The sequence below is a fragment of the Neomonachus schauinslandi genome, chromosome 2, assembly GCF_002201575.2.
Source record: "Neomonachus schauinslandi chromosome 2, ASM220157v2, whole genome shotgun sequence".
NCBI lineage: Eukaryota > Metazoa > Chordata > Mammalia > Carnivora > Phocidae > Neomonachus > Neomonachus schauinslandi.
This window is the reverse complement of record NC_058404.1, coordinates 105,482,486-105,554,574: the sequence shown is the minus strand read 5'-3', so window position 1 is coordinate 105,554,574 and position 72,089 is coordinate 105,482,486. Positions and strand designations below refer to the sequence as shown.

The window sequence follows — 72,089 nt, the reverse complement described above, 5'->3', positions numbered from 1 at the left end:
GTGCTCCATTCAGTACGTGCCCTCTTTAATACCCATCACCAGGCTAACCCATCCCCCCACCCCCCTCCCATCCGGAACCCTCAGTTTGTTTCTCAGAGTCCATAGTCTCTCATGGTTCGTCTCCCCCACCGATTCCCCCCCCCTTCATTAACACATAAGTGGGATCATAAGACAAGATTTTAGGTAGGTATTGCAATTCCTGTCCAAAGATGAGGCTTCATTTCAATAAAAGGATAAATTAGGAAAAGCCACCCTGCCACTCAGGAAGAACAAAATCTACCCTGAGAATTCATAAAAACTCATGACAAGGGAATCTGAGGTCGTGTGATGCCTCGATAATGGTGAGCATGATTATAGGCTAACTTCATGAGAACAGCTTCAGGGTCATAAAATATTCCTCCAAGGAAATACAGGGTAATTTATTTAAACAACTTATTATCACTACTCAGATTGTTTCTGCTTTCTTGTTAGGATAAATGATACAGCAATGAATGACTTTGTATCGATTAACTATTGCTGCCTAATAAACCATGCCAAACTTTATTGGTTAAAACAACCACAACTGTTGATCTGCTGGGTCATTCTTCTGGCCTGGGCCAGATTCAACTGCTCTTAGCTGGGCATATGCATGAGTCTATACTCAGCAGCAGGTTGGGCAGACAGGTTTGCTGATCTCTCTCATTTCTCATGAGCAATCTTGCCTCTGGTCCATGTGGTCATTCACTTTGTCGCAGGCTAGCCCAGTTGTTTACGTGGCACCTAGACAGGGTTCCAACAGCCTGCAAAGAGGCATGCAAATGCTCTTCAGACTTAGGCTCAGAACTGGCTAGCACAACCTCATTCCTTGCATTCTTTGTTTAAAGCTTATCACAGGGGCACCTGGGTGGCTTAGCTGGTTGAGCGTCTGCCTTCTGCTCGAGTCATGATCTTGGGATCGAGCCCCGTGTCGGGCTCCCTGCTCAGCGGGGAGTCTGCTTCTCCCTCTCCCTCTGCTTCTTCCCTCCACTTGTGCTCCCTCTCAAATGAATAAATGAAAATATTTAAAAAAAAAAAAAAAGCTTATCATAAATACAACTCTGATTCAAAGAGAGGTTAAAACAGACTCCACCTCTTACCAGAGGGAGCTGCAAATTCACATGGCAAAGGGTGAGTCTACAGGGGTATGAAAAGCTGTGGGGATTTATCAATATATTACAGCCATCTTCATGTTCGTAAGGAACATTGTTTTTTTCAGTCAGCCACCATATGTATATTTATTCTACTTTCACCAGTAATATTCTACTTTCTTTTAAGGTAAATATTTCTTACCCAATGTGTGTACTCTTGTAGGACTGTAAATTAAGGTGTCCTGTGCTCCCACGTAATCTAACTAGGTGTGACAGATACTACTAATTGTCCCCAGCAGGACCAGAACTAGGCAATGAGGCACTTGGGGTACAAAATGTAAGGAGCACCCGCAATTGCACAGTCGCAAGAGTGAGTGTCTCTTTCATTTTGCACCTAGGGCAACTTATTTGCCTCATCCTAGTCTGTACTCTGGTCCCCAGCATCCATTCTCTTCTTCCTTCTTTTTTTTTTTTAATTTTATTATGTTATGTTAGTCACCATACAATACATCACTGGTTTTTGATGTGGTGATCCACGATCCATTGTTTTCGTGTAACACCCAGTGCTCCATGCAGTACGTGCCCTCCTTAATACCCATCACCGGACTAACCAATACCCCTCCCCCCTCCCCTCTAAAACCCTGTTTGTTTCTCAGAGTCCATAGTCTCTCATGGTTCATCTCTCCTTCCAATTCCCCCCCCCCATTTTTCCCTTCCTTCTCCTAATGTCCTCCATGCTATTCCTTATGTTCCACAAATAAGTGAAACCATATGATAATTGACTTTCTCTGCTTGACTTATTTCACTTAGCATAATCTCCTCCAGTCCCATCCATGTTGATGTAAACGTTGGGTATTCATCCTTTCTGATGGCTGAGTAATATTCCATTGTATGTATGGACCACATCTTCTTTATCCATTCATCTGTTGAAGGGCATCTCAGCTCTTTCCACAGTTTGGCTATTGCGGACATTGCTGCTATGAACATTGGGGTGCATATGGCCCTTCTTTTCACTACATCTGTCTTTGGGATAAATACCCAGTAGTGCAATTGCTGGGTCATAGGGTAGCTCTATTTTTAAATTTTTGAGGAACCTCCACACTGTTTTCCAAAGTGGCTGTAACAACTTGCATTCCCACCAACAGTGTAAGAGGGTTCCCCTTTCTCCACAACATCGCCAACATTTGTTGTTTCTCTCCCTGTCCATTTCTGCCATTCTAACTGGTATAAGGTGGTATCTCAATGTGGTTTTGATTTGGATTTCCCTGATGGCTAATGATGAACATTTTTTCATGTGTCTGTTAGCCATTTGTATGTCTTCTTCAGAGAAGTGTCTTTTCATATCTTCTACCCACTTTTTGACTTGATTATTTGTTTTTTGGGTGTTGAGTTTGAGAAGTTCTTTATAGATCTTGGATACCAGCCCTTTATCTGTAGTGTCATTTGCAAATATCTTCTCCCATTCTGTGGGTTGCCTCTTTGTTTTGTTGACTGTTTCCTTTGCTGTGCAGAAGCTTTTTATCTTGAAGAAGTCCCAAAAGTTCATTTTTGCTTTTGTTTCACTAGCTTTTGGAGATGTATCTTGAAAGAAGTTGCTGTGGGCGATGTCAAAGAGGTTACTGCCTATGTTCTCCTCTAGGGTTTTGATGGATTCCTGTCTCACATTGAGGTCTTTCATCCACTTTGAGTTTATCTTTGTGAACGGTGTTAGAGAATGGTCAAGTTTCATTCTTCTGCATGTGGCTGTCCAATTTTCCCAGCACCATTTATTAAGAGACTGTCTTTTTTCCATTGCATGTTTTTTCCTGCTTTGTCAAAGATTATTTGACCATAGAGTTGAGGGTCCATATCTGGGTTCTCTATTCTGTTCCATTGGTCTATATGTCTGTTTTTGTGCCAGTACCATGCTGTCTTGGTGATCACAGCTTTGTAATATAGCTTGAAATCGGGCAACGTGATGCCCCCAGCTTTGTTTTTCTTTTTCAACACTTCCTTGGCGATTCAGGGTCTTTTTTGATTCCATACAAATTTTAGGATTGTTTGTTCCAGCACTTTGAAAAATGTCATTGGAATTTTAATCGGGATGGCATCGAAGGTATAGATTGCTCTGGGTAGCATAGACATTTTAACAATGTTTATTCTTCCGATTCATGAGCATGGAATATTTTTCCATCTTTTTGTGTCTTCTTCAATTTCTTTCATGAGTGTTTTGTAGTTCCTAGAGTATAGATCCTTTACCTCTTTGGTTAGGTTTATTCTGAGGTATCTTATGGTTTTTGGCACCATTGTAAATGGAATCGTTTCTCTAATTTCTCTTTCTACAGTTGCGTTGTTAGTGTATAAGAAAGCAGCTGATTTCTGTGCATTGATTTTGTATCCTGCCACATTACTGAATTGCTGTATGAGTTCTAGTAATTTTGGGGTGGAGTCTTTTGGGTTTTCCACATAAAGTATCATGTCGTCTGCGAAAAGAGAGAGTTTGACTTCTTCTTTGCCAATTTGAATATCTTCTATTTCTTTTTGTTTTCTGATTGCTGTTGCTAGGACTTCTAGTACTATGTTGAACAATAGTGGTGAGAGTGGGCATCCTTGACGTGTTCCTGATCTTAAGGGAAAGGCTCCCAGCTTTTCCCCACTGAGGATGATATTCACTGTGGGTTTTTCATAGATGGATTTTATGAACTTGAGGAATGTTCCCTCTATCCCTATACTCTGAAGAGTTTTAATCAGGAAAGGATGTTGTATTTTGTCAAATGCTTTTTCTGCATCAATTGAGAGGACCATATGGTTCTTCTCCCTCCTCTTATTAATGTGTTCTATCACATTGATTGATTTGCAAATGTTGAACCACCCTTGCATCCCGGGGATAAATCCCACTTGGTCGTGGTGGAAGATCCTTTTAATGTATTGTTGGATCCTATTAGTTAGGATTTTGTTGAGGATTTTGGAATCCATATTCATCAGGGATATCAGTCTGAAATTCTCCTTTTTGATGGGGTCTTTGCCTGGTTTGGGGATTAAGGTAATGCTGGCCTCATAGAATGAGTTTGGAAGTTTTCCTTCTGTTTCTATTTTTTGAAACAGCTTCAGTGGAATAGGTATTATTTCTTCTTTGAATGTTTGGCAGAATTCCCCAGAGAATCCATCAGGCCCTGGACTCTTGTTTTTTGGGAGGTTTTTGATCACTGCTTCAATCTCATTATTGGTTATTGGCCTATTCAGGTTGTCAATTTCTTCCTGTTTCAGTCTTGGCAGCTTATAGATTTCCAGGAAGGCCTCCATTTCATCCAGATTGCTCAGTTTATTGGCATATAGTTGTTGATAATAATTTCCAATAATTGTTTCTATTTCCTTGGTGTTAGTTATGATCTCTCCCCTTTCATTCATAATTTTATTAATTTGGGTCCTTTCTCTTTTCTTTTGGATAAGTCTGGCCAGTGATTTATCGATCTTATTAATTCTTTCAAAGAACCAACTTCTAGTTTCGTTGATCTGATCTACTGTGTTTCTGGTTTCTAATTCATTGATTTCTCCTCTAATTTTAATTATTTCTCTTCTAATGCGTGGCTTAGGCATCGTTTGTTGCTTTTTCTCTAGTTCTTTAAGGTGTAGAGTTAGTTGGTGAATTCGGGATTTTTCTATTTTTTTGACTGAGGCTTGGACGGCTATGTATTTCCCCCTTAGGACCGCCTTTGCAGTATCCCATAGGTTTTGGACCAATGTGTTTTCGTCCTCATTGATTTCCATGAATTGTTTAAGTTCTTCTTTGATTTCCTGGTTGACCCAAACATTCTTGAGCAAAGTGGTCTTTAGCTTCCAAGTATTTGAATTTCTGTCAATTTTTTTCTTGAGATTGAGTTCCAGTTTTAAAGCATTGTGGTCTGAGAATATGCAGGGAATAATCTCAGTCTTTGGTATCGGTTGAGAGCTGATTTGTGACCCAGTATGTGGTCTATTCTGGAGAAAGTTCCATGTGCGCTCAAGAACAATGAATATTCTGTTGTTTTAGGGTGGAATGTTCTGTAAATATCTATGAGGTCCATCTGGTCCAATGTATCATTCAAAGCTCTTGTTTCCTTGTTGATTTTCTGCTTAGATGATCTGTCCATTGCTGAGAGTGGAGTATTGAGGTCTCCTACAATTAACGTATTGTTATCAATATGACTCTTTATTTTGGTTAACAGTTGGCTTATGTAGATGGCTGCTCCCATGTTGGGGGCATAGATATTTACAATTGTTACATCTTCTTGTTAGATAGACCCTTTAAGAATGATACAGTGTCCTTCTGTGTCTCTAATTACAGACTTTAGTTTAAAATCTAATTTGTCTGGGGGCGCCTGGGTGGCTCAGTCGTTAAGAGTCTGCCTTCGGCTCAGGTCATGATCCCAGGGTCCTGGGATCGAGCCCCGCATCGGGCTCCCTGCTCCGCGGGAAGCCTGCTTCTCCCTCTCCCCCTCCCCCTGCTTGTGTTCCCTCTCTCACTGTGTCTCTCTCTGTCAAATAAATAAATAAAATCTTAAAAAAAAATCTAATTTGTCTGATATAAGAATTGCTACCCCAGCTTTCTTTTGAGGTCTGCTGGCATGGAAGATGGATCTCCATCCCTTCACTTTCAGTCTGGATGTATCTTTAGGTTCAAAATGAATCTCACATAGGCAGCATATGGATGGGTCCTGTCTTTTTATCCAATCTGCAACCCTGTGCCATTTTATGGGAGCATTTAGGCCATTCACATTGAGAGTGATTATTGAAAGATATGAATTAATTGTCATCATGTTGCCTGTGAAGATGTTGTTTTTTATAGATTGTCCCTGTAAATTTCTGTTGTATAGCACTCTTGGGATCTTTCTCCTTTTATAGAACCCCCCTTAATATTTCTTGCAGGGCCGGCTTAGTGGTCACATATTCTTTCAGTTTCTGCCGGTCTTGGAAGCTCTGCATTTCTCCATCCTTTCTAAATGACAGCCTTGCCAGATAAAGTATTCTTGGCTGCATGTTCTTCTCATTTAGTACCCTGAATATGTCTTGCCAGGCCTTTCTGGCTTGCCAGGTCTCTGTGGATAGGTCTGACATTATTCTGATGTTCCTGCCTTTGCACGTAAGGAATCTCTTCTCCCTAACTGCCCTTAAGATGGTTTCCTTGGTTCTAAGATTTGAAAGTTTTACTATCACATGCCGGGGTGTTGGCCTCTTTTCCTTGATCTTGGGAGTGGTCCTCTCTGCCTCTAGGACACGAATGTTTGTTTCATTCCCCAGATTAGGGAAGTTCTCAGCTATGATTTGCTCAAATACATCTTCTAGTCCTCTCTCTCTCTCCACTCCCTCGGGATTCCAATTATTCTGACATTGGAACGCTTCATGGTGTCACTTATTTCTCTGATTCTATTTTCATGGATTCTGAGTTGTTTTTCCCTGGCCTCCTCTTTTCACTTTTTATCTATTATATTGTCTTCCAGGTCGCTTATTCGTTCTTCTGCCTCAGTTACCTTAGCTGTTAGATTATCTAGATTGTATTGGATTTCATTGATAGCATTTTTTTTTAAAGATTTTATTTATTTATTTGAGAGAGAATTAGAGAGAGCACATGAGAGGGGGGAGGGTCAGAGGGAGAAGCAGACTCCCTGCTGAGCAGGGAGCCCGATGTGGGACTCGATCCAGGGACTCCAGGATCATGACCTGAGCCGAAGGCAGTCGCTTAACCAACTGAGCCACCCAGGCGCCCTCATTGATAGCATTTTTAAGTTCTGCCAATTCACCTTTCATTTCTGCCTTAGAGACTCTATGTTGCCATTAATTGATTTCTCCATTCTAACCATTGTCTTCACAACTGCTAGCCTGAATTCCATCTCCGACATCTTGGTTATATCTGCATCCATTTGTAAATCTGCAGCGTAAGTCATAATCTCTGAGTCTTTTCTATTTTGGGGGCTCCTCCGCCTAGTCATTCTGTTGATGGCTGTTTGAGGGAATGTATAGAGTCCAAATTATTGACCAGACCCCAAGCAAGATGCACCTGTTTTCTTGGGACCTTAGGGTTGCTGGCCTCTTGTTTTCCCAGCCTGTCTTCTGCGAGAGGGGCCTGCCGTGCTGTTACTCAAGCAACCCTGTTTGGGCAGAGTTGCCCTGTGCCCCTGTGGCAGGGGATGGGCTCAGCGGGAATCAGTTTTGGGGACTTTTGTTCTCTGGTGGCTTTCCCTGGTGGCTTTCCGCGTCTCTTCCACAAGTCAGAGCAGAAGAGACCATTTCCAGCCCTCTGCCTCAGAGCAGAGAGACCTCAGTCTGTTCTTCAGTGAGCTCCCCAGGCCACACTGTCTCCGTCCGTGCTGCTATCAACTGCAGCGGCCTGGGTTGTGCTCCCCTCTGCAGCGCTCCCAGTCCTGCCTCCAGGTTGGGGCACGTCTCTGCCCCTTGTGCTTCTAAAACCACCAGCCGCTCCCAGTTCCCAGGCGCGACCCATGCTGCTCCAGGTTTCCACCCCAGGGGCTGCCCTAAAGTCCTTTCCCAGCCACTACCAGTCTGTGAGTCTGTGCCCCGTCCCCAGTGCGGGAGGCTGTCGCTCACCAGCGGTGTAGGATCCCCATGGCCAGGCACCCTCCCGCTGCCATTTATCCTCCGATATCTGCCCGTGGAATCAGGGCTCCCCAATTCGTACCTCAAAACCAACCGCCTGCGATATTCTGTTTGTAGCGATCCAGATCTTCTTACATGTCAGGCTGGTTTCGTGGGTGCTCCGAGTGGTCTGGTAGCTATCCAGCTCAATTCCGGGACCAGCTGAAATAGGGGCCCCTACTCCTCCGCCATCTTTCCCCCCTCTCCCCCTCTTCTTCCTTCTTTTAGTAATAGAGTATTTCCAAGTTTTAGTGTGGCGCAAGAGGCCACATTTCTTAACCTCACCTCCAGCTCCATGTATTTGTGGCTAACTTCCAGTAAACGGGAAGTGAACAGAAGTATTATATATAATTTCTGAGTCATATCTTTTAAAAAAGGAAGTTACGTATTCCCTAGCCTTTCTATCCACCTTTCTGCAGGCTTGGATGCAAGGGTGTGACCCAGCTATAATCCTGTGGGTAACATCAATACTTCCTAGGGGATGGTGGAACAGTAAAACAAGAAGAACTGGAGTCCTTGACTGATGTGGAACCGACTGCTAATCTGCCTTGAATGAGAGAGAAATAGACTTCTTTTAATTCTCAACCCACTACATTTTGGGGTGTTGGTTTCTCTAGTACACAAGGCCCATGAGATGCCCCCACTAACCTCCCCCACCATGGATTCCGAATCTTAAGTCCACTGAAACCAAGACAGGAAAAGTAATTGGAACTGGCTAATTCTAGCAGTCGCCCACTGACAAGAGATTCTAGAAATTCTTATAGCTTGGATCACCTGCCCTAGAGCTGTTTTTTAGCTTCTGTCCATTCCTGAGCCAATTTTACAAATGTCTCATTAATTTTGTGACTTAACTGTTACCTTTAAAATAAATTCTCCTAAAAAATAAAAAAGGGGCACCAGGTGGCTCAGTAGGTTAAGCATCCATCTCTCAGTTTCAGCTTAAGTCATGATCTTGGGGTCCCAGGATCAAGCCCCGTGTCAGACTCTTTGCTCAGCACAGTCTTCTTGTCCCTCTCCCTCTGCCCCTCCCTCTACTCACTCTCTCTCTCTCAAATAAATTTTAAAAATAATAAAACAACAAAATAAAATAAATTCTCCTCTATTTGCTTAATTTTGCTAATATTTATTTTGTTATTTGCAGCAATACTTGCATCCATACTTTTCCATATTTGGAAATATTTTTTAGGATAGATTTGTTAGCACTAGGATCACTGAGTAAAAAGTTCTTGGTGGTTTTTCTGGCCTTTGATATAAATAACTTTCCATGTGATTCCAGAGGCCAGACTGAACAGAAAAATTCTTTCTACTCCTTCAGTAATATGAATGGCATCATACCTGCAGAAAATGGCAAAAGCAATTGCTGTCTATACAAGGTAGGCATTTTGTAACAAGAAAAAAGAATTACTTTTTTATTCATATGCCTTTCTGTGGTAATAAGCAGCTATTGCAATTGTTCTAATGAAATAATTGTGACTAGATCCTTTAGTAAAAATAACCTGCCAAGAAGAAACTGAAGACAATAGCTTTATACGGAAGACACACCCATGTGTGTGCATGAGTATGTGATGTGGCTGTGTTGGGAGAGGTGAGAAGGGATCTAGAAAGGGAAGGCCAGAGTGCAAAAGAGAGAGAGAAAAGAGATGTAATGGAAATGGGCACTGGTGCATTAACTGGTTCACCTCTCAAGGATGCATAAAAGCAAAGGCTTTGGTTGTAAGACTGATGTTGATGATTCTTTTTCTATTATTTCCAACCTAATTTGTAGTTCCTTTTGTAAATTAAAATGAAAAGTGATTCCTGTTGCTGTGTATTTAAACTCATTATTCTGCTTTGGAGGTCCAGTTACCAAAATGAATACAGTTGTGGATTTTAATAAGCATTTGTTTAAAATCTATTCTAATTCCACTCTCTCATTTAACTTCGGGAACTTCTGTTAAACACTGTGACCAATGCATTCCTATGCCTAACAGTTGTTGGGAAATAAAGTCAGACTAGGTTTGACCCTGGCTATCTTATTATTTCTTTTTAGCTTTGCCTCTCCAAAAAAAAAAAAAACAAAACACTGAAGAGTTTATCCTTGAACTGTTGAGAATCCTCACTTTCAGAAGATTTAAATTACATATTACTCATTTACCAGGGTAATTTTTTATGGTGTTGGAGGTTTAACTTATTTATTAAGAATATAGCAAATGAAGTCTGTATTAAATGAAAAACGTATTTGCGACTTTCCATGAAAGTCAGGGAAACCGCATTCTAAAACCATTACAATCCTGCTTGGTTTAACGAGTTATGTCCCTGTCATATATTTTTTTTAAGTAAGCTCTATGCCCAACATGGGCCTTAAACTTATGACCCCAGCATCAAGAGTCGCATACTCTAACGACTGAACGAGTGAGGCGCCCCTCTCTATCATATTTTTAAGGCAAAACTCTGTAATTTACTTAGGAGGAAAAAAGATATGTCATATGAGGCTTTGAGATTCATATTTCTTTCTTGTACAGATTTAGCCAAAGATTTGGCACATTCAATTTTAAAGGGCTATCAAAAATATGACACTTGCAAGTTTTTTAAAAGTTGGATTTACAAAATTTTCAATATCTTACTATATGTCATTTCTAGTATATCAAACCTAAAAAAAAATAATCTTCATTGTTTATTCATTCAATTTTTATTTATTCAAGTAAGACATTTATTGAGCATCTGCTATGTACTAAGTAGTAAATAAAGCAGAGAATTGAAGAAATGTCCCATTCTCATGGTATTTAAAGTCTAGTGAAGGATGGCATGCAATAAATATAAAAACATGTATTTGTAAGCCAGATGGTGATAAATGTTATGAAAAATTAAAAGATAGTGACAACAGAGATCACAACATTATTTTACATACTTTGCTCACAATCTTCATTGTTATGACCTATAATCTCCTTTTGGAGATCAACGTAATTTTAAGGTTGTGCCAATAATTCCAGGTTAAATGCTCAGGTCTGTCAAAGAATCTGCCCTAACATTTAATGTACACACACATACACACACACACACACATCTCTTAGAAAGATAGTATTTATGTTTGACCTGACTATGAATTATATATCTAAGTGCAATGTTTTCTGGTAGTACATGAATTATGACATATGAGGTTAAATAAGTATAGTTTACTTTTTTAGATATTGGAAGTCCTTTACTTATAAGCAAATTGTGTTGCTAAACGTCCATTTGTAAATATGCATTTAGATCTTTGAACAGTTTTTCACAGAAATAGTAAGTATAAGGATATATATCCAAGTTTATTATTTAGCTGAATGCAATTTATTAAAATTGAAGAAATAATAGAATATAATAATGTCTCTGACACTGTATTAAATAAAGTGGAAAATCTATACAAAAGAATCAGATTTTTTTTTCTTGAAGGATGATATTCAAGAAAACTTGGTTCACTGAGATGAAAACAGAAAATTAAGAGAATACTGAAGGGCCTAAGGGCATTTTCAAGGTCTTTAGAGGTTGCTTGAATTGATTGTATTTTAATATTATAAAATAATTGTATTTTGGGGGGTTATAATTCATTAAGGGTTTCTTAATGAAATACAAAGGAAAACATCATATAGTTTAGCTAAATACAGGTTTGTGAATTTTTTCAATTACATATGAGTGTGTATATTTTATTTATTATTTTTAATTCAAGTATAATTAACACAGTGTTATATTAGTTTCAGGTATACAATATAGTGATTTAACAATTCTATTCATTTTTTAGTGCTCATCAAGATAAGTGTACTCTTAATTCCCTTTATCTATTTTACCCATCCTCCCACACACCTCCCTTCTGGTTTGTTCTCTGTATTTTTTTTTTTTAAGATTTTTTTATTTATTCGTTCGACAGAGACACAGCGAGAGAGGGAACACAAGCAGAGGGAGGGGGAGAGGGAGAAGCAGGCCTCCTGCCGAGCAGGGAGCCCGATGTGGGGCTGGATCCCAGGACTCTGGGATCATGACCTGAGCCGAAGGCAGACGCTTAACGACTGAGCCACCCAGGCGCCCCTGTTCTCTGTATTTAAGAGTCTGGTTTTTGTTGTTGTTGTTTGTCTTTTCTTCTTTGTTTATTCATTTGTTTGTTTCTTAAATTCCGCACATGAGTGAAATCATATGGTATTTGTCTTTCTCTGACTTACTGCACTTAGCATAATGCTCCATCTACGTCATTGCAAATGGCAAGATTTCATTCATTTCAAATAACTATTTTAAAGTTCTAATTTTCCTTTATTTTTAAGAAGTCATGTCATTTAGCACTACTCATATTAAGTTGTGATTAGAACTGATTTTTTTCCTCCTCTTACCAATCTAATTAAGAGGAGACAAAGAGGAGGTTATTCTGTGCTTAAGTTTGGAAATAATCAAAGAAGCAGAAAAAAGCTTATTTATAAGACTTTTACATTATAGCTTTATTTGAAATAGCAGAGTTGACATAAACTCAATGTCTAATAGTAGGTAAATGGAAAAGAAATTTAGACTTGGAATACACTGAAGCCACCAAAAGACAGTTTCTGAGGAATATTTAATGAACTAGGAAGAAAACAAAATATGTGCAAAGGCAAAAAAAAAAAAAAAAAAAGCAGTGACAAGACTGTATGATCCTATACAGGTTTTTCTATAAGCTTTTCAACTAAAAATTTGGAAGTATTATCTCTGGGTGGTAAAACAAGTGGTATTTTAAAGTTTTTTCTTTATATTTTTTAATTTTCTAAAATGTTTTTTTAATTTCTAAAATGTGCATTGTTGGTTTTATTACTTTAAAGGCTTTTCTTAAAAAATACTCCTTGCATAATAGGAAAAGTAAGTAAGAAAAGGGTTTTAGAATAACTTTGTTGGACACATATCCTAAAGAATGTAGGTGGGAAATAATATTCTTAAGAAAGAAGCAACTGCGGGGCGCCTGGGTGGCTCAGTCGTTAAGCGTCTGCCTTCGGCTCAGGTCATGATCCCAGGGTGCTGGGATCGAGCCCCGCATCAGGCTCCCTGCTTGGCGGGAAGCCTGCTTCTCCCTCTCCCACTCCCCCTGCTTGTGTTCCCTCTCTCTCTGTATCTCTCTCTGTCAAATAAATAAATAAAATCTTTAAAAAAAAAAGGAAAGAAGCAACTGCAAAATATGTTTACTTCATTCTTCCTTAAAAGAAACAGCTTGATGATAAAGACACTATGGACAGGAACTGGTGGTGGCCCCAGATTTCAGGACCTTTGAAACAGATTCCTATTTTATTTTTTTTAATTTTTATTTATTTGGGAGAGAGAGAGCCACAGAGAGAGAGAGAGAGAGAGAGAGCGCGCGCGAGTGAGAGAGCATGAGCGGGGGAGGGGCAGAGGAAGAAGCAGGCTCCCTGCTGAACAGAGAGCCCCACAGGATATGGGGATCATGATCTGAGCTGAAGCCCCAACAGATTCTTATATTAAATTCCCTCTAGTGAACTTACCTGGTATGGGCCCTATTTTCCTGACTAGATCTTAATAGCAGTACTTTTTTTCTAAGAAGCAGTGCTCCCTGGATAACAAAACTCAGATGTACAAACATTCACAACTGGAAATTGAGCATTTGTATGTCTCTTGCTGCCTATGTACCCAACACACCTGTACTCTGCTTTGTGCAATGTGTCTCCCACACCTGCCAGCAGCAGTCTGCAGGCAGCAACCAGTGGCCCTGGGCCACCCCAGGGAAATCTGGAGCGGGACCAAAAAGGGCTTGCCTCTATCTCAGAAAGAAGATTATGGAGGAAAACTCTCACCTAAAAATTGTCCAAAAATTCAAAATAGGAGCAGCAGTTTCCAGAACGCAGTGCCTGTGCCTACGGGCGACGGCCAGTGTAACAGGTCATCAGGAGCATCTCATCTAGGCTTGTGTTTCTGTTTCGCAACGAAATTTTTCTGTCACTCTGCCCCCCAATTTTAGGCATCATAAAATGACTGTCATAGATTTCTTCGTATTTTGAAATTTTTTTAAATGAGCCTTAAGAAGCAGCAAGCTTTTTTTTTTTAATTCATGTGGGTGGCTTCTCAAATATGTCAAAGACTCAAAAGATTGCTTTGTTCAGAACGTTGAAATAGAAATAGAGTTTCCTCTGTAATTCTTTATTATCTTTCTACACGGAAAAGAAAGGCAATACAATAGTACAAATTAGTTACATTAAAGATGAAAATTTTACAGCACTGTCCTTCATTTTGTTCCACCAGTACACAGAGGACTAAATGTTTCACTTGGTGGACTAGTGCGAGAGAGGTGGGATCCAAAGCCACTCATGCATCTAAAATATTGCTCCTCAAGGCTGTAGATTTCCTTTAATGCCACTGGTGGTGGAACTTTAACAATAACACCAGCATTAAGACGGTGAGAACCAGACAGAATGATTTCTAGAACCAAACCAAAAAAGAAGCATGCATGGTGGCTTTGCATCACTGAACTAAAGTGGGACAACAGCAGGCCCTGTCTTTGTGGACACAAACAGTAGAACCTCCACCATCATAGACTGTTGATCTATGCCAAATGCAGATAGACTTTAGAAAGAGACTGGACATCCATTGTTTCATCAGATCTGCTATAGATTATTAGGATTTTCACTCTTTACAACTTCCCTCAAAGTTTCCCAAACTTTCATTCAAAGAAGACTGATCAGTTGTGTCATTGCTTTATTTGTATAATTACATCATCATATATTTGGAGGTTTTCAAAGAATTTTAGTTTTGGTGTAGAAAGTCACATCTTTAGCCATCCAGAAAGCAGTATTTCCCTATTTTAAATGCCTGTGATGTAGGCACATTCCTATTCCAATTTTACAGAAGTTTGGAGTGGGCCAGTATTGATATCCCATGGTGAGGTGACAAAGACAGGGTCTGACCTAGAACTGACTCTAGGACCCTTGGAATCTATAATTTGCTGCCTCACTCTGCATGCTTACAATTTTTCACAATATAACCCAGATTGTAATAAACATCCTTTTAGGGGCACCTGGGTGGCTCAGTTGGTTAAGGGTCTGCCTTTGGCTCAGGTCATGATCTTGGAGTCCTGGGATTGAGCCCCCCGTCAGGCTCTCTGCTTAGCAGAGAGTCTGCTTCTCCCTCTCCCAAGGTGCTCTCTCTCTCCCTCTGTGCTCTCTCTCTCACTCTCACGCTCTCTCTCAAGTAAATAAACTCTTCAAAAAAATAAAAATCTTTTTAGAAATATATTTGATTATTTGTCTTTAGAATAAATTCCTAAAAACACAAATATAATTCAGAGGACCCTCTGTCTATAGCCATACTACCCTGACTAGGCCCAATTTCATCAGAGAGCTCTTACCGCTTACTACACACAGAGACAGATCAGAGTAGGGGTTGAAAGCTTGGCTTTCTGTATTTGAAAGCTAAGCTACCTATATTTAAAGACTGCCCTGCTATTCACTGGCTGTACGTTCTTGGATGAGTTACTTCATCTCAACAGTCCCCATTTGTATGATGAAGTTAAAATTAGTACCTAATTCAGGACCATGAGAGAAGCAAAGGAATTAATTTATTTAAATCTTGGCACATTATTGGTTATTAGCATATTACCAAATTATTCTTGAAACAGTGTGTATGAATTTTCATTCCTTAGCAGCAAGTATTTTTATTATATTAAAGCCGCTAAACTTTCAGGTTTGAATTTAGTTCCCTGATTTATATAACCTCATGGGTGTATACCCAATTCCTGACCTATTTCTGGTTCTCAAGCTCCTAATTGTCCCAAAGAGCCCTCTCCTTTTAATGTTCTCAGAGCAAATCACCACCCACCTTTCCAAAACTGCCACCCTCACTACAGCGTTTTTTTTTTTAAAGGTTTTATTTATTTATCTTAGAGAGAGAGAGAGAACTTAAGCAGGGGGAGGGAAAGGGACAAGCAGACTCTGAGCTGAGCTCAGAGCCCTACGGGGGCCCTACACCACGACCCCAAGACCAGGACCAGAGCCAAAATCCAGAATCAGATGCCCAACCAACTGAGCCATCCAGGCGCCCCTCACCACAGCATTCTATCACAATTGTACAGATTGTTTGTACTAGGACACAAATGATTTGCAAGCTTTTGATCAGTTCCCACCTTCAGAAGACAGCTTAAAGCAGTCCAGAATCTCTTTAGTTTCAGCCTTGTCATAGAGAATTTATTGATTTCCCCAAATCAGCAATGCCTTCTCAATGATCTACATGTGACGGCATGTTCCAGGCTTCATTTCTCATTTACTTAGCATGTGTTTACTGAGCATCTCCTGTACGCAGCACTGTGTTAAATGTTGGGGATAGAAAATGAGGCAGGCATAGTCCCAGCCTTCCGAAGCTTGCAGTACAGTCTTTTAATCATGTCACCACCACTGTCTCAAATTTATTAATTCTAGGGGGGGAAGTTATTTTTGGAGCACATAACAAAGCATTAGGATATTATGTTCCCTTCATGAGCCTCCAAAATGGACCTAGATTCCTTCAAGCCATTCCAGTCTGGAGGTAGAATGACAGGTTCACAATATTCCTATGTTCTTGAATGTGGGGACTGCCAGTCCCTTTTTGGAAGCCCCTAAACACTTCTGCACATTCCCAGTGGTCATCTTGTGTGTGCTCAAGAACTTAATCATCACCTAACTCTGAAACTAATAATACACTATATGTTAACTGAATGTAAATAAAACTAAATTATTTTTTTTTTAAGATTTTTATTTATTTGACAGAGAGAGACACAGCAAAAGAGGGAACACAAGCAGGGAGAGTGGGAGAGGGAGAAACAGGCTTCCCGCTGAGCAAGGAGCCCGATGCGGGGCTCAATCCCAGGACCCCGGGATCATGACCTGAGCCGAAGGCAGCCGCTCAACCGACTGAGCCACCCAGGCGTCCCAATAAAACTAAATTAAATAAAAAAATAAAAATGCTTCTATTTCATGAAAAAAAGAGAACTTAATCATCACACTGATCATTTCATGCCCTCTATTGTTCTTTCTTCCCTGTGTTACTGCCCTAGGAGGCTGTCCCCAAGCCAAATGTAGGGGTCCCACTGCTGAAGTTGTGAGAATCACTCTGATACCTAGGCCTAAAACAGTAATGAAATCGGGTTTTTATTTGCTGGTTGGATGGTTGGTTGGTTGGTTGGTTGGTTTTGGGTTGGTTGGTGAGAAGGGTTTTTGATATATATCCACGTCCTCGCTCCCTAGAACTCATCTGTGGGTCAGTGGGGCTGGAGGGAATCCCACCTGAGAGTCCCATTTTATGATTATCTTCCTGGCAGCTTCTGCAGAACCTAGAGATGTGCCCTGACATGTCTGGGTTCTGTTATAAGCACAGTTTACTCTGAAATTGGAAATTTTGCTCTACATGCTTATAAAAACAACTACACACACAAAACTTTATAGGAATAATTATACCACACTCTTTAAGAAGATTGAATTGGGTTGTGGTATTGTGTATAAAATGTCATTATTTCCTAAATTTTCTAAGGTTCCATAATGTAATTACATGACTTTTATAATGGAAAAAAAAAAAAACAACCAACAAACATATAGCTCTACTGAGGAAAGGCATGGTGGTTCTAGAAAATCATACCCTCGACTGCATGGCTCCAGCTGTCCAGGACATATCTGAATCAGTGTTCTAAGGCTGGTGCTGGCATAGTGTTGTTGATGCAGCCCATCTATGACCAGTTGAGGTTCTGGTTAGAACTCTAATTATGGTTGGAAAAGGAGTGCCAAACAGGAAAAACTGAGGCAGAAAACCAATTGTCCAGGTGCCAGGCATGCCAAGTACTGGACCAATCATCAGAAGAACTAATCCAAGTCTCACCAGCCAGTGAGTTATATTTCTTGCTTGGTTAGGAGTAGCTCAGGACTTGCAAGTGGGGGCTTTCAGTGACCCTAGCCCACAGGCAGAATCAGAATGGGGAATCTTGAGAAGCTTTGCCTGGCTCCCAACTCAACCTGGTACTGAGAGAGAACACAAGGAAGCTGGATATTTGCTGAGTTTATCCCTGTCCTCTGAATATACTCTAAGCCATTCTTTTCATCAAATTTCTTTATCAGAAGAAATTAATTCTTATTTTCTTGGTCTATTTTTTTAAAACCTATTTTGATGTCTCTTTATGATACATTTACCTGTACTAGAAATTCGGAAGAGAAATGGGAAGCTACTAATAATTTGTGCCAAGTGCAATAGGATGACTTGTTAATTTACCATATTTTAGAACGTGATCCAGAGTTAAGTGTTGTTAGTGTATTCATTAGCTAACTTGTTGAGGCCGTGGTCATTATGCATGTTTAGCCTTTGTCATTTATATGAACTTTATATGTGTCATTTCACTTATTTCTTTTCTGTTTGTTTGTAACTTTCACAGTCTATGAAGATTCTTTAGAAATTCTGAAAAATTATTTTTATTATAAAAGCAAAATCCGCTTATCGAGTAAGTGTAACTTAGTAAGTTAGTACAACATGAAGAAGAAAATTTAAATAATTCATAGTCCTAGCACAAGAGATAATCATATTAATATATTCATGCATCTGGAGCGTCTGGGTGGCTCAGTCGTTAAGCGTCTGCCTTCGGCTCAGGTCATGATCCCAGGGTCCTGGGATCGAGCCCCGCATCGGGCTCCCTGCTCCGCGGGAAGCCTGCTTCTCCCTCTCCCACTCCCCCTGCTTGTGTTCCTGCTCTCACTGTGTCTCCCTCTGTCAAATAAATAAATAAAATCTTTTAAAAATATATATATATATTCATGCATCTTTCAGTTTAGTGTTATTTTTAAAAATCACAAGGCAATTAATTACTAGGTTTACTGGATAAGCAAGACTCAGCATGCTTGCTGTGTCTGTGACATCCTTCTAAGTGGTTTCTTTCACCTCAATTATTCTGGTGCTACCGTATGACCTGGCCCCCTAGCTAGGTCTGATTGGTCAGAATGGGCAAGGCATATGCATATGCATATGCTATGCATAACAAGGCCCCCCTCAAATATGTCCACATCCTAATCTCTGGAACTCGCTGGTACACATTACATGGCAAATGGGAATTAAGGTTGCAGATAGAATTAAGGTTGCAGTCAACTGACTGACCTTATATTATCCAGATGGGCCAAATTCCATGATTCCAAATATAAATCACACATGCTGCTGCTGCTATTACTGGTAAATCAGGCGAAAGTCTCCGAAGATCTTCCCTGAGTCATCCCTACTCTTTGAAGGGCCATAGTCCTTTAACAACTTTAAAAAAAAATTTTTTTTTAGAGAGAAAGAGAGCACACACACAAGTGGGGAGGGGGTCAGAGAGAGTGTGAGAGAATCTCAAGCTAGTTTCACAACCAGCACAGAGCCTGACTCAGGGCTCCCTCCCACGACCCTGAGATCATGACCTGAGCTGAAATCAAGAGTCGGTTGCTTCACTGACTGAGCCACCCAGGTGGCCCCTACTTTCCCATCTTTTATTCCTTCTGTATCCTTTATACAAAGAAGATCGCACTGTGTTCTAGAACCAATCTTACTCTAGAGGCTAGAAAAGTTCTGTCTTTCAAAAAATTCCCAAGCATTAATTGAGAGCTTCCCAGTTGGGTCGCTGGAGGACATTTAGCTGTCAAAAGTGTGTAGGCGGTAGCGCCCCTTCAGCTGCAGAGTGCTGGGCCAGCACCTACAAGGCGTAGCTGCTTTGGCTACAGCATTTTCACAGTGTTTTCCCTGGGTGCCTTACAATATTACCACATTTTATATTGCCAGGACATGAAAAATGTTGGAAAGAAGAATATTAATATTCTCAAAATACTTGTATACTGACCCACTTTTCCATGAGCTAGAAAAGAACATGAACATTGAGTAAAGAAATCACAAAATTCTGAAACAATAAGAAACATACATATAGGGGCGTCTGGGTGGCTCAGTCATTAAGCGTCTGCCTTCAGCTCAGGTCATGATCCCAGGGTCCTGGGATTGAGCGCCACATCGCATCGGGCTCCCTGCTCAGCAGGGAGCCTGCTTCTCCCTCTCCCACTCCCCCTGCTTGTGTTCCCTCTCTCGCTGTGTCTCTCTCTGTCAAATAAATAAATAAATAAATAATCTTTAAAAATATATATATATAACATTTTTAGAAACATTTTTGACAAGCTCTAAGGCATTTTAGTAGACCTATTTAACTATGATTAAAGGATATTGTTTAAAATATTAATATTGAAAATCATATTATTCCTAAAATATTAATGGGTAATAGAAAAAGGTGATCCTATTGAACACTTTCTTTTTAAACAAAGAGAAACTTCCATGAAAACTTCTAAATAAATTGGGCTATTGAAAAGTAATGCCCTTTCAATATTACAGACCATAGAATTCAATCTTCATTTGATTATGAAGTTCACATTGCTATGATTTATGAAGTACAGTATGGACAGGAATGACATAATACCTAGGAGACATTATTAAAGAGCCTAAGATTAATACCAAGAACACCAAAGCTATTGAATAATGCAGTATGTTAAGCATGACAGAGCAGCATCTACAAGCTATAATTTGTAGTATATTGTTCACACAAGAATTAATGATGGGGGAAATTTTATTGATGAATAAAAGGTTTAGTCAGAGGGTATGTGCAATGAGGTCATACTGTAAGAACAAAACAAACTGATGCATTTTAAACTACTGCCTGATAGATTACATGAAAACTCAACAAGAGGCAACCTTTTGAGAGAATACCTTTGTATTTTCCAGATTTACAGAGCAATTCTCTTTGAATAGTAAATAGCCACATTTTCAAATATCCACTCCCTTCTTAGACTGATTACTGGATGCAAATTTCAGATTAATTTCTAACACTTCTGCTGGAGGAATATATTTAAATCAAGAATTTATATTAACCAAATATCCATCTGTCTTCTACATAAGGCCATTCAAATCCTCCAGAATCTGTTTTAAAACATGTGCATCCTTTTGCTGGGAACATTAATTATTCTTCCTCCAAATTAGGACAAACATGCTAATTATCCATGAGTCATATGGCTCTCAAATACACAGATTTCATATTGTACTATCATTATAAGCCCATGCAATGTCCCTCTCATTTTGTTTTAGTATTTCCCCTTTGTCTCACCCATTCTCATTTACATTGTCCTTCCCATCAAAGATGTTCACACTAGCGTATTCAGTATATGTCCTTAGGCATCTGAAAATATAGCCATGAGAAATAATAGATGGTTTTCTGTGTGTGCTTTGAATATACACAAATTATTTTTCCTGATAGAATTCATTCTGTATTTCTAAGATCTATCCACTTTGCTATATATAAAAATGGTTAGTTTTAATTGCTGTATTGTATCCCATTGCATGTACACACAATACATTCTGATTATCCATTTCTCTAGGGACAGAGAGCAAGGCTTCCTGTAACTTCTCACTAATACAAATAATGCTCTGATATTATCCTCATAAATACCCCCTTAACTACTTGTACATAGTATAAATCCAGATGTGGGAATGACACATATACAGGACACACAGATAATTAATTTCACTAAAATTAAGAGTTTATTTTCTCACCAATGTACATGAGGTTTCTCATTTCTGCTCCTTCTAGCCAGCACTTGATGTTAGCTGACTTTTTAATTTTTGCTAATTCTATGTTGACTTATTTTGAATTTCTCTGATTTCAAGCAAAATTAAGCATCTCTTCACATATATATTGGCTATTTCGGATTCCTCTTTCATGAATTTTCTATTTTTTCTCTTGTCCAATTTTTGTTGTCTCCTTGCAGATTTTAATAGCTCCTAGTATTTTCTATATGTTAATCACTTTTCAGCTTTACATTTTGAAAATATCTTCTAATCTGCCACCAGTCTGTTAAATCTATCTACATATCATGTAGTTTTTGTATAGGGGTACTTAATTTGAATATGTTCACATCCGTTGATCTCCACCACCTACCCTTAAATTTTGTATTTTTTAAATCTTGTTTAAACATCCTTTCCCACCCCGAGTTCACAAAGATAGCCTCATATATTTTATTAACTTTGTACGTTGCCTTTTACAGTTAGGTTTTTAATCCATTTCGGCTTTATTTTGTATTTGGAGTGACGTAAGAATATAAATTTACTTTCCCTATATACTGAACCATATACCAAGTAATCCCTCTTTTCCTCTGTGATTTGTGATGCTAATTTCTACTACATTCTACCTGCTCATATATAACATGGGCTTTGTTCATTGTTGTTTTTTCTTTTATTATTTTTGCATCAATTTTTTATCTGTTCCTATACCAGTAGCATACTGTTTTTATCGCTGTGGTTTTATAAAAATGTCTTAATATATCCAGTAAGATAAATTCTCTCTCTTTGGTACATTATTCTTCCATGCACATTTTTCTTTTTAAAGATTTTATTTCTTTATTTCGACAGAGAGAGACAGCGAGAGAGGGAACACAAGCAGGGGAGTGGGAGAGGGAGAAGCAGGCTTCCCACTGAGCAGGGACCCTGACATGGGGCTCCATCCTAGGACCCTGAGATCATGGCCTGAGCCGAAGGCAGACGCTTAACCGAATGAGCAGGGAGCCCGATGCTGGGCTTGACGGGGGGCTCGATGCGGGGCTCGATGTGGGGCTCGATCCCAGGCTTGACACGGGGCTCGATGTGGGGCTCGATGCGGGGCTCGATGCGGGGCTCAATGTGGGGCTCGATCCCAGGACCCTCGATCCCAGGAGGGAGAGGGAGATCCCAGGATCTCCCTCTCCCTCCTCCTCCCCCGTGCTCATGCTCTCTCTCTCTCTAAAAAATAAATAAATCTTTATTTAAAAAAAAAAAGAATAGGGGAGTTCAGAAATATTGTGGAGATGCAAGATCAATGATGGGCAACAGCAACAATAATAATAATAGTGAATTCTAAGTACTATACGAAAATTTTACAAAGATTTTATAAATATTCATTTAAGTTGCATATAAGTGTCCAAACGTTCTTCAATGTCAGCAGCAACCACCTAGAAATTAGTATGGAAAACGTGATTTCACTCACAATAGCAACAAGAACTGCCAAGTACATAGGATATAACCCAATGTACCTTTGCAAAGAACTTTTCAGATTGTATTAAATGACATAAAACAAGATCTAGGCAAAAAGAGAAAAGTACCAAGTTCAAGGATGAGAAAAATTAACACTGTAAAAATACCATTTTCCATAAATCTATAAATTCAGTGTAGTTTTAGTGAAAACTTCAGCACTGTTTTTGAGGAACTAGACAGATAGTTTTAAAGCAGGCTGCCCGCTGAGCAGGGAGCCCGATGCGGGGCTCGATCCCAGCACCCTGGGATCATGACCTGAGCCGAAGGCAGACACTTAATGGCTGAGCCACCCAGGCGCCCCTAGACCTATTTTTTCTTATTTTATTAAGCACCCCCTAACTAAATTGAATGGCATCTGTGATAACAAGCCTCTTTCCTGTTCCTAATCATAAAGATAATGTGTCACTTTTTTCCCCAGTACATATTAGCTTTTGCTAAAAGCTTTTATCAAATTAAAGAAATTATCTTTTATTCCCAACTTTTCTAATACCTTAAAAATGTCATAAGTAGATGTTAAACTTTATCAAATGTCCTTTCTGCATATGCTGAGGTAATTTTTTCCCCTTTAGGGAATTAATGTGCTAAATCATAGATATCTTTTCTGGTGATGACCCTTCTTACATTTCTGGAATAAAACTTACATTACCAAGTTTTGTTTATTAAAACATCATTGGACTCATCTAATATTTATTCAAGATTTAACATTTTATGCATAAGTGAAATGGGCTAATAGATTTCTGGTATTGTCCTAATCCAGTGTTGGTCTGAAAATAATAATTAATTTTAATCAAGATTTAGAATGATTTGCACAGCTTTCCTACATTTTCTTTTTTCTGGAACATTTTATATCAGCTGGAATTATCTTTACCTTGAAAGTTCTGGGACGCCTGGGTGGCTCAGTTGGTTAAGCGTCTGCTTTCAGCTCAGGTCATGATCCCAGAGTCCTGGGATGGAGTCCCGCATCGGGCTCCCTGCTCCGCGGGGAGCCTACTTCTCCCTCTGCCTCTCTCTCTCTCTCTCTCTCTGTCTCTCATGAATAAATAAATAAAATCTTTTAAAAAAAAAAGTTTTGAAGAACTCAAACTTTAAAACTATCTGAGCCTGTGGATTCATTTTCAAATTCATTTTAACCCCTCTGTGACATCCAGAAACTGAAAGTAAAATCTACATGTTTCAGATTCCCTGGCATTTTCAGGATTTCTGAATGTGCTTTAAGTTCTGTCAGTAAGATTCACTTGTGGGAAATTTTGATTCAATATTGAGTCATGTGAAAACGGTACAGTCCATTCATTTTTATGGTACAGATCACGGCAGCAGTGGTGTTAGACTAAAGGCAGCAGTGCTGGCAGCAAATTCCTGATCATAACAGGGGCCACGGTTGTTCTGGTTACTGAGTTCTGCTGGGTTTTCAAGATCATTCTTGCAAGGTCACCAAGAGTCTATTACTTTAGTCTTTCCAATAATTCTGTACTTTTTATATATTCCTCAATAAACCCCTTCCAGATTATACTAAAGTAGATTTGCTTAACTAAAATTAAGAACATTAACTACAACAAATTGTACTTAGACTGGAGGCCTGATGAATGATCAGAAATCTCTTCATGGTTAATGGGTGATCCAAGTTTTCTATTTCTTCTCGGGCAAATTTTTCCTGGAAATTAATTTTTTTCATCGAGAATTTTTTTTAAGATTTTATTTTTAAGTAATCTCTACACCCAACATGGGGCTCGAACTCACAACCTTGAGATCAAGAGTCACATGCTCCAACAACTGAGCCAGCCATGCACCCCTCATTTAGATTTTGAATATTATTGCTATACAGTTCATAGTTTTTGTTATTTCTAAAATATTATTTCTGTAGTTGATTCTCTTTTTGGAGGTTAAATTTTAATTTATAGTCTCTTTTATTTGGTTGATCAGCTTTGTCAGATATTTTACTCTTTTTTTTTTTTTTGTAAATTTTTTTTTTAGTAAACTCTACCCCCAACATGGGACTTGAATTCATAACCCCAGGATCAAGAGTCACATGCTCTACTGACTGAGCCAGCCAGCCACTCCATTATTTACTTCTTTCATCTCTTTAAAGAAGTAAGGTTTTGATTGTTAATCATCCCCATTAATTTCTTTCTTTCCTATTGATTTTTCCTTATTTGTATTATCTTTTCCCTTCTGGCTTGTATATGCTTATTCTACTGTTTCATTTTCTAGCTCTTTGGGTTTAATGATGCTTTATTTTTCCCAATCTTTCTTGTTTTCTTTTTTTTTAAAAAGATTTTACTTATTTAAGAGCGAGCGAGAGAGAGAACATGAGTGGGGGGGAGGGGTAGAGGGAGAGGAAGAAGCAGGCTCCCTGTTGAGCAAGGAGCCCAACATGGGGTTCCATCTGATCATAGGACCCGAGATCATGACCTGAGCCTAAGGCAGCCGCTTAACTGACTGAGCCACTCTGGTGCCCCTCTTGTTTTCTGATATATGTATTTAAAGTCAGTCATCCATCTTAAAGAATTTCTTAATTTCCCTTAAAATTTTTCCTCTTCTTGGTTAATTTTAGGGTTGTTAGTTATTTTTAGTTTCTAGACTTTCATGATTTTTTTTCCAGCCATTTTTTTTAAGTGCTTATTCTTTTTTTTTTTAAAGATTTTATTTATTTATTTGAGAGAGAGAATGAGATAGAGAGAGAGAGAGAGCATGAGAGGGGGAGGGTCAGAGGGAGAAGCAGACTCCCTGCTGAGCAAGGAGCCCGATGCGGGACTCAATCCCAGGACTCCAGGATCATGACCTGAGCCGAAGGCAGTCGCTTAACCAACTGAGCCACCCAGGCGCCCCTTTAAGTGCTTATTCTTAATTAAATTGTTAAATGATGAAAGAACATAATTTACATTACATGGATTCTTTGAAATATATGGAGCTTTCTTTATGACTTAATTCTTGGTTAATTTTTGTGGATATTCCATATGTGTTTGAAAATACAGTTGACTCTTGAAGAATGCAGGGGTTAGAAGTACTGATCCATACAGTCAAAAATCTGTATTTAGAGGCGCCAGTTGGAAGAGCATGTGACTCTTGACCTTGGGGTCATGAGTTCGAGTCCCACACTGGGTATAGAGATTACTAAAAAAAAAATAAGTAAACTTAAAAAAAAAAGTATATAAATTCTGACTCCCTAAAAACTTAACTGTAGCCTACTGTTGACCAGAAGCCTTACTGAAACAGTTTATAAACATGTAGATATTGTATTCTTACAGTAAAAGTAAGCTACAGAAAAGAAAATGTTACTAAAAAAATCATAAGGAAAAGAAAATATATTTACAGCACTGTAAAAGTTTTTTTGAAAAAAATCCACTTATAAGTGGACCTTCACAGTTCAAACCTGTGTTGTTCATGGGTCAACAGTAATATGAGTTCTCTGTTGAGTGTAAGATTCTGTATCTTCATTTCAATTTATTAAACAGGTTATAATTTTATATAATTCTGATTTTTTTGTTGGCTCGTTCTATTAGTTTTTAGAAGGATGACTCAAAACCTCCAGTTTCAATTGACTTATTTTTGATTTCTCCCATAGTTCTTTCTGCTTCCATATATATTTCAAAGGTATATTGTTTATGGCTAATATGTTCATATCATTACAGTTTATTGGTATATTATTATTTAAAAATTATTTTTAACTTTAAATTCTACTTTGCTATCATGGATTTTTTTAAAGGGGACTGTTCATATATGCCTGATACACCTTTTTCTGTCCTTTAACATATGGCTTTTATAAACATATTTGAGGTAGGTTACTGAATCCCCCCCCACACACATAAAGCCACAGCGGGTGTTACTTACAAACACCTGAAGGTCTACATAGTAAGTGTATAGCTTCATAGAGAAAGGTGAGATTACATAATGATTTTGAGCTAGTCACATAATCTATGCTCTTCCAGCATGTTCCAGATACAAGCTCAGTTTCTTATTTGTCAGTTCTCAATGAATCATTGAGAATATGAAAAGGTAAAGGGGCAAAAGAGGTAGTTAATAGTACCTTGGGCTGTCTGCTTTTAGAACAGGAGCGTAGGTCTTACTCAGCTCATAAAGCTTTGTCTAGGGAATTTTTGGTTTCTTTGTTGTCGAGCTGTACTTGGCCAAGCACTAAGATTGGAACAGAAAGCATCTAATTTTGTCCATATTGACAATGATAACTCAGTATCCACAGAATAATGGGAAACCATTAGAATCCACCTTTTGGACTGAACCAAATAACACACCTAAATGACTCAGTTACTGATCTGATTCACTGTGAGCAGAAGGCGATGGCAATCACAGTTTTGGAAACTTGCTTAGGGTTGGTCACTGTGAGATCAACTCCCACCACCTGGGAAACTATACCCTGGGGAACTTCTTTCAAGTTTCCCAGTCACCTTCATCAAAAGGATGTTAAACGGACAACACCACTACACCACTGAGCCATCCTTAATGAAAAACTTAAGCAGGTCAGATAGCTAGTCAGATGTCGTATATCAACTGGAGTTAATAGGAGAGTTGAAATCCAAGTCATATGTCCAACATGGGAAGAATTAGAGGTACTTTCATCTATGTCAGCAATGCTATCCGTGTACACAGTCTTTCTAATGATATTCTTCAGCAGCTCCGGGGCTTCATTATTCCCTAGGATGTTCAGAGGGAAACCCTTCATGCCCCATATTGGTAGCATCTTTCCTTATTCCTCTTGATGACATTCTTTCGATTCTGTTACACCTTGACTCAGTGCATGTGGCTTCCTTGAAGTTTGCAGCACTGATAGGGAAGAATTATGAAATGCTGTATAGTGAGCTTGTTGCTGGTGAGAGGGATCCTTGATCATACTGAAAACTGGAACTGGCTAGATAACACCTGAATGGCCAGATTAGTCAGTAATGAGATGGGAGAGGTTTTTAGATCCCTTTTTAGCAGTTTTGGCTTTGACAACCACGGGCAAACCTAGTGTGACAATTATTCTTTTTAAATTCCTTCTCAGTGCCAATTTGTCATCAGTTTGTTAATCTCCTATTCATAACACTGTCTCTTGTTTATCAGGCAGTCCCAGTAGTTTTACTGATATGTTCAACAGACCTTGAGGCACTTTCCCCCACGTAAATCATTGTTTCCCAGAGTTTGAGGGCCTTATATATGCCAATTGAGATGCTCCTAGGAGTGGGAGATCTGAAGAGAATTTTTGTGATATAGAGCTCAACCTCAATACTGAGGTTTCTAGAAAGCTTTAGCAACGGTCTTGACAACAGATATGGTGAAATCAGGGCGTAGGTTCTGGATGCTCAGTAAAGGTACAGAGTAGTGCTATATACTCCAGTGGGGATACAAAGCTTACCCATGTATCTCTCCAAGAAAAAAAAAAAACCTCTTTTTAGGAAATATATTTCAGAAATTGTTGTCTTTTTTAATCCAATCTGAAAATTCCTGTCTTATAAGCTGTGAATTTAACCACTATCATTAATTGAAATTATTGTAGTATTTGGAATCTTTTCTGACACACCTTATTTAGAGTTTTGTAATTGCCATACTCTTTTCTTCCTTTTCTACTTCCCACCGGATAATGCAAATTATCTTCTGCTGATTTGAAAGTTACATGTTATTTTTGTTTTTTATCTCTTCCTAAAACCCATATGGTTAGACTCAATTTTCTCCACCCATTAATCAAGCTTACCAATAAATGTCTTGTGCCAAACAAGATAAGGACCTGAATTAGCATCTGCCTATTTCTTTCTGTTCTGCCTCAGCCCTTCACCTGGCCATGTTGGTGTCATCTAGCATTTTTCTTCAGAATTGATATACATTTATTTTTAATTTTTCTTTCCTGTTCTTTTCCTTGAGTCAATGCTTAATTAATTGCTCACCTTTTTAAAAAATATTTTGTTGTGGGCGCCTGGGTGGCTCAGTTGGTTAAGCGACTGCCTTCGGCTCAGGTCATGATCCTGAAGTCCCTGGATCGAGTCCCGCATCGGGCTCCCTGCTCAGCAGGGAGTCTGCTTCTCCCTCTGACCCTCCCCCCTCTCATGTGCTCTCTCTCATTCTCTCTCTCTCAAATAAATAAATAAAATCTTTAAAAAAAAAAAAAATATTTTGTTGTTTTTTTCTAGGGTTTCTCTCTTGATTAAATACTTCTCCCAAGAGTACTTTCAAAAAAGATTTTAGAGTAATGAACTTTTTGTACCTTGGTACTGCCAAGCTCTCACATGTGAAGGTAGTTTATCTAGACGAAAAATCTATGTTACAGTTTATTTTGCTAAAATCCTTTGAAAATAGTACTCCATTACCACCTTGCATCAAGGTCCTGGGCACTACTCTTGCCTGCAGCTGTTTCCTTCAGCTTTAATTATCGGGCCAAAGAACTGGGGTGAAGGGAATGGAGGGGAAGAATGAATGCTCAGAGCACAGCCTTCTTGCCTGCATTTGTTGTTATATGCTACCATGTCATTACCCAGAAGGCACTGAGCTGATGCCATTGTTTTTCTGCCCTGCAGAGGCAATGGGATGGGAAACGATGGGTCAGAACAATGTGGGAGAGAGAAAAGGGCAACTCTTCCTCCAACCAAACCTCTATTCCTGATGCTTAGCCCCCTTCATCTGTAGCTATCATTCCCTGTCTTCCTTCCTTCATCCCCTGTCATTCCTTCCTTTCACTCCCTTCTCCTCTCTCCTAGACACACACATAGCTTTTGTATTTCAAAACAGGTATATACAGCCTTAGAATAAAACTTTTGTAAATATCCTCAGATGATTCTGAGACACTGGGAAGTATTTAAATCTTTGGAGCATAGATAAAATGTATTTGCTCATGATTGAGCAGGCAATAATTGGATAAGAGAAAATGAGAGAAAGCAGGTACAGGAGTATCTGAGGCTGAAAAAAGAATAAAATCAAGAGAGAGAGCAAGGCAGACCAAAAATCTGAGTAGGAAGTTTCCCAGAATGAGGTCCAAAGCATGTACCTGTTATGCATTCACTATTTACCTTTCTTATGAAAGTAGGTGAACTTGCTGGGTCTATTTCCATGAAGAACGGTAAAATTAATTGGAAGGTCTAGCTACTTTTGATAGCTGTTCCCCAGCTCAAATGTAAGGTCCCTAAATCATCAGAGAACAAGATCCAATCTTTAACCTTTTAACTAGAGTGTCAGATTGAAAAGAAACTCTCAAAATAAAATGGAGAATGGAATACAAGCCATTTTGAGGAGTATGTCTGTCCTAATGGCATAGACAGATGAGGAGCAAGGTGTGTCTTTAATTCAGGGAAGAACAGATGATCAGAGGTCTGGTGATATAGGACCTAGGAGGCCATTATTGTCAGCAGAGGAGGGAGGCTACTAAAAGGAGGCTAAGAAGACTTAGATGGTTAACAGATCTACAAGACATCTTGGGTACTTCCTGATCTTGAAAGAAAGATTTAGAAGCTAGGTTCTCATGATTTCGCTGGTAGAATTGAATCAGAGCATTATTCTATTATTACTATTACTGTGACGGCATCTAACCACTATCATCACTCTCCCCCCTCCCCTCCTCCACCAATCTGCTTATGTCTTTCAGTTTGGAGATACAGAATTTCAGACTAAATTAATTATATTAGGTATTCATCATTTTACTGTGATATCTATCTATCCAACTATCTATCTACATAGAGATTATCTTTTTTTTTTAAAAGATGTTTATTTATTTAACAGAGATAGAGAGAGCGCACAAGTAGGCAGAGTGGCAGGCAGAGGGAGAGGGAGAAGCAGGCTCCCCGCTGAGCAGGGAGCCTAATGTGGGGCTTGATCCCAGGACCCTGGGAGCATGACCCGAGCCAAAGGCAGATGCTTAACTGGCTGGGGAGGGACAGAGGGAGAAGGAGAGAGAGAATCTCAAGCAGACTCCCTTCTGAGCACAGAGCTTGACCTGGGGCTTGATCTCATGATGCTGAGATCATGACCTGAGCCAAAAATCAAGAGTTGGACACTTAACCAACTGAGCCACCCAGGTGCCCCAAATATAAATATATATTTTTTAAATTTTATTATGTATGTTAGTGACCATACAATATTTTCTAAAAAATAAAAGAATATTCATTGATAAAAACTAGCTAAATAAAGATAAAGGAAAAAATCCTTATCACATCACACTGCAGTGGAATACTGAAGGTGGCACAATCTATCTTAGTTGTTTTAAGCCACTCCCCATTTTCTTTAATGTGAAAAATTCATTACTATGGTTTTGGATTTCACATAGCAGCTAAGCTTTAAGAAATTACAACATGTCAAGTCTCTATGTAATATAAAGAAGAACATCTATAATTATCTGAAAAGAACATTAAAGTTTTATAGGCTCAAATCCTCTTCCAAGTATCTGCATGAGGCCAGATTTTCTTCATATAATTCAACCAAAACAAACATTATCACAGCAAAATGAATACAGAAAAAAATGAGAATCCAGCCAACCTTTAAGCCAGACATTAAGCAGATTAAAAAAAAATGTAAACAATGCCACTCTTTCAAAAAAAAAAATGTTTTTGTTTTGGAAAATATGGTTATTTTTCATAAAATATATTATTTATGCTAACAATAAAATGGGTTATTTTTGATGAAGAGATGTCTTAAATTTTTCTCATCTTGTTAAAATAATGATTGGTATAATCCTCACAAACATAAATTGAGCCTCTTTGAGGTCCCCAGTTTTAAGAGTGTAAAGGGGTCCTTGACCAAAATGTTTGAGAACTACTTAATTATTTCATTGCCTTTGAATTGTAATTGAGGAAAGACTATACTTTCAGGGATCATTTCTATAGTTTGTTACTAGAGAAGTTTCTCTGAATGTGAATTGTAATTGAGGAACCTGTGATACAAAATGGTTAGAGGACTTGATCCAAGTCACAGAGCTAGTCATTGTCACAGTTTGGGAATTTTAAATATTTTTTTAAATTTTATATTTTTATTTTTCTATTTTTATAACTATTTCATAAAATAAATTAAATTTATTTAAGGTAAGTATAAGGCTCTTTTGATATTTTAAAATCCTTTCAAAAATTCCATACAATGCACCTTATGAAACTATACATTTCAAGTTCCAATTTCTTTGAGAAAGATTAATAGTATCATCCTTTCAGAATCAGAGTTACATCATACATAAGTTGACAATTCTTTTCCCAGTTCTGTTATTTTGTTGAGTTCCACAGGATCTCAAGTAAATGAGTACTAATAATATCAGAAAGTTTTTTCATTTCAAATAAGGAATGTGTCTGCAAAGTTCTATTTATATATTCATATACACACATAAGCTTTATAAGTTTAAAGTTTATAAGGTATAGTTCATTGATTTTCTACTAAGGTTTTGAGGCTATCCTGAGATTTCTAAGAGTCTTATTCTAAAAACACAATTTAAAACTTTTTGAGACAATTTTTCCAGTCTAGCTAAATTCCAAATTTGCCTTTAACTCTGACACAATTCCCAAAATTAATTTGTCCTATGCAGTATAATCCTTCTAGTATCTTCAAGAATATGGCATCCTTCATGGCATTAAGTCTTTTGATACCATCATATAATAAATGTGTGCTCCACACTAATATAGACACAAAAATCACGCAGTACTTGTAATAAATAGAAACTGCTTAACGTAGCATCTTGATGAGGTAAGCTTGTGTTATATTATTTTAACAGAACAAGAAACTAAGCTGTAAAGACCTGTTCAGACTTGCCTAGGGTAAATCACAGAATTACTGGTAAAGCCAAAGGATAGGAATTTCCAGTTTTTGGAGCTTGTGACAACACAATACTGGTATCCTCTCTTGTAATTAGAATCAAGATATATTTGAGATTCGTTTGGTTCTACATTATGTCTGTGCACTTCATGCAACTTGAATAAAGGACATACTATGAGTTGGACTGGTCAGAAATCAGAAGTCACTCTTCTTTGTTCCCCTAAGTAATTAGCAATATTGTAAATAGTCCCCTTTGAGGACATTTTGAATTTACCAGCAGTTGAAAACTCAAAAGGAAATATGCTTTTTGAAAAAGAAATGGAAGTGTTCAACATTTAATCAGTATTACTTGAGTGACCCCATGTGCTAGGTGTTTGAGATGTGATAGATAGGCAAGGGCACCGCTCTGGTAGATTACCTTTAAGTGGGGACAAATTAAACATATAACTCCAGCCAGTAAAGTACAACAAAAAAGATAATACAACAGAGTGATGACATAAAATGACAAGAGATAAGCAAGCTACCTTAAATAGGGCCATCAGGGCAGGCATCTTGTAGCGGTTAACCTCTCAACTGTGGAGTGACCTGATTGAGGAGAAGCTAGGCCTACCAACAGTGGGGGCAAATGCAAGGGCCAAAAGTGTGAAGAAGCTTGTTATGTTTGAGGGACAAACAGAAGGGAGCATGGTGGTAGTTTAGTGCACCAACGTGAGATGAAGGGAGGTCAGATGAAGGGAGCTTCATGCACCAGGGTGAGGTCAGAGAAGCTAGGTGGGCCAGATGTGGCAGGCTCTCACAGGCTGTGGTAGAGTTTGGATTTTGTTCTAAGACTAATGGAAAACTGGAGGATCTTAAGATAGAGATAGATAATATAACTTACAGTTTTAAATTAAGGGGAGGAAGGAGGAAGGGGAACCAGTTAAGTGAAATGATGATGGTGATTTGAACATGGAAGATAGCTGTGAAAATGGAGAAAAGTAGACACATTCAGGATCTGTTTTGTAAGTGTTTCTTACAGGAACTACTGATGGTTTAGACATGGGAGGTGAAGGGAAAAGAGAATGAATTTATTTCTATACAGAAAATGTTAGCTACTACTTACACCAATAGTACAATCCATAAAAATAAAACTTGGACTTCATCAAAATTAAAATCTTCACTCTGTAAAAAACTCAGGTAAGAGGGAAAAAAAAGACAAGGTATAGATTGGGATAAAACATTTGAAAATCACCTATCTAACAAAAGACTGATACTAGAATATATAAAGAACTCTCAAAACTCAATTGTATGAAACAAACAATCCAATTAATACATGAGCGAGAGACATGAAGAGACATTTCACCAAAAAAGATATATAGATGGCAAATAAACACATGAACTGATGTTCAACATTATTACTAAGGAAATGCAAATAAAAACCACAATGAGATGGTTTCAGTAATATTAGAAAGTTTCTTCATTTCAAAATAAAGAATGTGTCTGCAATGTTCTATACCTCATCAGGATGCTATATAAATCAAACACACGATAAGTATCAGAATGGGTAAAATAATAAACAGTGACTGTCAAATGCCAGCAAGGATGTGGAGAAAGTGAATTACTCATACGCTTCTGGTGGGAATATAAAATGATACAGATGCTCTGGAAAACAGTTTGGCAGTTTCTTTAAAAACTAAACATGCAACTACTATACAACACAGTAATTGCACTCCAGGCATTTATCACAAAGGAATGAAGACTTATATTCACACAAAAACTTCACATGAATGTTTATAGCAGCACATGAATGTTTATATCACATGAATGTTAATGCATAGCAACAAAAACTGGAAACAAACTACATGTCCTTCATCAATCATATCATCAGACATGTTACTGTACAGGAATGATTAAATAAATTATGGTACATCCACATTGTGGAATACTGCTCAGCAAAAAAAAAGGAATAAACTAGTGATACACACAACAATCTGGATGAATCTTCAGAGAATCATGATGAGTATAAAAAGATAATCTCGGGGCCCCTGGGTGGCTCAGTCAGTTAAGCATCTGCCTTCGGCTCAGGTCATGATCCCAGAGTCCTGGGATGGAGCCGCACATCAGGCTCCCTGCTGAGCAGGGAGCCTGCTTCTCCCTCTCTCTCTGCTCCCCTACTCCTGCTCTCTCACTCGCTCTCTATCTCCAATAAATAAAATCTTTAAAAAAAATAAAAAGATAATCTCAGAAGTTCACATACTGTGCTATTCCATTTAAATAATATTCCTGACATGACAAAATTATAGAAATGGAGAACAGATTAGTGCTTTCCAGGGGTTGAGGAGGAGGTGGGAGTGGGAGAAAAGTGGGTACTGCTACAAATATAATTTATTAATTTAATAATTATGATAGTTAATATAAATTAATATAAATATATAAAAATATAAAGAGAGACCCCGTGGTGATGGAAATGCTCTATCAATGTCAATACCCTGGTTGTGATGTTGTATTGTAGTTTTGCAAAATGTTACCACTGGGGGAAAATGGGTAAAGGATCACTGGATCTCTCTGCATTATTTCCTACAACTGCATGAGAATCTATAATTATCTCAAAATAAAATGTTTACTATATATAAAAAATTTAATTTACATATATAAAAGGACATCTTTCAGTTAACGTAAAACCAGACTTGTGAAGTTTTGGCTTGGACCCCAAAAGAGTAAATTCAACATTACAAAGTGAAGATCATAACCACCCTGTAAGGACTTGTACAAAAAAGTTGAGGGTAATTGGCTGTAAGGCTCTGAATGACTTTACCCACTTTAATAGTCTCAAATGATTGAGAAGTAGAGACTGGAAGAGAAAGTTTTCAGGAATCATTGTTGTTATATTGTGATAGCAGCCTTCCCCTCAAGGAAGAAAAGTAGACAGTAGTCCCTCTTCACCCTAAAAAAGAGGAGACTTTAAGAAGACCACTGGGAGAACTTAAGGTCTGGGGGACATGGAAGTGTTTCTTTCCATTGAAATCCAAAACATTAGAGAACGGCTGGCTAATTGCTTAGGGGGCAGAGACAAGAAGGGGTAATGTGGTTGTGTAACAGGATTTCTGCTTTTCCTGAATTCCGTCAGTAAAATACTGCTCCCAGAGTCTCTTGGGGGCAAACATGGTTTTCCCATGAACCAAATGTGGACCACTCACTTAAGAAAGCCAGCACGGGGTCTTTTTAGGTTATGCCCAAAAGCATGACCAAGACAGGTGAACAATCCTCTGCAGAAAGAAGCTAAGTAAGTAAATAAAGCCAAGGACCAGCAGGATGAGAGGCATCTTGTATTGGAACCCACATGGAGAGTGGAGTGGGTCTAAGAACCCATGAAAATGCTCATGAGAAAGAGTCCATTTTAAACATCTACCAAGTCCAGAAAGTGCCAAAGCTAGATCATGAAGACAGTACTAGTTTAGTCGTAAATTTTCTTATAAGCCACTTCCATTAAATCCCCTCTGTCCCCACACTCCAACCTTGGGACAGACTGTAGGCCTAACCAAGATGGAGCTGGAGCATCCTTGTGGAGAAAGAGAGAAGCATCAGACTGTACTCTCCTTTCTCTACCTCCTGGACTGGTAGCTTTAGGCCTGTAACTCGCCTGGAGATGGGCAAGGAGACAAGCCTTAAACTCGAAAGCTAGATTTAAATTTTGACCTTATATTGTGATGGTTAAACTGAGACTGAAGTTTAAACACATAACTCTTGCTGATATCTAAGAATGACCAGAAAAAACATGAAGACTGCTTAAATTTTCGTCCAGGGATTGGAGAAGAAGCAGCCTCACAGAAAGGGTAATGGAAAAAATAATTAATTTGTTTGATGAATGTGCACTACAAGTCCTGTTTATTCAGTATTCTAAATATAAGGTAATCTTCCTATATATTTTAAGCAAATTTTTCCAAATTATACTATTGCCTATATACATATGTGCATAAATGTATATACACATGTGTGCAGAATTATGTAATTTTCCCTCCTACTATGAATATCTGTTTTCAGCAAAAAACAATCTAGACTTAGCTATAGATGTGGCACAGTCGCTTCTTCATAATATGATTTCCAGTTTTTCTGAATTATTTTACTTACTGAGCAGGAATATAGTACTACAAATGTGAAGCTGCACATTTTGTCTTAAGAGAAATGTTTTACCATATGCAAGATTGAGCCTTTAGAATAGCAAAACTATTACAGTTGGAAATTTAAGTTAGAATTTAGCTCCTATCCAGGATGAGAAAGTGTCCAATTTTTTTCCCCTGAGTAAAGATTTTCAAATTTGTGTGGCCAATGGCCAAAGCTGTTTTTCTCTGCTAAATTTCATTAGGATCAACATACTTAGATTTATTGTACATATGACCCATAAATGGATGGGAGAAAAGAAACAGTAGAGCTAATTCAAATCAGAGAGAATTCTGAATAACCAATGACTGGCCAGGAACTACTAATTCTGCACATTCCTAAGTCATCCGACACAAATGCCCAGAGGAGAATACTGGGAATGGAGAATAAACGGCGACCCCAGTGATTTCTTTTGGATGCACTCATTTATAATATGAAACAGATTTAGCATGTTAGCCATAATTTGCTTTTAATATCTTTATTAGGATTGCCTTTTCATATTCATTTGAAACTTAATTCTTTGGAATTCAGAAATTTAGGGGCACCTGGGTGGCTCAGTTGGTTAAGTGTCTGCCTTCGGCTCAGGTCATGATCTCAGGGTCCTGGGATCGAGCCCTGTATCAGGCTCCAAGCTTGGTGGGGAGCCTGCTTCTCCCTCTCTCTCTGCTCCTCCCTCCTGCTTGTGTGCTCTCTCTCTCTCTCTCAAAAAAAAAAAAAAAGGAATTCAGAAATTTAATTCCAAATATTGTAAAATTACAATATTTGCATTGGCAACAAAAATATGTCACATGCTTTAAAGAATGTATACAACTAAATCTATCTTTATGGTAGTTTGGCATAAAGTTACAAAAATAATTTTTAGTATTTTTTTATTCAAATTTCTACAATAGTGCCTTTCTTTATAGTAATAACTTTTTTAAAATTGTATAACATTCAGTAGTACTTTGTAAATTTGGAGAACAGATCTTCTATCTTTTATTTTTTTGGTTATAAAATGATATATTTAAAATCCCAAATAGATCATTAAAAAATAATCAGGACTTGATGATATTATACCATCAGCTTCTCTTTAAATGTGGGTTTTAGGGGCGCCTGGGTGGCTCAGTTGTTAAGCGTCTGCCTTCAGCTTGGGTCATGATCCCGGGGTCCTGGGATCGAGCCCCCGCATCGAGCCCAGCATCGGGCTCCCTGCTCCGCAGGAAGCCTGCTTCTCCCTCTCCCACTCCCCCTGCTTGTGTTCCCTCCCTCGCTGTGTCTCTCTCTGTCAAATAAATAAATAAAATCTTAAAAAAAAAAATAAATGTGGGTTTTATTTTTGATTCATCACAGAATGCACTTTCTTTTTCTAACTGTTTTTACCATTTCAAATTTTGGAGGGAGAGAATATTCAACTTCAATGTAAGAATTAAGTTGTAAAAACAAATTAAAAAACAGCATAAAGCATTGAAGCCATTAGTTTGAATAAGCTACATCCCAAAATTTCATATTCTTTTAAAAACCACAGAATAAGCTCCATGAAGTGTTTTCTTCAGAAACAATTTCATCTATGTAAGTAATTTTATGGTAATCTTCTTAGAGAAAATCCTACATGCTCTTATATATATTTCACTTAGACAAGTTTTTAACTCAGCATTTTCTGTAATACATACAGACACAGTGACTTGTTAAAGAAAATGAATTATAAAAGAGATAAATTGGGAATAAATTACTTTCATTTCAAAGGGATGTTTTACTTAGCAAGTCCTTTATCTCACAGATCTTTAAAATAGTTGTAATTTTAGTGTTTTTAAATAGGAATTGATTTACAGGAACTATTTCAGAAATTATGCAGACATAATAAAAACTTTTATAGAAAGTAGTACAATACATGCATTTCCTCCTAAGTATTTTTAAAGCCTCTTTCTTTTCTCTCTTCTTGATAGCTTAAATGCTTTAAAATGTAACAAGCATTAAAAAAAAAACTACTGCAATGCTATGTAGAGTGAATTAAAAAGAGTTTCTGGGGTAGCCAAGTGGCTCAGTCAGTTAAGCATCTGACTCTTGATCTCAGCCCAGGTCTTGATCTCAGGGTCATGAGTTTAAGTCCCACATTGGGCTCAGGGCCTACTTAAAAAAAATAATAATAATAATTTCTGGAATTAGTCCACTTGTTGAAAGTTCATTTCCCTTCATTTGAACTTTGTTGTATTTACTTCTGACACAGTTATTTTGGTCACAGTGATAAAGTATAACTGGTTATCAATGGTCTATATACAATGCTGTCAAAACCTTGAGTCTTTCCTTTTTCTTGTCTTCTCTTTTCCATTAATCAATTCAGGAAAAAGAAATATTTCCCACATTTTATCTTTTGGTTTGCCCGTTACTTGCCTATTTTTGTCTTTTAGTATATAATGGATACAATTTGTGACTGCCTTCCTTTCCTCTTCTTCTACTACTTTAGCTTATGCTCTACAACTCCATGTTGTTATTTTTCTAAGTTTCTTCTAGATGTCATGGGAAATTATCTTGATGCAAATGGTAGCCTCCAAGTACACCACAAGCCAAGCTATCGCAGGGGTCATGGAATAGAAGGCTCACAGGCCAGAGATTCTCAAATCACACATCCCTTTAAAGCAAAAAGAAAGAGATGGGGTAAGTTACCACACTTAGGATATGGGACAAATGGGAAGGACCACACTCTATGAATCCCAAGTTATGCAATGTTCATATGTGTGCACTCCCTTTCTCACTGTGTGTGTGTCTGCTGCATTAGTCTTCCTCACTGATGACCTGGGGACAGACTGACATTTAGGCAGGGAGGTCAACAGAGAGAAGGTGCCTGGGGCCAATGATAGACACTCTATTAAAGAGAAGCAGTGGCAAATATTCTTGGCCATAGGTTTAGTTTGCCAATTAGACAATAGCCAACAGCTATAGATATTATCAGCAATTCTTAGGTAGAGTACATTTGGGTCCAGAATATGGCCATGGGTGGCCCACGTAAGGGTGACACTGATGAGGGATAGAAGCAGAAAAATTTCACCTTTGGCCCAGAAGGCTGACCTACAGCCTGCACAGTCTCAATAAGGATCAAATACATGCTGGTTGCTACATTCTTAAAGGGTCTCATGACTGCCTGTAAATCTTGACAATATTTAATATTGAACTGAATGATAAACACTAGGGAAATCTTGGGAAAGTAATTTTATAAGTAGAAATTTGAAGAAGACATTTATGATCTAATATGCCCTGCACATCCCCTCCCCCTTGAACACTAAGCATATAACCACCAACTTTATACAGCAAAAGTGTAGCTCCTTCTACCCACAGGTCCTGTCCCAGTGCTACTTAAATGAGAGACTGAAGATGTCTCAAGACTTCTTTCTGAACCATTGTGTTCAATGATCCGACAACAGCATGGTTGTCAGCCTAGAGGTGGCATGATCATGGTTTGGTCTTTCCATCCCTTTCCATCTATAAACAACACTCTTGCTTGTTCTATCATATATTTCACTTAGTCTATCTAGCTTTACATCTTTCAGGTTACTTAGTATCTATTTTTAGCAAATCTTATGAACTCTGCCTATGTCTCACAATCTACTTGCTTTCTCATTATCTATACTTACCACATCCTATGGGATTCATCCATCCCATTCTGTGCTCTCTAGCAGAGCTGATTTTCTGTAAGAATACAGCAAATTAGCATTATATTAACCAACATTTAAATAGTTTTCTTAATCTATTCAGTGAAATGTATTGACATTATGTAGTCTCTGTTATTTCACTCTTTTCACCTTGCCTTTTCTCACTTTCCTCTCAGTTTTGGTCATTTTGAAAAGACAAAAGGGATGTTTTGTGCAAATTCCCCAAATAAATCAAATGTACTCAATTTTCTATACATTTCCATTTGATAATGACATATAGTCCCTGAAATATATCTCTTCTTAATTTATATTCTAGGAAACCAATGCTTTAAGATATTTTAATGTAATCACAATACCCTTTAAAAAATCTATTGACAAGTGATAAAAACAATCTTCATCCCTGTTTCTTATGTAGTCCATGTATTTGACACACAAGGCTTATTAAATATTCTCTTGTACCACAGCTACACCAGATCTTAGCAATTGAGCACACACACAAAAAAAATACAGACTTAGAAACTTTCTGCACCTAATAACCATAAATGAATTTCTAACAATGATGTAGATGCAGAATACTAACTGGCAGTCTCCTTTTTCTCCCCAACATAGCTACTCACAACCAATCTTTCCAACAAAGCTCAGATAAGTTAGAGAGAGTTAGCTCTAATCAATAGGTTCACCAATAAACATCTATTGAGTGTGTTCTTTACAAGGCACTGGCAGAAAGCAGAAGTTATCAGTGGATTCTGACATTCGTTTTACCTTTAGTGGTTTCCTAAAAAGTTCTACTAACCAAATGTTTTATTTTTTAAAAAGTCATTTTGGAGACTCTTTATCTGAGACTTTTTTTTACTCAATTATAAATTCATAAAATGTACAAGAAAGAAGGCATGTTTGGAGAAAAAAGACAAAAACTTTAATATGTCTGGATGACTGGGTTTATCAGAATGAAGCTGGGCAGGGTGGCAGAGTATTGCTCAGCATATAATGCTAAGTGGTGTAGATTTTTATCCCCTTGAACATAAACCTGTGCTGTCCAATATGGTAGCCACTAGCCAAATATGAATAATTACATTTAATTAACTAAATCAAATAAAAATTCAGTTTCTTGGGTAAACCAGCCAGATTTCAAATACGCAGTGGATACATATGGCTAGTGGCAACTATATTGGTTAGTGAAGGAGCACATTTCCATTATTATAGAAAGTTCTACTGGACAGTCCTGCCCTATAGACATTGAGCAGAGTTGGAAATGATAAAATTTTCCAAAAATCTCTAGGAAGAATTTGATAAAGTGGAAAATGGTAGGGCAATTAGGATATGAACCAGGATGCACATCATACTTAGACTGTGGTTGCAGAAATGAAGACTAGTATGTGTGTTTGTGTTAGGGTTGGGGTCAGGGAGAGAGCTACAGTCAGAGTAGATATGGAGGGTGAAGGAGAGACAGAGTGCTTCTTGTTTAGGAAAATGGGTGGATATTGATCTTATTCTCTGAAATAGGAAACTCTAGAGGAGTGGAATATATATATTTGGGAGGACGGGGTGGATGATGAATTTAGGTTATATCCTTGTTAAGTCTGAGATTGTGAGGGACATTCTAGTAAGATATACAACAGGCAGTTGGATATATAGATTTTTAAGTCATTCTCAAGGAGCTTAGGAGGAGATACATAAATGTTACATGGATTTATCATTACTTCCTTAAAATCAGTACCTAGAAGTGAAATTTTTCTCAAAGAGTATGAATTATATGTGGAGACTTTCCAAATTTCTTCTTCCTCCTTTCCCTACAACACACACTCCACTCCCTGGTGGCCCTTACATTGCCATGATGAACAGATGTTACTGACAGGCAATACTCTACAGGTGAGTTGACGGGGTCTGGTGTTTTATAATTCGTTGGTTGGGAGACAGATTTCAGAGTTATAACACTTTCTTTGTAAAAACTACAACCTTCTACTGGAATCCAATGGTTTTGTAAATACCATAAAGTAGAACACATTTGCATCTTTATTAGTTTGGGTGCCCGGCAAGAAAACAGAAATCATTAAAAAAATTCTAAACAGCATTTGCTATGGGGAAATGTTGACATAGGTGTTGAAGGCTAGAAGAGCAAAAGGAGAAGGTGAGATTAAATTAGAAATTCCTAATTGCTGGAAGTGGCTACCAGTCCTAGAGCTGGTAGAACAGAGGGTGGGGGTGGTATTAAAGTCTGAGAGCAAACTCACTGCTAAGGATGCTACAGGAGGATGGGAAAAGGAAAGGCAGGACCACTGGAGGGGCTGCTGCAATTGGCTCTGGGACTTTTAAAGGGTACAGGTGTCTTCCTGGATACCAAATGCAGAAAGTGAGAGAAAAGAACAACAGCCTTCCAATGTTCCACCTTATGATTTTCTACCTGTGTTTCTTCTTGGGAGAATCATACAGAAAGCCATTTAACAAGGAAGGCTGAGAAATGTAGTCTGTAGACTCTCAGGCCAACTATCATCACAGAGCAGAGTTTAGGTGAGTGTGTGGCTCAAAGACCACAGGCAAATAACCTACACCATGCTTTACCAGGAGAAAAAAAAAAAAGTAAACTACAAAAAAACAGAAACAAAAACAAAACCCTGACTTACTTGGTTTCTATTCTTTGACAAGAATATATTGAACAAATGCTTATTCCTATCCTGATAAATAGTTCAAATCAGTACTCAACTTACATCATTGGCAGGAGATGCAACTGATTTTTAAAGAAACACTGTAATTCATATGTACAAGTTAGTATTGTCTTTTAATGTATTGGCCCCTTGAAAGTTAACATACTTTCAAATAGTGCTGTCATTACTCAAGGGATATTTAGAACTCCTTTGAAATTGCCTTTCAGAGCTAGTTCTTGAGAAATACATGATAATTAGTAGAATCTATCCCTGCCCACTTTTGGCCTAGTCTGAGTCACCTGGTTTTGATCTGGAGGATTTATTAAGTTTCAAGAATAAAGACTTGTTACTAATGTTGGTAAGTACTTGCCACAATTTCCAATTAAACTTGAGGCAACATGATGTCTTAGTCTACTTCTGCTACTTTGAATTTGGAATAAGACCACAAATGTGGTGGATAATAATAGCAGTAACTTAAGACCGGTCTTTACTGCCTTTCTATGAAGAGAGGAGAATCACGGCTGTGCCCTGCTCACCCGCACCCTCCCTAATTTCAGTAGGCTGTTTCTATATCCCAGGGTTATTTCCAGCTAAGACAAATGTATAGGCACAAACGTATAAACACAAAAAGTGCCCCTAGCCTCTGTCGTCTAGGACGTGAACCAAGACCACATTTTACGATCACCCACCCACTTCCCTAAAGGGAAGAATCCATATACTTTTCCATTTGCCGTATCCATACGGCATTTTGGTAAAATAGGAAACTTCTCAAGGGCTTGTGAGGTGTGGAGCACAGGCAAATGCAATGGTTTGTTCCCTGTCTGAAGGGAAACGTAAGTAGTAATAAAAATCTTAATATTAACACCTCCATGACACTATGTGCCAGGCTCTGTTTATTCTTTCAATCTTCACAGTTCTGTGACGTAGTCACTTTTATAACCCATTTTACAAATGAGAAACCCGGGGCTCACGGAGGTGATTAACTAGCCAAGACTACTCATCTCGTAAAGGACAGTCCAGGGTTCAAACGCGACACTCGGGTCCGAGTTTGTGCTTTCAGTAAAAAACTGTAACTGCTATTCTGGCAATTTTTAAACCGTCAGTACTGGCAACTGGGGAACTAATGGAAAAGGGAATCAACAAAACGGTCCACACCTCGTAAACAGTGCTGATACACCAAAGAAGGCTAATGTCCCCAGGGAGGGCAAGCGAGAGGACAGCGAGTGTGCCCGCTCTGGAGCGGCTTTGACAGACGCCGTTCCTGGCGGCAAAAGGGCTTCAGAGACCGCTCCGCCTCCACAACATCCCTCATTGGGTCCCTTCCAGGTAGCGTCAAATCGCGGGCGTTCAGAAGGAGGTGGGACTTCCGGGCTCGGTGCGGCCAATAGTGGCCGCGCCGGAAATACCTATTGAGGAAAGGCTGAGGGACACCCGGTGCTTGAAGATTCCGGTGAATCTTGTATTTCACAGACTCGGAAGAAAAATCGGGTTGTTTTTCATCCGCTAATTGTCAGGTTTTGGGGGCAGTGGGAAACAGGAGTTGGGACATGGACAGCCGCTTGCAGGAGATCCGGGAGCGGCAGAAGTTACGGCGACAGCTCCTTGCGCAGCAGGTCCGCGGCCCAGGGAGGAATCGAGAATGCGCGTGCGCGATTCCCTTCTCCTCCCGGTCTTTCTTCTGTCTTTGCCTACCCACTGCGGTGCATACTTTCCTGGTTCCGCGACCCTATTCCCTAGGCCTACCTGCCTTTCTTGTTCTTAACCACCGCAGTACCCCTCATATTCTCCATACTGTGCCGCGGTCATTGTGTTGCTAAACCGAACGCCACGACTGGTCTTCAGCAACCATTACGGAATGCACGCCAAGTGTCTGGCGCAGGGCTCAAGGATGGGGATACAAAGCTTTGGTCTTTGTAAATAAATTACCGTAGTTCACGCAAGGAAGAGTGACTTGTTATCCCTTAAGTTTCGCTAAACTATGTAAATGGTCTTCTGTGTCTTGCCTTTCTTCTTAACACGTAATTCTTGAGATTGTGGCTTCCTTGTGAAATAGATTTATAGTGTTTTCTTTGGGATCATGTCTAAAGACTGCATTAGAAGTAGCCTGAGTGTAAATTTTAGTTTGTGCATCTTGTGTGTTGCAGTCCGCTGTGCTAAGTACGGTATCTTCGTCATCACCCATCGCTAACATGTGAATTCTTACTCTGTATCAGTCACAGCAAACCCTTCAAATAGGTATCATTAACTTCACTTACCGAATAATGAAACAGAGTCTAGAGAGGTTAAGTAATTTTTGCCCCGTGTCTCTCACCGCTAGGCCAGAAAATTGAACCCAGTTTGTCTCTCCAAAGCTTGTCTTCACTGCTTCTCGTGTGTAAGTTAACACTTGATCAGGAGAGTACACATGCAGAAAATGCAGATGTACACCTCTACTGAGAGAGTTTGTGTTTCCCATCCTACCATTCATATCAGTAAAAGTGATGGAGAAAATACTAAGAGGTTTTAATGAGGCATCTTACCATTTTTTTTCAGTAATGAATCTTGGTTTTAGTAAATGAAAATTTGAAACCTAAACTCTTATGATCTGATGGAAAGGTTTGTGGTATAGTGTTAAAAATGTGGGACTTTGGAATCAGATCTGTTCTGTCCCTCTGGCAATATGATCTGGGACAAATCAGGTATCTTTTCCAAGCCTTCTTCTTCCCACCTTCTTTTATCAAGTTGTCTTCAGAATACTCAGTAGCTTTGTTACCACCAAGTAAGGTTCTTATTTTTGAGTTTTGAATTCTTTGACTTAAAATGCATTCGTAAATAGTTATTTTTGTGTCTTACTATATACCAGGGGATCTAGTAGCCACTGGCAATTCAACTATGTATAAAAAGTAGTCCTTACCCTAAAAGAGCTTGCATAGTGCATAAAACTTAATAATGGGTCCTGTTTATTAAATACCTTCAATGAATCAAGACTGCTAAGCTTTTTATATACATTATCTTCAGTCATACAAGTCAGATGCTATTTGCATCTTACAGATGCAGAAAATAGAGCTCAAAAGAATTTAAGTTACATGCTGAAGTCCACAAAGTTTGTAAGTTTGCAAGCTGCAGTTTTAGGCCTTTCCATGCTCTTTCCAGTACACTAGCTGCTCCCTAGTCTTCTAGTTGGTTAGGAACTATTCCACTTAAGTAAGGATGTCTGATATAATCAATGACAGACCTCCACTTTACCAACTAATTTCAGCCTTTCTTTTGATTGCTTTTCTCCATATGAACAACACAGATTACTCCCTAGAATGTGATTTGTGCAATTTATACTTTACGATTTTTAAAAAATTGTCCTCCTTCCTTTCTGATTTCTGTCCATCCACTGTAGCACAGCTCAGGTCAGAACATTGTAATGAAAGCTAGCAGAGAGATCTTGATCTCTCTAGCTAAGGATCTTCTTCCACCTGGCTTTTGTTGTCCTTACTGTTGAGTACACTATATTACTTATTGTTTTACAGAATATAAACATCAGCAACTTACACCTGCTTTTAACTTAGCTGTAGCTTTATTCCAAAAAATTCGTATATGCTTTCAAATGATACCAAATTGTCCTAATTATTAAAATAATATATTTAGTGTTTCCATAATGGAAAATCTATGATTTACTTACTCCAGTCATTCCACAGTTTTGTGAGCAGAATTTTGACTTAAAGCACTTCTATTGTAATACATTGTATTCTAATGTAGTAGGATATCTAATTGGTTCATTCAAATATTGAGTATCTACTCTTGAGTTAGGCATTATGCAAGCTGCTGAACATACAGATACCAAGAAGACAGAGTTCATCTCCTTAGGGAGCTTACATGTAACTTGGGGAGAAGAAAACAAAAGTAAAGATAAAATAATTGAAGTGTAAAATAAAATAACTGGAAGTTCCAATAAAATAATTGGAAGAGTTAAAATGTCAGGAACATTTGATATATTGTAAGAGATTTATCATTGGAGAAAGATTTGGGGAGTCATGAAGTAGGCAAACTAAAAAGGCAGTGGTAATTGTTTGTTTTTAAAGATTTTATTTATTTATTTGACAAAGAGAGACACAGCGAGAGAGGAACCCAAGCAGGGGGAGTGGGAGAGGGAGAAGCAGGCTTCCCGCCTAGCAGGGAGCCCGATGCGGGGCTCGATCCCAGGACCCTGAGATCATGACCTGAGCCGAAGGCAGACACTTAACGACTGAGCCACCCAGGCACTCCAAGGCAGTGGTAATTGTTTAAGATCAAGGCTAGGGACTTGCTCTGATATTTTAGTATATTCCCTTTCCTGAGCTAAAGGGACTATTTAATGCAGATTTCCTCATGCCCTTCTTGTACTTACAAATATTAAATTGTTCCTCATAGCCTATAAATTGCATTCTGCAATTGTTCATTTGGCTTTTAAAGATTTCCATGAACTGATCCCACTCTGTGTAGTCAGCTTATCTCAACTAGTTATTTGTTGTATTTTGCAGAATTTCCCCAACTGCCAAACAGAATTGCATTACCATTTTTTAGGTAGTGTTAAAATTCAGTATTGTGCCTATAAATCGTTGTATAAAGACTTGGCTTGAATAAAACTGGATAGATACTTACTACAGCACAGGATACATAAGATATAATATATGAGCTGATGGATACAAAGTGTTAATGCCTACCACCCTATATACACTATATGTTAGCTGCTTTTTTTGTTATTGCTACTGTTACTAAATTGTGTTTTATTATTTACTTAAAGAGTAGAGGATTGGCTGAAATTGCCTTAATTTCAAAATATAACAAAGTATAAAATGCTCGCTAGCTCTCAAATTTGTTCCTAATTAACATGGTTTTGTTCCAAGGTATTTCTAGTTTTTCCTCCATTTGCCTGCTGAGGTAGTTAGGGCTTTTTGGTTTCTCTGGGGGGTTTTTTTGTTTTCTTTCTTTTAATATCTGATATGTTAAATGTTGCTACACCGGCTGGAAAGGCTATCCAATACATTATGATCTAATTTTTGGTTTTTGTCTTTTCTCAGTTGGGAGCAGAAAGTGCCGACAGCATTGGTGCTGTGTTAAATAGCAAAGATGAGCAGAGAGAAATTGCTGAAACAAGAGAAACTTGCAGGTCAGTTGAATAATTTTTTTTTTTTTTAGTGACATGTTAATATTGTGAAAGGGTTATTGTTTGTTTTTTTTTTTAATTTTACTTATTTGAGAGAAAGGGGGAGAGAGAGAGGGTGAACACGAGTGGGGGGGGCAGAGGGAAAGGGACAAGCAGACTCCCTGCTGAGAAGGGAACCCGACATGGGGCTGATCCCAAGATCCCAGATCATGACCTGAGCTGAAGGCAGATGCTTAACCCACTGAGCCACCCAGGCGCCCCTGGTTATTGTTTTGATAAACAATCCTAGGTATGAAGTGTGTTGTTACGACAAGCATCAAAATAAAGATTTCAGGGCGCCTGGGTGGCTCAGTCGGTTAAGCGACTGCCTTCGGCTCAGGTCATGATCCTGGAGTCCCGGGATCGAGTCCCGCATCGGGCTCCCTGCTCGGCAGGGAGTCTGCTTCTCCCTCTGACCCTCCCCCCTCTCATGAGCTCTCTCTCTCTCTCATTCTGTCTCAAAGAAATAAATAAAATCTTTAAAAAAAAAAAAAAATTTCAGAAATACTGGTTTTTAGTATTCATGAATTATGAATTATGAAATACTTTCTGAATATAGTAACTTCTCATTCATGAAGTAGTTAGAAAATGGAATGTTAGACTAAGAATTAGCTTATATACCATAAATAATTTTATTTACAAATTCTTATGAGAGAAAACACACTTTGCCCTAAAAGTGGTATTCATTTGGTAGTTCATAAAGCACTTAGAATTTTTCAGTATTCTGGTTATTAATTTGAATATCAATTTTGCTTAAGACAGATTAGAATGATATATAATGTAGAAGTTTCTTTTTGCCACTCATCCATTATAAAAGCTAGTTTCTGATTTGGTTGCTTTCTCATAAAAGTAAAATACACGATTACCAATCAGGTTTTATGATTTTTTTTTTTATTTTATAAATTGGATGAATAGATACTACTTAATCAGAAAAAATGTGCCTTGTTCTGTTTCTGTAAGCTGTTATTTAATATTATTAATAGCTGCCATTTATACATCTTTCTATATCTGTGTGTAACACTTCAGTTTTAATTTTCAGGGCTTCCTACGATACCTCTGCTCCAAATGCAAAACGTAAGTATCAGGACGAAGGAGAGACAGATGAAGACAAAATGGAAGAATATAAGGCAAGTAGAGAACAGGGCAATTTTCTGGTCAAGAAAAATATAAATCCTCACAATAATAGATTCTTTTTTTAAAATTTATTTTTATTATTTTTTTAAGATTTTATTTATTTATTGAGAGAGAGAGAAGCACACAGAGGGAGAGTGCAGACTCCCTGCTGAGCACGGAGCCCAATGTAGAGCTCAATCCCAGGACCCTGGGATCATGACCCAAGCTGAAGGCAGACACTGAGCCAGCCAGGTGCCCTACAATAACAGATTCTTATCCAGGAAAATAAATTTGATGAAAAGCTCGATTTTAAACTTTCTAAAATAATTGTCAGTAGCATATGTATACAGGCACACCTTGAAGATATTGCAGGTTTGGTTCCAGACCACCACAATGAAGTGAATATTGCAATAATGCAAGTCAGATGAAATTTTTGGTCTCCCAGTGCACATAAAAGTTATGTCTACACTATCTTATAGTTTATTAAATGCAATAGCATTAATGTCTAATAAAACAAGTTATATACCTTAATTTAAAAATACTTTATTGGGGCGCCTGGGTGGCTCAGTCGTTAAGCGTCTGCCTTCGGCTCAGGTCATGATCCCAGGGTCCTGGGATCGAGTCCCACATCGGGCTCCCTGCTCTGCAGGAAGCCTGCTTCTCCCTTTCCCACTCCCCCTGCTTGTGTTCCTGCTCTCGCTGTCTTTCTCTCTGTCAAATAAATAAATAAAATCTTTATTAAAAAAAAAATACTTTATTGCTGGAATGCCTGGGTGGCTCAGTCGGTTGAGCATCTGCCTTCCCCTCAAGTCATGATCCCAGGGTCCCGGGATCAAGTCCCATATCAGGCTCCTTGCTCGGTGGGGAGCCCTCTTTTCCCTCTGCCTGCCGCTCCCCCTGCTTGTGCTCGCTTTCTCTCTCTCTCTCAAATAAATAAATAAAATCTTTAAAAAAAATACTTTATTGCTAAAAAATGCTAGCCTTCATTTGAGCTTTTTAGCAAGGTTTAATCTTTTTGCTGGTGGAGGGTCTTGCCTCAGTGTTGCTGCGGCTTCCACATCAGCGCTTCCTGCGTCACCTTACACTTTTACATTGAGATGACTTCTTTCTTTAAACCTCATGAACTGATCTTTATTAGCTTCAGACGTTTCTTCAGCTTCCTCACCTCTCTCAGGCCTCATAGAATTGAAGAGAGTGAGGGCCTTGCTCTAGATTAGGCTTTGGCTGAAGGGAATGCTGTGGCTAGTTTGATCTTCTGTCCAGACCCAGTAAGCTTTTTCCATATCAGAAGTAAGGCTGTTTTACTTTCTTATCATCCATGTGTTTACTGAAGTAACAATTTAAATTTCTTTCAAGAACTTTTCCTTTGCATTCATAGTTAAGCTGTTTGGCACAAAGGGCCTAGGTTTTGGCCTGTCTCAGATTCCACATGCTTTCCTCATTAAGCCTAATAATTTTTAGCTTTTGATTTAAAGTGAGAAATGTGCAATTCTTCCTTTTACTTGAATACTTAGAGGACTTGTAGGGTTACTAATTGACCTAATTTCAATATTGTGTCTCAGGAAATAGGGAGGCCCAAGGAGAGGGAGAGAGACAGGGGAACCACCAGTTGGTGGAACAATCAAAACACAACATTTATTGATAAAGTTCACCATCTTGTATGGACACGGTTCACTGTGCCCCAAAACGATTGTAATAGTAACATCAGAGATCACTGATCACAGATTGTTGATCATCATAACAAATATGGTAATGAAGAAATTAGAAATTTTGTTAAGAATTACCAAAATGTGACACAGAGACAAGAAGTGAGCAAATGCTGTCAGAAAAATGGTGCCAGTAGACTTGCTCGATGCAAGGTTGCCACAAACTTTCAGTGTGTAAAACATGCAATATCTGCAGCGTGCAATAAATTGAAGCACAATAAAATGAAGTAGTCCTGTAATCAGTTCAATTAAGATCTTTCCGTTTCCTCATTTTAATATAAGAGGTGATGGATATAAAGCATAATGCCTAGTAAGCACTGGACAATAATATTCTTAAGTAAGACTAAGGAGGTAGATGTATCAGAAACTTTGGATAATGGGATCAAATTTTGAGTGGCTACAGTACTGTCTTTTTTGAGTTGTGTTATTCCATGTTTATTAGTAGGGTAGTACAATTAAGATATTTTGAGAACCTATGGGCTAGACAATAATGTAGAACCGTTTCTGAAAGAGGCCAAAGGAAAAAACACAACTTCTAAACTTATAATTGCAATATTTAGTTGAAAAGAAAGTATTATAGACGAAAAACCTATCTCCATTTCTTTCAAGTTAATTGTTGTACAATTATATTTAATAGAGGAGAGAATGCATAGTTTCAGTAAGTCTCTAGGAAGTTCAGTGATACAGTTACCTAATCTCATAAATACTGTTTTGTGCATTGCATTTTGGTATATGCTCATATGCAACTTAAATATAAGTGATTATTTTATTGTTATCATTTTACTTTATTTACTTATTATCATATAAATATGTATATTTAACTATATACAGTTCCTGATATTTTAACATTTTTGATCTATAAAAATAGTAGTTTCATATGGTGTTTAATAGAAATAAAATTGCCCCATTGGTGGCCATGTCTTTCATGATTTGAGCTAAATTCTAATATCTATAGTATGAGATAAATAATATTAGACAATTCAGTCAACAAAATCAGTAGTTAGAGACAGGTATTTATTGATGAGAATGAAAAGGAAATTTTTATTTATTGTAAAAATAACTAGATAATGATAAGAATGCAAAGACTTCAGTGTTTGACTTTAATGATAATTTGAAAAATTATGTCTTAGGGAAATGAAATATTTATATTGAGTCTTGGGGCACCTGGGTGGCTCATTCGGTTAAGCATCTGCCTTCGGCTCAGGTCATGATCCTGGGGTCCTAGGATCGAGCCCCACATCAGGCTCCCTGCTCATCAGGGAGCCTGCTTCTCCCTCTCCCTCTGCCTGCCGCTCCCCCGGCTTGTGCTCTCTCTGTCTCTCTATCAAATAAATAAATAAATAAAATCTTTAAAAAACAAAATATTTATATTGAGTCTTAATATTCAAGATATCATAAATACATAAAATATTCCTCCTATACATAAAATGTCTATTTAATCTTCCTTTTCCAAGGATGAATTAGAAATGCAGCAGGAAGAAGAGAATTTGCCTTATGAAGAAGAGATTTATAAAGATTCTAGTACTTTTCTTAAGGTAAATAAATTTTTATATCATAACTCTTCACATTTCAGCTCTATGCATGAAAAAATTTTAAATACTTATTTTCAACATTTTTTTCAGTTATTGAGGAATAATTATTATAAAATAAAAATCATTTAAAATTATTCTTGAAATAGACTTCTGATACTTGGCCATTGAGGATGAGATAATGCTGTATCAATGTCTGTAGCTACTAAAGAGTAATACTGTCATTTTAGTTGTGTTTTCAAATATTCCTAATTTTTTTTAATCTGCGTATCAACTTCTATTTTGTATGGCCTCATAACAAAAAGTAAATTACAGAGTTAGTGTATCTGCCATTAGAGTAAATGCTTTTAATTTAATTTTGGCTTTTTCTTTAGGGAACGCAGAGTTTAAATCCCCATAATGATTACTGCCAACATTTTGTAGACACTGGACATAGACCTCAAAATTTCATCAGGGATGTAGGTATGTTAAATTTGTTGGGAATATGCTATTGCTAACTCTTGATTACATGCATGTAATTTATCCATTTTATGGATTATTTCTAACAAAATTATTTTTCCTGGCTTGGCTTTTCTAATTCCAAAATTATTTTTCCTGGCTTCCTGTTTTCATTCTGCATACTTGCAGTATACCTTCCTTTTCCTTCCAGCAGTGTTACTCCCTTCCTTCCTTCCTTCTTCAGTTTGGTTCTGTGACTATCCTTGCATTGTTATTTTACCTTCGTTTATTTCCTCTTTGATGCTTTTCCTTTCATTTGTAGGCTTGATTTTCTCACCTGTATTATTTTTTTACTTCTCTCTATAAAGAATTTTAACATTTCTTGCAAGGTGGGTCTGTTGGCAACAAATTCCCTCAATATTTATTTTTCTAAGAAAGTCTTTATTTCTCTTTTACTTTTGAAGAATAATTTCACAGAGTATAGAATTCTTGGCTGGTGTTTTATTTTTTCAACACATTTTAAATATTTAACTCCAGTCTTTTATTTCCTAGCTTTTTTTTTGTTTTTTCTGATTTTGTTTTCTTTGCTTTTCAGTTTTTGAGGTTGCTATTAAGATATCCTCAAGCTCAGAGGTTCTTCCCTCGGCCCCTGTCCAGTCTACTAATAAGTCCCTCAAAGGCATTACCCCTGCATTTTTAAAAACAGCTTTATTGAGATAATTCATATACCATATAATTCACCCATTTAAAGGATATAATTCTGTTTGGTTTTTTTTTTTTTAGTTAATCCAGTTTGTGCAATCATCACCACAATGTAATTTTCGTCTCCCCTAAAGAAACCCCATTACTAGTCAGTTCCCATTGCCGCCTCCTCATCTGCCCCCAACCTTAAGTAACCATTAATTGACTTTCTATCTCTAAGAATTTGCGTATTCTAGACATTTCATATAAATGGAATTGTACAATATGTGGTATTTTGTGACTGGCTTCTTTCACTTGGCACAATGTTTTCAAGAGTCGTTGATGTTGTGGCATGAGCCAGTACTTTATTTATTTTGACTGCCAAATAATATTCCATTGTATGTATGTACCATATTTTGTTGATCCATCCATTTGGGTTGTTTCCACTTTTTGGCTGTTATAAACAGTGCTGCATCAATATTCATGTAAAATTCTTGTGTGAACATATGCTTTCATTTCTCCTAGGCATATGTCTAAGAGTGGAATTGTTGGGTCATGTGTTAATTCTCGGTTTAACTTTTGGAGGAACTGCACAATTGTTTTTCAAAGCAGCTGTACCATTTGACATTCTTCCCAACAGTGTATGAGGGTCCCAGTTTCTTCCCATGCTTGACACTTAATATTTATCTGTCTTATTAATTATAGCCATCCTAGTGGGTATGAAGTGATAATTTCACTGTGATTTTGACTTGCATTTTCCTAGTGACTAATGATATTAGGCATCTTTTCATATGTTTGTTGGCTATTTAAGTATTTACTTTGGAGAAATATCCAAACTCTTTGCATATTTTTTAAGTGGTTATTTGCCTTTTTATTATTACATTGTAAGAGTTTATATTCTCAGTCCAAGCCGCTTATCAGACATATGATTTGGAAGTATTTTCTCCAATTCTGTGGGGTTGTCTTTTTACTCTTTTGATGGTATAATTTGCAACACACAAAAAATTTTAATTTTGATGTCATCTGATTTATTTTTCTGTGTTGCTTGCAAGCAGTGTTACTCTTGAAGTAGAGACTGATTTTAGTGTTTTCATGAGCAAAATTTAGCTGTAGCATAAAAAGTTATGATAATGCTAAGTACAATAAGCCAGCCAAGGAACAAATATGCAAATACTTAGGTACCTAAAAGAGTATATGTAATATGATTAATACTTACACTTTTATGAAGTATTAACATAGTCAAACTCATGGAATCAGAGAACAGTGGTTATCAGGGGTTGGAGGAAGGGGAAAATAGGGAGTGTTACTGAATTGATATAAAGTTTCAGTTATGCAAGATGAATTAGTTCTGGAGATCTACTGTATAGCATAGTGCTATACAGCAATGCTGTTGACTATAGTCAATAAAACTTTAGAAATTTGTTAAGGGTAGAGCTCATCTTAAGCGTTATCACACATGTACACGCGTGCGTACATACACTCACAGACACACACACACACACACCCAGAGGAACACAAGAAAACTTTTAGAGGTGATGGATATGTCTGTTGCCTTGGCTGTGAGGATTTCACCAGTGCATGCCTATGTCTAAATTCATCAAATTGTGTATATTAAATATGTGTGTTTTTTATATATCAGTTATACTTTAGTAAAGCTGTTTTTTATGATAGTTGTATAACTGAATTTCATTATCTACCTTTCTGCTCTTAAGATACTTATTTCCCCACAGCAAAGATAAAGTACTTAGGATAACTATTACAGATTGAGAAAAACTTGCACTTTCTGTTTTATAGAAGAGTGAGAGCCAATTCTTCTGTGATTAAAACCTGACTATAATAAAAGTCTTTAAACTTGTTTTATTTGCAATTTGTTTTATAAGCACTGATTGAAGAGGCTTTACAAAATCTTTCACTTTTGGGGCACCTGGGTGGCTCAGTTGGTTAAGCGACTGCCTTCGGCTCAGGTCATGATCCTGGAGTCCCTGGATCGAGTCCTGCATCGGGCTCCCTACTTGGCAGGGAGCCTGCTTCTCCCTCTGACCCTCCCCCCCTCTCATGTGCTCGCTCTCTCTCATTCTCTCTGTCTCAAATAAATAAATAAAATCTTAAAAAAAACAAAACAAAATCTTTCACTTTTACTCTTTGATATTAAAGTTATTACTATCTGTACTTTTGGCTTTTAAATTAAGATGCTTATATGATTTATATTGTTAGGAATATGTTTCTTGGGGTGGCGGAGGAGAAAACCAAATAAAAGCTTTTAGGAATCTTTGACGTTCAAAGCCTTACTTATCCGTATAGTTGTTTAACAGGCATTATGCTGCTTTACCTAAAATCTCTTCTGAGCTCAAAGATCTAAAACATTTTTGAGGACATGGGAACAGTGAGTCTCCTATTTTTAAGTACCCTTTGTAGGACTTATATATGTTTTTTAAGATCTTAAGCCTGAAAATATATATGGGGATTTGGTTTATAATAATGTGGAGATATGAAATCTTTAAAATTGTAAATATTGATATAAGAAATACTCAGAGAAGACAACTTGTCTTGGAGGTGAGAGGTAGTCTACTATTAGGGACTCATTATCTTCTTTACTAGATTTGTTCCAGGATTGTGTCCATGAACCATAGCCAGTTAATTTAAGATCATCAGCAGTGTTTCTCTCATCTCTAACTATTCTTTGTTTCTTCCTATGTGTAATCATAAGAAAGAAAAGAAATACTCATTTTCTCTGCTTTTGATAACTGTTTAAGAAGCTAAGTACAAACCTCAATAATCACTAACTTCTTAAGGAGAAAGAATTCTTTTAGCTAATAGAAAGGGGGGAAAACATGGTAGAAGAAGGCAGTTGTTCTTTTCTTTCCCTCAGAACAGAATGGCTTAACTTAATGCTGTGAGCAAATTTAACTTAAATATGAGAGATTAAATGGTTTATTGATTTGGACTGGAACATCTGGGTTTTTGCCTGCATGTGGGATTAGGGTCATTAGATATGAAATGTATATATAAAATATTTTAAAATATTCAAAATTAACTTTTTAAAAGGACACGAGAATAAAGTGGTAATTGTGTATTGTTTTGTTTTCCTGAGGGGGCTCATAACCTTTGAATTCACTGATATTAACTTCTATTGAAATTTATTATTTACTATTTTTTGTCCTCAGGTTTGGCTGACAGATTTGAAGAATACCCTAAACTGAGGGAGCTCATCAGGCTGAAAGATGAGTTAATAGCTAAATCTAACACTCCTCCTATGTAAGTGTGTTTTTTCAGTTACTTTTTATTGCCAACTCAAGCTTAAAATAGCAGTCTTTTTATCCTATAGCCTTTCTGTTTGAAAAAAAATTCAGCACCTATTTAATGTTAACAGACTGTTTTCTTCTGTATGGTAAAATAGATTCGTTTGACATTCCAGTGCTGAGTACACTAGTAGGCTCTCATTTTATTTTTCAGTTTTCTAGACAATTTCCTTAAAGTGTCTTTAATTTTTTTTCTTAGAAAATTGTTCATGTTTGTTGTATTCTTGAGCTTCTTAAAATGTTTTTAAATGACTTTTCCTCTCAAAAAGCAGTTTATTTATTGAAGGAAGTTTAGAAAACTTAGGTGAAGGAAAAGAAGAAAATAAAAATTAATTATAACTCAGCATTCAGGGATACTATTCTTAACATACTGGATTATGAAAATTCATTTTAACCTTTGCTAAACAGAATAATGTTTTCTTCAAAAATGTGTAAAAAGTCTTTGAAACTGGAGAATCTACTTAATTCACATTAGCTTACTTTGAACATTTTATACACTTAACAATTTGCTAAAATGTATACTCTTAGTGATTAGAAGAATCACAAAGAAGTCCAAGTGTATGGAGAAAAATATTAGCAGATTCTAATATTCATCCAATTTAAAAAACTGTTAAAGTATTTTATATTTAAATTACTTTCATACTATGTGTAAAAAACCTTTCAATAAAGGCTAGTTGTAATTTATACTAGGTAGCCAGAAAAGGCTATTAATATAAACAATTTTACTAAAAAACAAATTGATAAAAGAAAATTACACCCATCTTTAGAAACAATTTTTTAGAGGGAGGATTTTAAAGCTAACAAATAGTTCTTCTAACTTAACAATTAAGAAAAAAATAATGTTCAGATTATGATGAAATGGGGCTCAGAGACTTACATACTAGTATGGATTTTCAATGTAAAAATGAGAGAAGTACATTCTCGATGTACATAGGGGAATATGATTTTAGTTTGTAGTGTGATTATATCAATCTTCTAGAGAAGAGTGTTGGTAGATGGTTTACTGTCTATACTGAAGAAAGATACTCCTGCATAAAAAAGTATCACTAATTAGTTTATGATTACTTTGTAAATAGTGTTTAGTAATATTTAAGAAATTCCTTTCATTATCATCTGTAAGGTATTTGAAAATCTCTTAGTCACTTTTTATGCCTTAATCAAATAGGTACTTACAAGCAGATATAGAAGCCTTTGACATCAGAGAACTGACACCTAAATTTGATGTGATTCTTCTGGAACCCCCTTTAGAAGAATATTACAGAGAAACTGGCATCACTGCTAATGAAAAATGCTGGACTTGGGATGATGTATGATGAAATTTTCTACATTGTAATTATTTATTTTTCAAATGAATATTTGATGAGAAGATTCTAAATATTCCTACCTTTTTAGGAATCGTAAATATATAGTATATAATGTGACAGAAGATCCAGGGTACACTGACAAATATTACACTATCTTTGGTCTGATTCTTTTTTTGGGGCGGAAGTTGAGCAGGTAGTGAGTACTCTATAGAAGACTCACGGTTCCAGTTTTAGAGTCCTTGGATGTATAGCTAGAAAAGTCTAAAGCCAGAATGATTGATAACTCTTTCTGCATTTGCTTAGTTTTAGTAAACAGTAGAGTATAATAGGTATATATATAAAAAAACTGATTTCTTTTCAAGGAACTTACAGTATAATGGATAAAAAAGATACATAATTTCAGTATAATTGTGATAAAATTACATTTTCCTAAATAAAATTAGGCAAGCTGATAACTTCAGTCAGTTATATAAAGTTACCTGTTTTTACCAATCAATAACAAAAATAACAAACACTTATTGAGTACCACTCTGTGCTAGGCAATGTGGTAGATACTGGAGATTCACAGATGAATAAGACCTGGTACTTGGACTTAAGGAGCACCTAGTTTAATGGGATAAATATTGACCTAAACAGATAATTGCATTATTATTTTGTTAGTTCCATGATAGAGGACTGCGTAAGATGATCTGAGAAAAACTGACCAAGCCTTGGAGGAAGGGGTACATGAACAAAGAGGAGGTGACATTTTAACAGGATAAATAGATTAGTTGGAATTGGCCAAATAAAGAAAAGGATGGGCTGGGTGATTCCAAATGGAAAGAACAGTAAGAGCAGAAGGGATGGAACCAAAGAATATCTGGTTTGTAGGTTGATGGTAGAATACAGATTGGGCCTTTCTTGAGATGATGTCTTCTTAGAAGCTTAAACTCTCATCCTGAAGACATTAAGGAGTCTTTGAAGGGCTTTAACCAGTTTAGTTAAATGGTCAGATTAGTGTGTATAGTATGAACTAGAGGAAAAGTCTGGAAAGGGGAGAGCAGTTAGAAGACTGTTGCAGTAGCCTAGTTAGGAGATAAAGGGACCTTGAATAGGGTGATGGTAGTAAGAACAGAAAGGTGATCAATTCAGTAATGTGTAGTAGATACTGTGGTGAGCTATAGTTATTGGAATGAGGGGGGAGAGTTAAGGATGACTCAGATTTGAGTCTTGGGATAAGTGGGTTGAGTTTTCACCAGTTGAGAAAGAGTGAATTTAAGAAGAGCTGGATTGGAGGGATTAGATCATATGAACATGTTGATTTTGAGGTGTATGTAAGACCGCTGTGTGGAGGTTGTAATAGGAATATGTCATTCAAAGGACAGACAGATCTGTGTCTCAAAATAGAGGTTCAGAAGATTAGCACATCAAACCTATGAGAATAGATAAATTTGTCCTGAGATAGTGTCTTAAGATAACATGTAGATTGACAGTAAAGCCTCAGGAAACTTTTATATTTAAGAGGCACATATAAAAGAGAGGTCAAAAGAATGGGTCAAAGATGAATAAGGAAAACCAAGAGTATGAACATCATAGGGGCCAAGGGAATAGGGAATTTCAAGGAGAGAGTAGGCCAGGAGTGTTGAGCACAGAAGGGAGGTTGGGAAAGGAAAGGACTGACATTGTAAGACGGGTGTTTCATAGGAAATGGTGCTGAATTTTTGCATGTCCTCTTCTGTGTTAATGATAGTTACTCTTATTAATATTATTTAATCTTCAAGATATACTTTTAGTTTTTCCTCCTTGAAGCTTTTCCTTTCATCTTCAATCCCTCTGACATTTTTTATTTACATTTTTATGGATCTTACCACTTTGAAAAAGTTTTTCCCATCCGCTGATGATAAATGTAATTTGTGCTTATTGAAATTCAGAAAGGTAACAGTATATAGTATTCGAAAGACATAGAAGACTTAATACTCTTGATATTTATTGCTGGGAAATTTTCCAGAGAGGTTGCACAAATTTATGTTCCTTCCAGTAGTGTTTGAGAAATATCTATTTAGCCATATCTTCATCAAAATTGATTAATATTATAAAAACAGTCTTTGTGACTTTAGTAAAAAAAAAAGAAAACTGAAAAAAATCTCATTATGTCTTTGATTAGTATAGTTGATCCTTGAACAATGTGGATTTAAACTGCACGATTTCACTTCTACATGGATTTTTTACAGAACAGTAGCTTAAATGTATTTTCTCTTTATGATTTTCTCAGTAACATTTTCTTTTCTCTAGCTTACTTTAAGCATAGACTATAAAATACATATAACATACAAAATATGTGTTAATTGACTGTTTATGCTATCAGTAGGGCTTCCAGTCAATAGTAGGTTATAAGTAGTTAAGTTTTGGGGAGTCAGAAGTTATACTCGCATTTTCTTTGAGGGATATGGGTTGGTGCCATTAACCCCTGCATTGTTCATGGGTCAGCTGTAACTAGGCTGAACTTTATTTTCTCTGGCCAGTTTCTAAGGTTTGGTCAGTGAAGACACAAGAGCTTCAACTACAGGTGACAGACTAATAGAGTTTTTGAAATAAAGGAACTCTATTTTATATGCATATTCTTGATTTCACTTGAATTTCACTGAACTCTGGCTGGTATATTGAAATGTTTTGTCTGGCCCTAGAGCCCTAAGTTCTTAACCTTTATGTGATAATATCCTAAAGAAAGTGCCAGTAGTTAAACTTATATATAAAATGTAAATAAGAAAAGTGGATTTCACAAGTATTCTCTTTCACATTAGAGAGTCAGTAGTGGTCAACACATTTTGGTAGAGGATATAAGCACTTTTTAAAAATACCAACACTTAGCATTTAGAGCTGCAATGTCAAGAGAATAATTTGCTTGATGTTTTCACTAATGTATGTCATCACTTATTTTTATCTGTTTCACGTATAAACATGTAGGAGTATGTGTGTGTGTTACGTATTTACTTATTTATATGCCTATGAGAATATTAGATGAGATTTCAAGATTTAGAAAAGTCAGAATATAAAACTCACTAGGCTTATACATATTGTAGCTTATTTCCATTATTACTGTCAAATAATGTTTTTTTTGTTTAGATTAAGTTAGAGATGATATGGTTATAACTTAAATGGATCTGTTATTAAAGATTTTTTAAATAAATGAAACACAAATATTTGCTTAAACCATGGTCTCTGAAACTTAACTGTGGCAGAAAACTAGAAGAAAAAGAATATATAAAATGGTTAGTTTTACAGTTTTTTATGTGACTATGTGGAAATTTACAGATTTAATTATTGAACAAGTTTTTTTTTTCAATGTGACACACAAGGGAAACATACACATACAAGGGAACACATATAAAGAAACAACACATACAAGGGAAACAAAATTATAGATTAATTTTTTGTTTGTTTCAAGTTTTTATTGAAATTCCAGTTAGTGAACATAAAATGTAGTATTAGTTTCAGGTGTAGAATTTAGTGATTCATCACTTAATACAACACCCAGTGCTCATCACAACCAGTGCCCTCCTTAATGCCCATCACCCATTTAGTTCATCCCCCACCCACCTCGTTCATCAACCCTCAGTTCTCTATAGTTAAAAGTCTATTGTATGGTTTGCCTCTCTCTTTTTTTCCCCCCATGTTCATTTGTTCTGTTTTCTAACTTCCACGTATGAGTAAAATCGTATTTGTCTTTCTCGGACTGACTTATTTTGCTTAGCATGATACTCTCTAGGTCCATCCATGTCATTGCAAATGGCAAGATTTCATTCTTTTTTTATGGCTGTGTAATATTCCATTGTAAATACATGTCACATCTTCTTTATTCATCAGTTGATGGACATCTGGGCTCTTTCCATAGTTTGGCTATTGCTGACAATGCTGCTATAAACATCGGGGTGCATGTGCCCCTTCGAGTCAGTTTTTTTGTGTCCTTTGGGTAAATACCTGGTAGTGCAGTTGCTGGATCGTAGGATAGTTCTATTTTTAACTTTTTGAGGAACCTCCAGACTGTTTCCCAGAGTGGCTGTTTGCACTCCCACCAACAGTGCAATAGGGTTCCCCTTTCTCCACATCCTCACCAACCCCTGTTGTTTCTTGTGTTGTTAATTTTAGCCATTCTGACAGGTATGAGGTGATATCTCATTATAGTTTTTTTAATTTTACTTTATTATGTTATCTTAATTACCATACATTACATCATTAGTTTTTGATGTAGTGTTCCATGATTCATTGTTTGCATATAACACCCAGTGCTCCATTCAATACATGCCCTCTTTAATACCCATCACCAGGCTAACCCATCCCCCCACCCCCTTCCCCTCAACAGATGAATGGATAAAGAAGATGTGGTATATATATACAATGGAATATTATGCAGCCATCAAAAAAAAAAAAACACGAAATCTTGCCATTTGCAACGATGTGGATGGAACTAGAAGGTATTATGCTAAGCGAAATAAGTCAATCAGAGAAAGACATGTATCATGTGATCTCACTAATATGAGGAATTCTTAATCTCAGGAAACAAACAGGGTTACTGGAGTGGTGGGGGGTAGGAGGGATGGGGTAGCTGGGTGATAAACATTGGGGAGGGTATGTGCTATGGTGAGTGCTGTGAATTGTGTAAGACTGATGAATCACAGACCTGTACCTCTGAAACAAATAATACATTATATGTTAAAAAAAAGAAGAAGATAGTAGGAAGGGAAAAATGAAGGGGCGGAAATCAGAGGGGGAGATGAACCATGAGAGACTATGGACTCTGAGAAACAAACTGAGTAGTTTTGATTTGTATTTCCCTGATGATGAGTGATGTTGAGCATCTTTTCATGTGGCTGTTGGCCATCTGTGTGTCTTCCTTGGAAAAATTAGACTATTTTTTTTGGCATTTCAGACTTAAAGTGGTCATTATAATGAGATGTGCATATTGATTTATTTTATATAGAACTTTTGTAGTTACTGAAAACCAGATCTTCCCCAAACATTTGTTATATTTCATTTTAATTTTGCCCTAATTTTGGGGTAATTCAACCTCTTCTATTTGAGTTTCTTTTTCTGTAAATCATAAAGGGCTGTTCTCAAGCTACATCTTATAAAATTCCATTATTCTATGAATATGGTCCCTATAACCTTTTTCTGCATAAAATCAAGTGTATGTGTATGTGTGTGCATGTGTGTTTATTTTCTTAATATAGAATAAGAAAACAGTAGAATAAGTTGTAAGGATAAAATTTATTTTCTAATGAAAATTAGTACATTTAAAGAACACATCTACTGAAAGTCCTGATAAATCTCAATGTTTGTTCTTTTGGATTTAGGATGACTGGGAAACAAAATACTTTTATGCAGTATTGTTTTGGTTTCCTACAGATTATGAAGTTAGAAATTGATGAGATTGCAGCACCTCGATCATTTATCTTTCTCTGGTGTGGTTCCGGGGAGGGATTGGACCTTGGAAGAGTGGTAAGATGTTTTTTTTTTTTAATTGGATTTTTAAATTCATAAGAAAAAATATAAAAAGTTTGAAGATAGATGTTATTCTGTCCTTTGTTTCTTGAGTTGCTAAAATACTCAAAAGGAAAAAAATATGTTCAGAAAAGAATGCATGAAAGGCAGTACTCTTCAGTTAACTAGCACTAGGGTTGAATATGTCCAAATATGATTTGTTACAATTTCAGGAGAACAGTTTAGACATTTGAAACCGCAGCTCAAAAACAGGCTGCTTAGTGTCATTTACTGCTCATTATGAGGAGCTAAAAAGTACTCTTCTGAATAATATTAACTGCTGAATTCCAAATAGAAACCAAAACAAATTGGAAAAATAACACAGCATTTGGAACACATGGTTTGAACGATTGAATGAGAGTGAGAAAGAAGTTACGTAACACCTGTATTTATTTTAAGCATCTTATATTTCCTGTATTTCAGACCTTTATTTTTTATTGCAGTATTTTGGATTTCTAAATGGAAACAAAATAGCATATGCTTTTTTATCCAAGAATCATAGGATCATGTGGCTAAGTATTAGAAAGCTTCATTCAGTTTTGGTCTCAGTTCTGCTGTCTAGCAGTGAACTTTGGGTAGAGATTTTTACTCTGGTGGGTTTCAGTTTCTTCACTTGTTATTAGATGACACCTTCCATTTTTAGGACATACTACTTGTTATACAGCAGATGATCTCATTTAATCCTGGTAATTTTAGGAAGTGTCCATTTGACAAGTAAAGAATTTAAGTAGGATTATATTGAGATCAATTTGTGCTAAAATCCTGAAATTCTGCAATTACTTTGTATTCTTTATATAAATAACAAGTTTGAGACTGTTGGATACATCCTTGCTTGTATCATTTATTAACTCCAAGGTAAGACTATAACTGTATTCCAATTGGGTATCTGTTTTTTGCTGGTGCCTCCCCAAGATGCTCTGGAAAAGCTAAGAAAATAGAAACATACTATGTGTTTTTATAGGTATGTTGGTATTTACCTTTTATAGCTCTAATATCTGGCTTTGGACTTGCCTTCCACCTCCCAAATTAGGTTGAAAATGATTAGGAGGTTTTATTTTATTTTTTTATGTAGCAGCCTGTCATATTGGTGAAAGCAGATTTTGGCCAAAAATGATTGCGAAAATAATTCAGCATGAGAAATACTCATGAGCTTTTTGTTAAATTGATTAGGGCATGGGGATTTAGACCCTTGTGATGTATAATGAATATCCAGTGCAAAACAAATAATCGCTGACAGGAACAGATACTGATCTTGATTTTTGAGATTTTAAAATAAAAATCCAAGTTTCATTTTGAGGTGTTTCTCACTTTACACAGTAAGAGCATTCCTGAAATGAAAGTACCAACAATATTGTACTGCATAATTTAGTTATTTTCCCCCTCCTTTCTCTTGGATCATTGGGGGTGGGGGGAGGACATATCTTATGTTTTTATTCCCACCAGCTAGTCAGCATCTACATTGGGTACTAGGCCCTCAATATGCCACTCTAAGCAATATATTAGCAAGTGTTTGTTACATGTTCTTATATAACAGATTCTAGGACACTATGGGTCAGATCTCTGTTTTCTAGATTGTATAGAGATGAAAGTAGTTTTATCCAGTAATGAGATCTACATAACAGTTCTAAGGCTTTGAATTTTTTGAAGTTGTTAGTATTAAATATATAAAAATAACATAAGACTCTCATTTGAAAAGAAGCTATCAATTAGAATACTTTCAGTAGTTTTTAGCTTTGTCAGAGGATAGAAAATCAAGGTGCTAGGAATCAAACTATCTGTTGAATTTTATGATTAAAGAGGGGCTGAGTGTTTTATGATTTAAAACCCACTTTCTATTGGTGACAGTGGAAGGTAGTATTAAAGAATTGGAGGGCGCCTGGGTGGCTCAGTTGGTTAAGCGACTCCCTCCGGCTCAGGTCATGATCCTGGGGTCCTGGGATCAAGTCCCACATCGGGCTCCCTGTTCAGCGGGGAGCCTGCTTCTCCCTCTCCCCCTGCTTGTGTTCCATCTCTCGCTGTGTCTCTCTCTGTCAAATAAATAAAATCTTTAAAAAAAAAAAAATGGGAGTATTAATGTAATTCTTTGTTTTGATATTTAACTTTATAGATTATGTTAATATCCAGAATGTATCTATGCATTCTGTATAATGGCTGTCTATTTAAAGACTGGTATTTCTTTTTTTCTATTTCTGAACTAAAAATTACTGTGACATCTTGGAATTTAGTGTCTCAAACCTCTAGGAAGTTTTTTAATGCTGGTTGGTTATTTTAAGTATTGTTTATTTCTTTTAGCTAAGGATTTCTTTTTTTAATTCTTTCATTGCTAGTGTTTACGCAAATGGGGTTACAGAAGATGTGAAGATATTTGTTGGATTAAAACCAATAAAAACAATCCTGGAAAGACTAAGACTTTAGATCCAAAAGCTGTCTTCCAGAGAACAAAGGTATTGCCTTTATTGTTTTGTTTTCTTTATTTTCATTATTTTCCCTCAAGCTTTTCCAAATGACTGTATACCGTTTAATTTTGGTAGAAAGATTCTTTTCTTAGATTTGTACAAATGGCATTGAACGTTATAGTAGTACATCCAGTTTAACTTTAAAATATTTTATGTACTATGTTAGATCAACATTCACTGTGCTAGAGAAGGTAATATGTATTCTTGTGTGTTCTAAACTGCTGTAATTCTAAGTCAGTATGGACTTTTGGTCCCTCTGACCCCTCCAGATTTTTTCCTTTTCTCTGGGTCCAAAAAAAAGAGATGGCAGCAACACTCTCACAGCTGGTTGGCTTAGAGGCATACTTATTTCCTTCTCTTTTTCCTATGTAAGAATCCTAAGGACCTACACAAGGTTCGTACTCTGCTCCATGCAACTGCTCTGTTACTATCAGGCTTTAAAAGTTTGTCCTCCAGTCTTTCACTCTTTAGGGAGCGACTAGTGGGAGAGTCTTTCTTAAGTCTTCCCGAGACTGGAAAATTCTTTTGAAGGGAACCTACGTTACCCTTGCAATAATGGTTCATGGAGTCAGCTGAGAGATTAAATTTATTTAACCCATACGCCTGCCATTTAGGTTAATTAGAGAAGATCAAAAAAACAAACAAAAAATTGTTTGATTTTTCCCATTTTCTTAGGTTGAGTAATTAGAAGTCTGTATACATGATTAAAGTCCCCTCTCCATATAAAAAGCCTTACATCTTGTATATTGTTTTGATCTTGGATCATATATGAAGCCCCCAGTATAACATCATTTTAAGATTCCAAGGTCAAGTGTCATGTTTCCGTAACTGGTTGCAGAGGAAAAGACTCTGTGGTCATTGACACAGATCTAAAACGTCATGGCCCCAAATTTAATACTGTCATGTCTAGCTTCCCTGGCAGTCTTCCCACATCCAGAGATCCAGGTTTTCTTTCCTATTGTGTTTTTGCCCATAGAACTATTTTTCTAAAGATTTGGAGAAACGAAGTTTGTTTTGGAATTGGGGACATCAGAAATGTAAAATGTTAGGAAATATGACTGCTGATGAAGAGATTAATTGGTCTGCTCTTACTTTTATTTAGGAACACTGCCTTATGGGGATCAAAGGAACTGTTAAGCGTAGCACAGATGGGGACTTCATTCATGCTAATGTTGACATTGACTTGATTATCACGGAAGAACCTGAAATTGGCAATATAGAAAAGCCTGTTGAAATTTTTCATATAATTGAACATTTTTGCCTTGGTAGAAGACGCCTTCATTTGTTTGGAAGAGATAGTACAATTCGACCAGGTAGGACCTTAAAAAATCTTTGAAAAACTTTATCACCCGTGGGGATATAGGTGTCAAGAAATAGTACACACTGCTGTGTAAAATAAAATTCTTATGATGTGTTTGATTCCTCTTGCTGTACTTCAGATATGCCAAGCTCATTCTTGTTTTTTCATGGTCCTCTGCTTTCATTCATATACCTGACAGACCTTTTCTCACAACTCTGTCTAAAGTGGCCACCTTCCTGTTCCACTCCCCTCCTTCCTCCTTCCAACACTGTCTTTCCCCTTACTCCATTTTCTTTTTCTTCATGACACTTATCATTAGATGAATTGCAGGTTCATTTGAGCATATGTTTTAGTCAGTTTCTCCAGCATGCAGTCTCATGGAAGGCAAAGATTGTCTTATTCACTTCTTTCTACCCAGCATTCAGATCATTCAGTAAATAACGTGTTGAAGAAATGCATAAGTGAATGATTAAATAATTCTGCAGAAAATAACCATACATTTGTGAAATACAGATCTTGGCTTTATTAGAAACTAAAATACCTAGCTTGTTTGCTTACATGTATAGTGGTGTTGTCTTTTCAAAATTTTAACTTTTTACGAAAACAATGTAATGTGAATTTACTACTTTGAAAAAAAAATGAGTAGAAAATAATTAGACTGTTATGGACAAAGATTTTTTCTTAGAGGGCACAACTTTCATGTACAGAGTGTCATTGAAATGTCAGTATATTCTATTTCTTTTATTGCTTTCTCAGAAAATGTAAAAGTAGCATTGCTTTATTCATGATATATAAAATCAGTCTCTGCCTTAGCATGTTAAAAATCCAGTTTAAAGGTGAAAAGAGCCAGAATCTTGTTTTAAACAACCTAAATTTTATAAAACATAAGAAAAGTTAAAGGATTTATAATAGAATAATTGGCCATACAAGTACCTAAGAATTTAGAAGAAACTGATTTTCATTCTAAAAAAAGTAATCCTTAAAGTTGCCTTAACTTGTGTGTATAACGTAATCCACCCCTCTTCTCTCTCCCTGCCTATCAGCTACTTCTGTATGCTTTGGTGAGCAGAGTAACCTGAAAATATTTCAGTTGTAGAAACTCATGGTCTCAAATTTCATGAAATTATGTAAAATAATAAACAGAAGAGTAAATAATTGAGGGCGCCTGGGTGGCTCAGTTGGTTAGGCGACTGCCTTCGGCTCAGGTCATGATCCTGGAGTCCCTGGATCGAGTCCCGCATCGGGCTCCCTGCTCGGCAGGGAGCCTGCTTCTGCCTCTGACCCTCCCCCCTCTCATGTGCTCTCTTTCTCTCATTCTCTCTGTCTCAAATAAATAAATAAAAATAAATCTTTAAAAAAAAAAAAAGAGTAAATAATTGAAAAATCAGTCTTTATTGGGCACTTACAGTTACTTTGTAATTTTTCCCATTCCAGATACAGTTAATCAGAAATCAGCCTCATTACAAGCTGTCTAGCAATGTAGCTGACAAAACTACCTTTGTCCCTATACAGGCACAACATGTGATGAAAATTCTGAGAAATTATTTTTATTTCATTTAAGATGTATATTTGATTTGTATGTTGAAGGATGTAGTTTTCAACAGGTTGAAAGGGTGGATAGAATGGGCACAGCGGTGGGGTTTTGTGGGTTTTGGGGGTTTTTTTTACATTATGATGTGTTTGTTTTTATTTTCAGAGGGGAGGTTTGTATGGAAACAGTTACTATAGTGATTCATTTTTTTACTCAAATGAAGTTGTCATGAAAAACATTAATGAAAAATGTGATTGGAAAGTTAGTTCAAGTTTCATCCTAAAAGACATTAGATACCATATATATGAATCTGTGCTTTGTGGAGAGCCCTAGAAGGTTAGGCCGAGAAGTGACATATTTTAATAAGTTTATTTTAGGCTTTCCACTTTCAGAGGGAGGAGAGGCTGGGAGAGCTTTACAATATGTATGTGTGTCTGTGACATGTGTAGGGGGCTGGCCTAGTAGGAAAATAAAGGCTCACGTTTGAGGGTGATAGTAGACATGGAAAAATGGGAATGAATAGGAGCAACATGGTACGGGTTGAATTTCTAGCACCTGTCAGCTGGGTTAATGTTGTGGTTGGGAAGAGCAGAGGCAAAAGTTGATTCCAGGATTTTAATCAGAAAACAGTGGTATCATTTCCACAAGTAGGAAGGTTAATAAAATTTATTAAATTTTCACTGAGCCCAAATTCAGTGTAGTCTGTAATTTTTTTTTTCTAAGTGCTACTCTCACAGAATGTGAAATGCGATTGGAGACAATGAGGAAGATATTTTACAAAAGTTACAATCATGCAGGTGAAATAAGATCTATACATATGAAATCTGTGTAACCATCATTAAATGCCATGTCTTGTGTAAAAAAGATAAATATTGGATGAGTGATAGGGGCATCTTTATTTTTTTTATTTTTTATTTATTTATTTTTTTGGTAGGGGCAGCTTTAAAAATGCATTAGAGATTTGAAGTAGCTCCTAAAGGATCAGTAAGAGAAATGGGGGGGGGAAAAAAGATAATCTTTCTTTCCCTCTATTTCAGGCTGGCTTACAGTTGGACCAACTCTTACAAATAGCAACTATAATGCAGAAACATATGCATCCTACTTTAGTGCTCCTAATTCCTACTTGACTGGATGTACAGAAGAAATTGAGAGACTCCGACCAAAATCACCTCCTCCCAAATCCAAGTCTGATCGGGGAGGCGGAGCTCCCAGGGGCGGAGGAAGAGGTGGAACTTCAGCGGGCCGCGGCCGAGAAAGGAATCGCTCTAACTTCCGAGGTGAAAGAGGTGGCTTTAGGGGCGGCCGTGGAGGCGCACACAGAGGCGGCTTTCCACCTCGGTAACTCTTTGAGACACTGACCTGCTAATGCCCTTTATACCTTCTTCATTGTAGTTTGAATTCCAGTTGGGGGACTTTGTTTAGTACTCAATTCCAGCTTGCGCTTTGCTTTAAGTTCTCGAAGCTGCAGGAATATCTTAGCCAGTCTCCCTCCTAGTTGTTACACACATTGTGTAGTTTTATGCCAGAAAAACAGATCATCCTGCCTTTGGTCATGTGCATGTAACTTGACAATGAAACAAATACCTTCCTTTCAGAGACTAATTTATTCTGGTAGATTCCAACTAATTACAGAGGCTTTTGCTTTTTAGAAATAGTTTAAGTGAACAGTGAAAAAGCCCCAATCTGTCGTGTCGTACTAGTGCCAGGAGCAGTTGATAATAGGCATCCTGCCACTGCTGTCATAGCACATGGAAGGCTCTTTGGGAGCCTTGATGGAATGGAGTTGGGACAGATGGTTAACTTCTGTCACAGTTTTAACATTTTCTCGATGAAACAATAAAAAGAGACTTTTTTTTCTTTTTAAAAAATGTTATGCTCAGATATAATTTGACTACTACTGAGAAATTGAGAGCATTTGAACAAAATCACCTCCTCCCAAATCTAAATCTGATAGGGGAGGTTGGCGCTCCCAGCGGTGGGGAGAGGAAGAGTTGTAGAATTTAGTAGGCAGACTTAAAAAGAGAGAAAAAGCTCATCATAATTTCAGTTGCATAGCTACAGATGACTGTGAATCACACTTCTTAAAAAGCACAGGAAGACAAATATCCAAGTGCTAGAACTTTGATATAGACTTGAACCTGGATTGACCTTCAAAGCAGCTTTATATTCCTTAGGAAAGTAAAAGAAATGCAACAACAGAGAGACCTGGTTATCAGTTATTTTGGAGAATAAAGTATTTGGTGATGAGGAAATGACATCTTTAAACTTGTTATGGAGAAAACAGTATAAAAACCAATTACAGAAAACCCTCAACTTAAGACAGCTTAGAAAATGGAACTGCAGTTGCCTTTTATTAAGACCGTATGGTGTGTTGTTTTTAAGAGTGTGGTTTTGCAGATAGATTGGTTGTATAAAACTTTCTGCTGTCATTTCTCTTTCTCTACTGTAACTCATGTTTTAAATGAATTTAATGAATGAAATACCATTATTGTTCTTGAAAAATATATTTTTTATTTTGTGTACGATTTTTCTAATGAAACTTTAAACCTTTGAAATGTGGGAGTCTGTTTTCTCTAAGTGGAATTCCCTTTGTTACCAAATGAAAAAGGACTGACTTAAGATCAGACTTTTGTTTTGGTCTGTGATGCATTTTAGTAGCCATTCTCAGCTTTTCATTGGCTTCTGTTATACCTAAAGTAAGGTTATATTGTACGCACTAAAGACTCAGTTTGAAGATAAGGGCTGCATTGTAGAAATAGGGTTGAGATCCTTAAAAGCCTGATGAATTTAAGTTGCTCAACCTGTTGGTACTTTGTAGTACAAATAGCATTTGACTAATGCCTTCTTGATGTAGATAATGTAGATACGAATCACAGCTGGTTAGAATTTTTACAGAAATGATCCTGTATTTGCAACTTCAGTAATTATAAAGTATCTAGAGATAGAACTGTATTTGTCAAAGTTGACATGAGAATAAAGAAGATAGATGTTCTAATTGCCCAGTGTGGGTCTTTAGAAATACCAGTTAGAAGTGACCCCGTCCTATAAACGAGACTGTCTAGTGTGGTCCACACCCTCGGCCTAGCCAAGGGAAGGCAACATTCTTAGTGCTTACCTGGCCTACTTACCTGTGAGATGTATATCATAATGTCATCTTACAGAGAGTTACGAATGGCTTCTTCATAGGTTG

At 37.2% G+C, this 72,089-nt stretch overlaps 1 protein-coding gene and 1 pseudogene across 1 annotated transcript; both read left to right on the top strand.

Moving 5' to 3' along the window:
* The first annotated feature begins 31,527 nt into the window (after positions 1-31,527).
* On the top strand, positions 31,528-31,622 carry LOC123324276 (annotated as a pseudogene).
* A 12,659-nt stretch (positions 31,623-44,281) lies between these two features.
* METTL14 (methyltransferase 14, N6-adenosine-methyltransferase subunit) lies at positions 44,282-71,536 on the top strand. The gene is made up of 11 exons (XM_021684464.1): positions 44,282-44,483; positions 47,901-47,989; positions 49,065-49,152; positions 52,299-52,379; positions 52,748-52,835; positions 56,657-56,747; positions 57,957-58,098; positions 63,478-63,570; positions 65,940-66,056; positions 67,171-67,381; positions 69,937-71,536. Exons 1-11 carry the CDS (start codon positions 44,418-44,420, stop codon positions 70,239-70,241), a joined length of 1,371 nt encoding a protein of 456 aa, XP_021540139.1. The 5' UTR covers positions 44,282-44,417; the 3' UTR covers positions 70,242-71,536.
* The last annotated feature ends 553 nt before the right edge of the window (positions 71,537-72,089 follow it).

What these genes read in the sequence shown, in the direction of transcription:
- METTL14 (XM_021684464.1), top strand. Translation starts at nt 44,418, where the DNA reads ATGGACAGCCGCTTGCAGGAGATCCGGGAGCGGCAGAAGTTACGGCGA. An exon ending in GAAACAAGAGAAACTTGCAG is followed by an intron (nt 47,990 to 49,064) that starts GTCAGTTGAATA and finishes TTTAATTTTCAG; the next exon opens with GGCTTCCTACGATACCTCTG. An exon ending in CTGTCTTCCAGAGAACAAAG is followed by an intron (nt 66,057 to 67,170) that starts GTATTGCCTTTA and finishes ACTTTTATTTAG; the next exon opens with GAACACTGCCTTATGGGGAT.